The sequence below is a fragment of the Camellia sinensis genome, chromosome 6 (assembly GCF_055761805.1).
Source record: "Camellia sinensis isolate YWXY chromosome 6, ASM5576180v1, whole genome shotgun sequence".
NCBI lineage: Eukaryota > Viridiplantae > Streptophyta > Magnoliopsida > Ericales > Theaceae > Camellia > Camellia sinensis.
The window spans coordinates 137,179,177-137,251,265 of record NC_138966.1 but is presented as its reverse complement, the minus strand read 5'-3'; the positions used below and the strand labels follow the sequence as shown (position 1 = coordinate 137,251,265).

Here is a 72,089-nt window from a genome sequence, read left to right as displayed (position 1 = left end):
AAGTTGGTCTCTCGGACCGCAGTGTCCCTCAAAAGGGAGTAAATAAGATGCATGCCAAAAACTGGAGCAAACGGAGGTGGTTAAACGGTCCCAAACCGAAGCACACGGCCAACGGCTCCGAAAAACCGGAAACCAGACTCCAAACGGGCAAAACGGCCTACGACCACGAAACGTAGCCTACGGCCACTGAGAGATGATCTACGAGACCTCTCCCTCCCTTCGGGAAGAGAAAACGGAGCCTGGTTCGCAAACCGAGGCAAAGCACAAAAGAGTTCGGAAGTCCGGAGGCAAGGCTCGCAGCCGAGACTCTGAAACTTCTGAACGAGCACAATATGCAATATCACCGAGCGCTCAACTGGTGACGTCTGAGTCTCAAGGTCGGTCAAAAATGGGGTGTCTACAATGACAAGTCGGCTCTCATCCCAAAAGGACGAGTCGTCAAGGACAGCCAACTCCTTCAAAGCAACCATCCAACCAAGGGTGTAACCCCTGTTGCATGCCTGTTTGACTTGCTTTTTGTATTCATCACGGACATTGGTTGCCCCTTCAACATAGGCCTTCTCATCCACCTCCTTTATCTCGACCCCCTTGATGGCAAGCGCTGTTTGCAGCTCAGTCTGGGCTTGAGACTTCTTATCTTTAGCTTCTTTTGCCTCGGCTTTGGCAACCTTGGCAACGTTTTCTACAGCTTCAGCACGATCCTTGGCTTTGCTCTGGACCAGCTAAGCGGCTTTAGCTTGGTCCTGCAAACTTCGGATGCGGGACTCGGCCTTGTTAAATGAAGACATGAGCTTGGATGCCTCCTTTGTCTTGTGGGTTAGTTCTTTCTTGAACTCATCAGTCTTGACTGCAAGGGAGTGACCCTGCTAGATAACCTACAAGAATGCGAAGAAAATTCGTTAAGTATAAAAACCAGAGTTGAAATTAAACCAAAAGTTACAAGTGTTGAAACTTACCAAGACATAATGTTGCATCATCATCGCATAGTTTTCGTACTTAGAAAGCTCGACCATCCGATTGATGTCGTCTAGGAGTAGAACGGCGTTGGAAATAGCGGCACTGACTTTCAGACTGTCAAGAGCACTGTCCCCAGCTAGAAGAGGACGGTCTCCAACGTTGATAGATGGAGTCCAGAGAGCGTCGGCACGAAAACCAAAGGTCTTAGAAGACCTGCCAGACCTCGACTTTTTTTATTGCAGTTAATCAGATGCCTCAACCTCGGTAGGCCTTTTCTCGGTAGAAATAGACTTCTCTACTTCAGCTAATTTTGGAATTGGCACTGTGTCCTTTAATTCCACCTCGGTGGTGCTGGGCTTGGCCTTGGCCCTTTTAACCCTTTTTGCCTTGGGTTTTGGCTACGATTGGGAAGGGGAGAAGGAATAGACCGACACCATGCCAGGAATGTCAGCAAGCAGGTCGTCCAGAATGATTTTTGCACAACCCATTTCTTCGACGGTGATGGCAACAGTGACCTTGGAGCCAAAGTGGATTGCTAGAAGGGCTATGAAGGGGTTAATAGTGTACTGAGACGATGCCTCTGATTCTCGGTGTCGGCGACTGCAAGTTCTTCCAGCAGGAGCGAAAATTGTAGCTCAGCGTCAGTGTTGGCGCTGAGATGGAGGAATTAGTTGAGGGGCAGAAATGGATGGCTGCTCAACTGAGGTCAGAGGTGGAGGCCTAATCTGGCCTTGGAAATGAAGTTATTGGAGGAGTTGAAGTAGAAAGAGGAGTCTTGTTGTGCCTAGGAACGTCGGACAGAGCTGACTTATATGTTGGGATATAATTGGGTAGAATAAGAGCTTTGCGGAGGTCAATTGGCAGGCCCAGCAGCCTTTTCAGGTCTTTGCTGGGGAATAAGGATTGGTGGAAGTCCTTTGATGGTTGAGAAAGAGCTGCAGAGTGAAGACAACAAACATTAGAACAAATAAGGAAAATAAAGTGATAAAGTCTTAAAACAGAGAAGTTAAAACTTAGTTCTTACCCTCGTCCTCTTTAAACACCGATCGGCACAGAGGGAAAAGATAAAGATCATCATCAGGAGCAAATTTCCAGTTACCCGAGACAATTAGGTAATCATCTCCAGCACCCTTGTTAGAGTCTGGGAGGGTCGGCTATGATTTTGTAGGCTGTGGATCTCGGTTTGAGGTAGTAAATGTAGCCTTTTTCAGACTTTAGGCCACACATGATATAACAAAATTGGATGTTGGCTAGTGTTATCCTAGCATTTTCTCGGCGAGTTAGAGCAATTATACCATTGATAACCCTATAGGAATTGATGGCTAGCTGCATAGAGTTGAGTTTGTAGTAGTAAAGGATTTTCCTAAAAAGGATGTCTAAGGGAAGCCGAAGTCCACACTCAATAAATGCTACCACTGGAAAAGGCATGGAGTCCCTAACTGGCATGATAGAGTCTTCCTCTCCAACCAACCTGATCTGAACGTCGGCAGGAATGGAAAACTCTTGCCTAAAGTACTCCAGCTTGGCAAGGGTATCAACTCTCCACCTAAACATTCCCATGATGTTGGCTTAGGGAAGATTGGTGCAAAATTTTAGAAAAGAATATTTGGTATGGGTTTGAAAACCTCGGCTAAACCTTAAACTGGCACCAAAGCTAGGATTTTGAAGATCTAAAGGAATCTTGTTTTAGTTTTCCTAAAGAACAGGATTCTAAATCAAATCCCAAACCTAAGTCTATACGGAAACAAGAATCAAAGGCAAGAATCTGGAAACAAAGAAAGAAAAGCAAGAAAAAAACATGATTCAGAATCAAGAAAGCAACAGAGATTCAAGAACACTGAGTAGGTGTGTACAAATGTGCAAAAGTCAAAAGCAGTGACAAATTGTTAAAGCATCGAATATATGAACAGTGACACAGAGATAGATTGAATAGCGCAAATCGCAAACAAACACGTTTGGCATTCTAAATGATGAAAAAATAGAGTGCAGCTATACAGATACAAGTCTCACAGCAACAGATGCGATGTGAAGCATATAAAAAAAAGTCATTAAAGGATAGAAATTTAGGACTTACCGAATCGAGTTGAAAATGAGGATGCCAAAGTAAGGTTCGCCGGAGTTAGACGGACTTCAAGGTTTCGTCGGAGGTGCGGAATGGAGCACGGTTGCAGAAAGCTTTGAAGATATGAAAATGGAGGTTTTTCGTAGAGAGAGAGCTTGAGACAAAGAGGGAAATCAAAGTTGTGAAGTGAGAAGACGAAGAGAGAGAGAAAGAGGGTTTTTGTTAAAAACTGAAAAGGCGACAAAAGAAAATGAATACGCCTTAGATGACGTGGTTGTCAGGCGACATGCGCAGAAGCGACGCAACTTGATGATGCGTGTTAGGTACGAACCAATAAAAGAAGGACGCGTGGCAGAAACAGTTGAGAAAACCGCGCGTGACAACTCATGCGCAGATAAAACTCTTGGAGTTCTTGATTTATTAAAGCGAAAACCTTGGCTATAGGAACGATCTCAGTTAGAGAACTTGAAGAACTTGGCTCTCGGTTCTTGGTTCTTGGACATTGATAAAGATGGGTAATTGAGTCTTGGGAAATTGAAACCGATGAGTCATGATCTCGGTCGCAGAGATGAATGGATTGTTAGCCAACGTGCTATATGGACAAGCGATGATGGTTCCATTACCTCAAATTGCCAAGGTAATAGAATCTAGGGGGCAGTTGTGGAGAAGTATTTTGTGAATGACAGCACATGGCTAAAGTGGCACCGAAGTGCTAGCCGAGGTGCCATGTGGCTTGGTCATGTTGCCGAGATGATCTTGGCCAAGCCGAGGTTGGCTATAAAAATAAGGCACCCTCGTGGGTCTAAGGAATGTTTTTTATGTGTGATATACTGTGAGCAGTAAGTTCTTTATTGTGAGTGAAGCACAATTTGCTATCTTTGAGAAATATTTGATTACTGACTTGATTGTCGGAGTGCCCCCGGGTGGACGAACTATCGCCGGATTCTTATCTTTTTGTGCCAAGTTGTTCAGGCTTAATCTATTCTGCCGGTGCACTCCAGCTGAGTTCCCCATTTGGTTGTGTGGTAGGAAATCAACACCCACAGGTATAATTAATACATTTAGTGTGTGGATTGAGAAAACTAATTAATAATTAAATTACAAAGTGTGCGCACTAAGAAATAATGTGGATTGAGATAATTAGGTGTATGAAAATAGAATTTTCCCAAGGGGTGGTGTTACATGCACCAATTCATATGATTTTCAATGACATTATTATTGATCTCACTCATTATACAAATTATAAATACCAAAAACATCTTAAATTATGCAACATCATCAATTGGTACAGTAGTTAGTGCACTAATTAGTTCGTATAGCATTAGTCTTTAGCAAGTCACTACCAACTCACAAGTATTATTAATGGTGACAGGTTAATAATACGGGAAAAAATTAGAAATGTTAGCGATCTCAAAAACATAGTCAAAAATCTTACATATTATTTTTGATAGTTTTTGCTCAACAAACAACATGCATGTTAATTAACATGTGAATGTTTGGGATCCGCCTAAAAATAGTAATATTTTTTTTTTGTGATTTTTAATTTTTTTTTTTTTTTTGAAGATTCCGTTTAGTGTAGAAGAATCTAAAAAGAAAAAAAAATCAATTAAAAAAAACAACTTGTTTTGGCTTTTTTTTTTCTTTTTTTTCTTTTTTAGACTTTTTTCTAATTTTTTAAAAAAAATTGCATACTTTTTTACACTGTCTAATCAAGTAGAATTTTAAAATGTTAAAAAAAAAAATCGCTGAAAAAAAACAACAAAAAAGCAACTAAGAAGTCAATCCAAATGTGCTACAACATGTGAGGTTAATTAAAAGAAAAACAATAGAGTTCCTTATTAAATTATTACTTATTTTACTAATTCTAAATGAGAGTGTATGGTCTACACCTATGAGGAAGAAAAATAGAGGGGGATTGTTGTGCCTTTTCACAACTTTGAGCACGATGAGGCCCAGTTCAGGTCTCATCTCAATGATCTGAATTGTTCATTTTAAAAAAATATTGAGTAAAATATCTTTGTAAAAAATTATATTGATCAAACATTAATAACCTTATGAACAAATTAAATTTGACCTAGTGCAAATACATGTCCCTCCTCTTACAATTCCATATATATGTTCATTTTTTGAATTTTTTTTATGCAATTTCTTTTTAGGAGAAATTATTCATAAATCCCATTTTGAAGAACGTTGCTCCATTTAGTCCTGAGGTTTTTTTGTTAAACCATTTAGTCCTTTTTATATTTTGGTATGTTGTTTTTGTTTGAATTATTAAATTGTAGTTTACTTGTTTGCCCTTATTTTGTGATTTGAAAAAGATTTTTTGGAGGTGTATGGATAAGGTATGATTTAACATTACTATTTTCTAGGGTGAGGGAATTGCGTGGCTCTGTTTGGCAGTTTTGATATTTCCTTAGTTGATGTATTTGTTCCTAATGCGATTTTTTGACCCACTTAGTTGTCCCTAACTGTCAGACACCCAGTCAATGTACATACACATACACTCAATGTCATACAGTCAATGTCATGTCGTTTTTTTTCGAAGTGTGAAGTACATATCACCAACCATCATAAAACCAAAGGTCACAAAACAAAGGTCATAAAACCACAAGCTAGTTAGTACAATTATCCACCATACATCATGATCAATTACCAACCACCATCATTATACACCATTACAAACAGAAGGGGGTCGATAATTTTACATTCAAGTGGGTTGCAATGTGGTAGTATGCAAATAGTTGCTTTTGACAACTGGTTTTTCGCAATTATTCGGATTATTGATGTTGCTTGGTGTGATTTTGATATAGCAAAATCAATTTTCACGTCACGTGTTTAACAGTCCCAAAACAAACTCACATCAACAACAGCCTAACAACACCAACATAACCCCTGGTACCAAATGCACAACAATACACGTTCACCTACATGATATCTGCACAGTAACAAAACCCAACAAAATCAATAAACATAAAACGCCACTGCCTATCAACAACAACCCCACCATTGTCACAATTCAAAATTAAGTCACACAAATAACTACACCTACAATCTAACATGCTTACATCATAATACAAACCTACCCACACAAACAACACCACATCCAACATGGTGTACAAACACGTGCAATCACTAACATTGACTAGTCCCCAAAAACTATGTTCTCACAACCATACACAACAAAATCATCACAGAAATCCAACCAACAACATGATTACGTTATATTCCCAAAATTACCGCAATTAACATCAATCAATATTTCCCCATCACATAGTTTCGTCAACCCCAACACATCAACACCATTGTTTATACACTCACCCAAAACAACATCAACCTACTTGACCATCACAAAGCAACACGTTACTCTATTCGATTTGACCACAACATAACATCAACAACTCTGCAAAAGAACACCTACCTACCCACATTAACATTCTACTTCACACAATCACCCCAAAAAAGATCAACCTATTTAACCATCAAAACCAATATTATGATATTTCAACACAAAATAAAATAATGAAAATCAGGGAAAAACAACCTGATGTTGGTGTGAGTTTGGTTGTGGTGTTGTTAGTTTGTTAGGTCTGTCTTACCTCAACCGTGATTTTTTCCTAACCCACACATTCAAATAAAAATCAAAGAAACCCATACCTATTGCCATGGCGGACCAACACCCACACCAACACCGCTTATCCGATGGTGTTACCTCACCGATGTTACGGACACTGGACAATCACAGTTCACAAACCCTCAATTCCCACGCTGAATCGCCTTTGCAAATGTCCTAGAAGGCGTTTTTTGTTTTTCTACGATTTTGGTGGGTGGTATACAATGTTATTTCGGGACTGTAAATTTGACGGCCAACATTGCCACTCAATATGCTTCAAACACACATGCTGATAACCCAATTACTAACATTTAGATGGAAACCTAAAAGTTTCTATTCTAGTTCCTCCATAATGTTTGGGATAGAGGGAAAACATAAAATTGCTATAGTAAGCTTTTGGCTATTTTGGTAAATACAACATCACTTAAAACCCACATTTACCCTTTCCCAAATACACAAGCAGTGCTAACTTAATGGGGTCTGACGTAATTAACATTCAAATAGGACTTATCACACTACAAAATAAAATGTAGGACTAAATGGTTTAACATATATAAATTTGGGATTTATCGGTGCTTTGTCCTTGTTTTTAATGTTATTTCTCTTAATAATGTAATGATGTGGCAACTTTTGTAGCATCAATTCATATAAAGTAAGGAATAACTCTGCTCATTAATTTTTAGATATTTTTACCTTTTTAAGGAGGATCACAGAAAAATCTTTGTCTTTCGATGGTGGTTTTAACAAGTTGCCCCCAACTCACAAGTATTTTTAATGATGACAGGTTAATAATAAGGGGACAAAAATAAAAATGTTAGTGATCTCAAACAATTATCAAAAAATTTACATATTATTTTTGATAGTTTTTAACATTGCTCAACAAACAATAGCCATATTAACCAATATCTGGGTGTTTGGGATCCACCTAAAAATAGTAATATTCTTTTTAGTGGTTTTTTTTTTAAAAAATTGTTTTATTTTTTTTAAGGTTCTGTTTAGTATAGAAAAATCTATTTAAAAAAAACAACTTTTTTGATTTCTTTTTTTTTTTCCCTTCTTTAGTAGACTTTTTTCTAATTTTTAAAATTTTTTTGTCAAACTTTTTTTACACTATCTAATCAAGTAGAACTTAAAAATATATAACTTTTTCACTAAAAAAAAATCAACAACCAAGCAACTACGAAGCCAATCCAAGCATTCTACAACATGTGAGGTTAATTGAAAGAAAAATAATAGAGATCCTTATCAAATTATGGGAAAATTAGTCTAAAGTCCCTATTCCATTTTTAGTAATGGAAGAGATCCACAATATTATTTTGTAATGTCTAAGATCCCACAACCCAACAACCATATATCACAGAGAAACATCAATGCTTTGTTGATTCTTTTTTTTGGAGTCGAAGAACGCAATTTTGATTTCGTTGAAAAACTAGGGTTTTTCTTCAACAATGCTATGATTGAGTATCATACGTGTTCGTTGTTATCAGTGAATTAGATTAGATGGACAATACACAAGATCTTTGTAATATTGAGAGAGATGATGAAGATGAAGGAGAATGAAGGAACGATGATTCATGTTGCAATTCTTCAACATCGTACCGATTATTCGGTAGGCAAACGTCAATTCATCAAATGATGGGTGGAGGTAAGGGTGAGATTGATTGGTTTTTATGAGTAAATATACACATGAATTGACTGTATCTATATTACACATCGAATTGTTCAAGCATTCTTGCTAAGGAATTTCACATTCATACACATTGATTTGCAATTACACACAAAAAGGTACCTTTTGTTGGACAATCTTTACTGTATTAAAATTAAATTATGTTTATGTACTTAACAACTGTCACGACCCAAAACCGCCCCTAGTAGGATGGTGCCGTGATGGCCAGTAATCCGAGATTACCGAAGGCCATCTTTCAAAATTCACACACAAACAGAGTATAAATATATGGGGCTCACAAGTACGGAAGCAATACATACAAATTAGATTAGTCCATGAGAGTTGTGCGTAAGTCAAATGAAATGGCAAACATCTTCACATGGGTTACAACTTAGTACAAATGAAGTAAAGTACTTATTACATCTTGATCAAAAGGCTTCTCAAGCCGACGTGTGCAAAATACAAGTATTACAAGTTGAAAAGCATAATTTTCAAGACTGCCGATGTGAATACAAGTCAAGCCGACATAACAAAATCCAAAACAAGCTCGCGAATCACATCTAGGCGTCACCGGGTTTTGCATGAATAATAGCTGAAGTCTTTTCAAAACGATACATATCAAAACTTTATATAACAAGGAATGGACCTCGTCCTTCTAACAAATCTTCAAAGCTTCAAGGGATGCTTACTAGCATCAACATATTACAAATGATGACATTTCAGACAAACAAACCCACGCGGTAAACCGTCAGTGGCAAAACAAGACAAAGCAAGGGAGATATCTCAACAAGATGTGCAGTTGCATTATAGTCCCCTGGCACTAAGGACTTCTAAAACAAGATGTGCAGTTGCATTATAGTCCCCTGGCACTAAGGACTTTCAAAACAAGATGTGCAGTCGCATTATAGTCCCCTGGCACTAAGGACTTTCGAAACAAGATAATGCTTAATATACAAAATAGGGACAATCATTCATGCTTAACAAATACTTTTCAAAACAAGGCAAAGCAAAGCTCATCAAAACATTGATAACATAACTTTATTAAAAATACCACTCACTTAGTTCTCCAACGTCGAGGTCAAGGCAAAAGTCCGAGTCCTACAAACACATGGCAAAGTCTATTGAACGTACTTTCAAACAAGATTCACATGCAAACGGATGATCTTGGCATTCATCAAAACCAAGTTAAATCAAAACAAAACACTATTTTTCATCTCGGGAAAAACATGCTGGGCACCAACCAGGTCTTGGCCGAGGTCCCACACTTTCTCGCCAATGTGTGGTTCATACGGCCTCATTCAAAAGCGAAGTCGGGAAAATCTGGGTTTCCCTTTAAAGAACATGAAGAACATGAAGATGGAGGAGATGAAGAACATGCATGCTAAAATCATAACTTGTTACTACAAAGTCTGAGATTTCGTGCTATGAGTTCGAAAAAGATCTTAAGAAAACAAACACAAAGACATGGTCCTTGATACAAACTCTCGGATTAAAAGAAGACTTTTCTTCAATAATACATGAACACCACTTTCTCTTTCTAAAACCAACTTTAAATCAATGCATGGCATGCAGAACAGATTCGATCGTGCAATGCAGCTAGATGATCAATAAGAACAACAAGAGTAGATTAAGATTCTAACCTCAAAACTTGGATCTAACGGTTCAAACTCCAATGATCAAGCTTGAAGATCCACTCTCTCACTCAAAAGCTTCTCCTTCTTCTTCCTAGAGTCTCTCTCTCTAAAAGACAAGATTTGATACAAAAATGATAGGTTTTCTCGACAGTCACTGACTTAACCCCCTGCTGGGACACGTGGCATCGGCTGATTGGCTCTACTCAAAAGGTGACTGACTGACAAGACAAGACCATGACCAAGTGTGTTCAACAAGCTAGACGGCAAGAGCACTCCGACAAGTGATGATCTCGGCTAAGGGCAAAGCTTCGGCAAGTAGGGTGACAACGACATCGGCTTGGAAGGACAACACTTGACTAAGCTGTGCCACACCTTGGCCTAGATGTGCCACACCTCGGTCTAGGTCATACCATTCCAGGAACAAACCACTAAGTGCAAGGATTAGGGATTTAGAACGCCTAGATAATAACATCTCGGCCTAGATGATGCACATCTCAGTCTAGGTGACGTACACCTCGGCCTAGATGATGACATCTCGGCCAATATGCCAGGGTGAAGATGGAGGTCAACTGAAGTGGTTCCAAGATAGTTCTAAGTGTGGAAAGGTTCCAAGGTGTCTAGGCTTAAGATGACCTCGGCAACACACCAGGCAAGAGCAAAACATGCAAGCAACACTCAAGCAAAACAAGACAAGATTTGCAAATGCACATAACAAAACAAGATCATACATAAATGTATACAAGTATGACTAAGTTGAAATGAGGATTGTTACAACAACAAATAGATCACACAGGAAATAAATTAAAAGAAAGATTTTCCAAAATCTGTTTAATTATAGAAACCAAACAGAAAATGGAAAGAGAGAAAGAGAGAAGAAAATAAAATAAGAACATAAAATATTTTCATAGAATGATCAAATCCAATGTTTAACACTGTCTCCTTAGGACAAATTCGTCCTCTCTCGGGTGCTAACAGATTTATGGACGTCTATCTCTTAACCTATGATGAAATGATTTACAATGAACATGTCACGACCCAAACCCGGCCCTATGGGTTTAGCACCGTAACCGGCCAGTAATCCGAGATTACCGAAGGCCTGCTGAACAGTAATACAGTGAAACAGAGTACAGGGCCTGGCGGAAGCCAATACAGTAAATAAATAGTGTCCATTGAGCTGTGACAGTCTGTATGCAAAAAGGCTTTTCATACATTATACAAAAACAGTACAGAACAGTATACACAATATTCACATCCATTTAACTAGGGACTCAACCCCACATAACAGTACAGAAAACATTCCGTCTGTACAACACAGTATACAAAATTAACAGTCACACAGTACAGGGACCTAATCCCTGTATAACAGTACAGTAACCAGTCAGTCTATACAAAACAGTGAAACAGTACAAAAAGGGGGAAATTCTAAAACACCCCTAAGCCCTAACAGTAGGCTCGGAACCTCGCAGTGAGGCACAAAGGCTGGCTTGACAAAACTGGAGTAACCCTGACGCCTCTAGCTGCGGTCTGGTGCCTGTACACCTACATATATATATGAGCAGTGAGCTAAAGCCCAGTGAATAACATAAAGCGTAAAGGGGTTTAGAATGAATGTCCTTACAGTAATGAAAACAGTTCAATTCAATCAGTATTTCGGTCATTCAGTACAGTAAACAGTCATATGTGGTACATCCACTAGCATAACAGTAACAGTAGGTCTTGAAAGACCGAACAGTAATGATGGCCATCAGTCAGTAAACAGTAGTGGTTCCACGAGGGAACCGACAGAGAATTCTGTCGCAGTAACAGTAACAGTAAACCGTAGATACTAAGGATGCCACAGTACAGTTCAGAAATAAAGGACATACATTCATTCAGTAAATAATACCAGTTCAGTAAACAGTTCAGTTCAGCATTCAGAAGATAATCAGTTGAACATATCTTTACACAATTGTTACTCACAGAGTTCTGGGCTACAGTATGCTAGAGCGTGTCTCCCCAGTTGCCAACCCTACACAGTTCACAGGTTGAACACACTAAGCTACACAGTTGGGAAATCTCATAACTTAATCCCTAATTTGCCTTGGTGTGTTCTACAATGATATCCTCATCAAGGTGCCTTAAACTAGGCCTAAGAATGCCTAGGATGGGATGAGGATGCAAAAATACACTTAGAAAACATTTTGCAAACTTTGCTGAAAATAAGAGCCTCGCTCGAGCGAGACTTTCTACGCTCGAGCGTAAGTCCAAAATCAAAGGCTTCGCTCGAGCGAGGAATCCTTCGCTCGAGCGGTCTGCAAAACAGTAAAAGTACTGGATGCTGAAATTTTACGCGCGATGGTCGCTCGATGGTCGCTCGAGCGGAGCCCTGGACAAAGGTGCTCGCTCGAGCGGGGAATCCTTCGCTCGAGCGAGGAAGCCAAATATGGAATTTCCAGATTTGCCTCCCAAGCTCAAACCAAGCATTCAACCACTCCAAACTCGACCTCTTGGGCCCAAATTCTGGAAAACATCATTAAATTCAATGTATAACAAGTTTCAAAGCTCAATTTATGAATTCAAGCCCCAAAGGTGAGTCAATTAAAACCACATTCAAACCCATTTTCAAGAACAACATTCAAACATGTCATGCATGAGTTTTAAACCAAATTGAAGCTCCAAAGCTTGCTCAAATGAGCTCATTTCTTTCCAAAACCAGATGAAAACATGGTCTACTCTTACAACATGGACATGCATGTAACCATTTACCATGAATTCAACTCAAAACTCATTAATTCAACCATGCATGCAAGAAATGAGCTTCAATTCACCATTAATGACCCAAATCATGACTTAGTTCTACAATGAAGCATGAACCATGCAAGAACTAGTTCAATAGCATCAATAAGAAGATAAGATCCTTACCTAGAGCTTGAATTAGAAGACTAGGAGCTCAAATATGCAATCTATACTTCAATTCCCAAACAATGCCAAGCAAGATCAAGCAAATCTCTCAAGAACAACTCAACTCTCTCTCACTCTCTAGCTTGGGTCGGTTGAGGCAAGAAGAGGAGAAGAAAATGTTTGGTTTGATCACATACGTGGAGTGTTCAAAGACTCAAGTGTGTGTATATGAGATAGTGGCAAAATGGTAAATATGGCAAACTCTTTAATTGGCTTATTTTAATCTAATTTAATCATACCTAATCAATTTTCAGATAATTATACCATAAAATCATATTAAATATGACGATCATAATACACTAACCCATTTCCGGTTCGGCCGCCGATAAGGCCTTCAATTAATAGTTTAAACATAAAACACGAACAGATCAAACAAACAGTCAACAGATAAAATGCAATTCAAACAGACGTATTCACTCAATTCAGTTTCAATTTCAGTCAGTCAGTTCAGTACTTTAATCAGTTCAATTCTCAGTCAGTTATCAGTCATCATCAGTTCCGTTTAGCAGTAATCGGTGATTATCGGTAATCAATCAGTCCCTAATCAGTAAACAGTATGAGGGTTGTTACAGAACAGTAGCAGCACTACACACAATTCACACAGTGAACACACTTTGTGTTTATACACTTTCTCACAAAAAAATAAATGTAGCAAAATGCAGAAAGCAATGACAGAATGAATGACAAAATTTTCAGTGAAAATCCAAATGAGGGACTTATCTATTTATAGGTGCATTGGTGGCTTTTCAGATTTGATTTCAACAGGTATAGTACCTGTTCCGTACTGTTTGAACAGGTAAGGCACCTGTTTGGTTTGAATTTGAACAAATACTGAATTTGTTTGGGTCTGAACTGAATAGATATGGGTTTGAACTAAACAGATATGAACCTGTTCAGACAAGTATGGAATCTGTAAAAAAAAGGTTTAAAGTGGTGCAAGCTAAAATTTGAATTTTTTCCAACCGAAATTTGAAATAAAAACTAGGCAGAATTTATTTTCCAAACAAAAAATAAAAATAAATTTAAATGTAATGTTTTTGGCCCAAAAAAGATAAGTATTGAGCCGGACAAGTCCAACCCAACCTCACACCACGCACCCGCGCCCAAGCCTAGCCCAGCTCGCCTGCCCGACCGACTGACCGACCAAATAGACGGCGACAGCAGCACGGGCATTTGTGTTTGTTTTGGGTCCAATGGGTCTAACCCACTTTGCCTATAACCTCCCCCTCTACAAAACTTGAGTGCCTTTTGGGGCCTACCCTAAGTTCCAAACCCGAGCTTTATAAACCCACACAAAATTTGCCCAACAAAACAATGTAGGACAAACCTTAACCCATTCTTTATGGAAACGTCACCAACATATCATTTCCATGCAACTCACTTTAGTTTCAATTTCTCATTCACCCGATAATGGTTTTGAGCAACCAAATATACGACGTGAATCGTTATGCGGCAAAGAACGCATTGCCACATGGACCCGCCAACTTTGATGCATGGGTCCCACCTAAAAATTAGACGAAAGTTTAGAAAAAATCTATTTTTACCCCTAAACCATTTTTCAAACCATTTCTTACAACCCCCCACGTGAATGGAATTTGATAACAACGGAAATGCAACAATATACAGAATTTGTCGAAAGAATATAAATCAAAAATATCTTGTATCAGGATAGGTAGCTTTCGACTTTGAACCTTCCCTAGTGATAACCTATCGAACTTACTAGCTAACCAATGGACACGATGCCTTCAATTGTTCAGCCGTTTGTGTAAGCCAAGACAATAGATTTCACACAAAATATCTTCTGACACATTGTGGTTCTCATGGTTGTGTTCATTTTGGCCTTAAACGCTCCTACTTATTCTTGAGTGCTTCTAGAGAATTTAGCCTCTTCATTCTCATAGAACCGACCCAATTTGACACTCATATAGGTGATTCTTATTGTGAGCATCTATTATACTCGTCTTGATTTTTATGCCTAAATCAAGATATAAGTAATCATTAAAAGCAAAGCTTATTCTTAAACCCCTGCATACAACACATGTTGCAGATATCACTCTCACTACAGGAATGGGTAGGGAATTTTAATCCCTTAGTGATTTCTGGTGAGCCACACATAACTTAGTTGTCCCTTTGAACTTAATTCTTGGGATCTCCAGTCATCTAAATAGGGTTACCGTTATGATGACTCTTATGTAATAGGCTTTAATCTCATTCCCTTCGATGAACTATACACTTGCTCTTTTGCCAAACCTTTTGTTAACGGATCTGCAATATTGTCTTTAGATTTTATATAATCTATTGAGATTATTTCACTTGAGAACAATTGCCTTACGGTATTATGTCGACAACGAATATGTCGTGACTTACCATTATACATATGACTCTGTGCCTTGCCTATTGCAGATTGACTAGCATAATGAATGCAAATAGTTGGCACAAGTTTTGGCCACATTGGAATATCTTCTAAGAAGTGGCGAAGCCATTCTGCTTCTTCTCCTGCTTTGTCTAAAGCAATGAACTTAGATTCCATTGTGGATCGTGCAATGCATGTTTGTTTCATGGATTTCCAAGAAACACCAGCGCCTCCCAGAGTAAAGACATATCCACTAGTGGATTTTGAATCTTTAGTATCCGATATCCAATTTGCGTCACAATAGCCTTCAAGTACTACTGGATATCGAGTAAAGTTTAAGCCATGATCACGGGTAAATCTTAGATATCTAAGAACCCGAATGATCACTTTCCAATGGTCTTCTCCGGGGTTGCTAGTGTACGTACTCAATTTACTGACAGCATAAGCTATATCAAGACGCGTGCAATTCATTAGGTACATTAGGTTTCTAATAATTTAGGAGTATTTCAACTAGACACAGCATCACCTTTATTTTTCGATAAATAAAGACTAATGTCTACAAGTGTTCTTGCTACATTCACATCATCCTTGATATATTTACCAAGAATTTTCTCAATATAATAAGATTGAGATAATGCATATCCATAAGATATTATAGTAATTTTCATTCCTAATATTACATCTACAACTCCGATGTCTTTCATATCAAATCTTTTGTTCAGCATTTGCTTGGTTAATTTGATCATGTTTTGACTGTTTCTAATAATAAGCATGTCATCCACATAAAGACATATGATGACATAACCTTTTTCAGTGTTTTTAACATAGACGCACTTGTCACATTCGTTTATCTTAAACCTATTGGTAAGCATAGCATGATCAAATTTTTCATGCCATTGCTTAGGAGCTTGTTTTAATCCATAGAGGGATTTTACAAGCCAACAAACTTTATTTTCTTGCCTTGGCACTACAACCCCTTCGGGTTGCTCCATATAGATTTCTTCATTTAGATCACCGTTTAAGAAAACTGTCTTAACATCCATTTGATGTATCTGTAGATTATACAACGCTGCTATAGCAATAAGCATGCGGATGGACGTTATTCTTGTCACAGGGGAATATGTGTCAGAATAGTCCAGACCTTCTTTTGTCTGTAACCTTTTACCACAGTCTTCCTTTATATTTGTCTATTAAACATCTGCTTTCATTTTTCTCTTAAATATCCATTTATACCTATGAGTTTTAGAACAGGGAGGATGATCCACCAATTCCCAACTATGATTTTGCAAAATGGATTCAATTTCATTATTAACGGGCCTGTTTCCACAAAGGTGCTTCAGGACCTGACATTGTTTCCTTAAAGCTCTGAGGCTTATTTTCTAACAGGTATGTCAGAAAATCTAGACCAAAGGATTTTGATGTTCTCGCTCTCTTACTTCGTCTTGGTTCATCATCGGTTAAATCCTGTTGTTGGTAAAGACCATTACTAGTTTCTTGCGTTTGATTACCATTAGTCTCTTGACTTTGTGTACAATCATAAGTTCTTTTCTATGAACTTAATTCTTGTCCTTTCTTGTAAGGAAAAACATGTTCAAAAAACACAGCATTCCTTTATTCAATAATAGTGTTCACACGTATATTAGGTATTTCTTATTTATAAGTCAGAAACCGATATGCACTACTATTATGCGCATAACCAATAAACACACAATCCACTGTTTTTGGTCCTAACTTAATCTTTTTCAAAACTGGAACTTCTACCATTGCCAAACACCCCCACACTTTTAAGTATTTGTAGGAAGGTGGTCGATCTTTCTACAATTCATAAGGAGTGTTGTTAGTTTTCTTGTGGGGTATTCTGTTAAGAATATAATTAGCAGACAATATTGCTTCCTCTCACAAGTTCTGCGATAAGCCTGAACTTAGTAACATGGCATTCATCATTTCTTTAAGGGTTTTATTCTTCTTTTCAGCAATTCCATTTTGCTATGGAGAATAGGGTGCTGTAGTTTTAAGGGTGAGCATGGTCTAGATTGGTCCAGATTAGAAGAAAACCAGGACCAATCCATTATCTACGGTTCCTAAAAAATTAGAACCAATCTAATCCGTTTAAATCGTGGAACCAATCCGAACCAATCCATTTAAACACGGATTGAATTAGTTTAGGACCACAGATTCACCTAATTAAATAACAAAAAAAACATAGAACATTTAAAGCAAACAACATCCGGTATGAAATGATCAGCAGCAGTAATAGACAACAACAAAAAAATTCCAAGCAAGCACACAACAAACAAATTCCAAGCAAACAACATCCTGTGTAAAATTCCAAGCAAACACACAGCAGCAGTAGTAGACAACAACAAACAAATTCAGTAGAAAACTGTGGATTACTTACATACAGAAATCAAAGAAAAAACATACATTGTGGATTAATTTTTTACTTACATGAACACCCAAACATTTGAACCAAAAAAAAAAAAAAAAAAAAAAGAAGAAGAGAGAGAGAGAGAGAGAGAGAGAGAGAGAGAGAGATAAGAGGACAATGCATAAAGTAAAGGGGATGGATGGAAAGGTATATAGTAAGTTAGACCTTATGAAGTCTTAATTCACTTGAAAAGTTGCAAACGTATATCAAGGGCATTACAAAAGCCCTATTATAGCTATGTTTAAGCAATAAAATAGAATGGAGAAGAAGACACTTCAAAGCTGCAAAAGTTGTGTATGAAAAATAATATCACACCAATTAATATCATCCTGGTGTATAAGTAATGATTTTATGTTACCATAGTAATTGTTAAGCACAAGTCAACAAACTAATAGAAATAATTACATTTTGACTCCTTCCAAACTCATCCATTACATACAATTCACCAATAGAACAACAAAACGCATTACAATTTTCAAGATGCCTCTTAACAAATAAAAATAAAAACAGAAAAAATAAAAATAAAACCTCTTACTTACATTTACCGAATCCATTGTAGATGACATGAACAATCAATTTGAGATTAAATCCACCGATCTGAGATGAAATCACAGCAGTGTATTGTGTATGTTTTTTCTTTGAGATTAAACCCATTTCAGAGTGTTAGAGAGAGAGAGAGAGAGAGAGAGAGAATGAGCTCACCGAGAAAGAGACAACATCTACAGCTACCGATTTGATCTAAGATGGATGATCTTAGATGACTACGTCTGAGAAAAAAGGAACAAAAATAGTGTCACCGAGCGAGAGAGAGAGAGACAAGTAACTCACCAATCTGATCTGAGATGGATGAGAGTGTGAGAGAGAACTCAGTCTGAGATGAAAGAGAGAGAGAGAGAGAGAGAGAGAGAGAGAGAGAGAAAGAAAGAGAGAGAGCGCACTGACAGAGAGATGAGAGTAAGAGACAATGAGTGAGTGAAGTGTGAATTAGGTTATACTTTAGCTTTTATATGAAACAAGAAATTATATTGTGTGGGAGGGTATATGGTATAAATATAAATTATTTCTAGACGGTCCGGATCAGTTCTAATCTGGAACCATGGGGTTCAATCCGGAACCGATTTGTAGCCTATGGATTTTGAAATTTCCAACCCAGAACCGAACTACGAATTCAAAAAACCAATCCAAACCTATCGGATTGGACTGGACCAGATCGGATTACGGATTTTACGAATTCCTTGCTCAGTCCTATGTAGTTTGGTGAATAATGCCATGTTATGCGCAATATTCATTTAAAAATGCATCATATTCACCACCCCTATCACTTCTAACCATTTTAACGGTTTTACCAAGTTTATTTTCAACTTCAGTTTTGTAGAGTTTAAACATTTCCAAAGCTTCATATTTACTTCTAAGTAAATACACATAACATTATCTTGTGCAATCATCGATAAATGTTATGAAATCTTTTTTACCTCCTCTAGTTTGAACAAATTTAAGATCACACACATCAGTATGAATTTATTCTAGAGGTTCGATTTTTCTTTCAAACAATTTAAATGAAGCCTTAGTTAGTTTTACTTCTACACATATATCTCACATTTGTGATTAAGATCAATTTCAAACTTTGGTATATAATCTAAAGCAATTAGTCTTTGCAAAACATCGAAATTCACATGTCCTAAAACACCATGCCATAAATTTGACTCAAGAATATAAGCAAAAGATGTGTTATTCTTATTAATAGCAGATTTTGGTACAACAATCATTACATTCAACTTGAAGAGACCATCACTCATGTATCCCTTACCCACATACATACCACTCTTTGTTAATACAAATTTATCAGATTCAAATACAAGTCTAAAACCATTTTTTCTTAACAAATAATCAGAAACTAACTTCTTCCGAATGTCTAGTACATGCAGCACGTTATTGAGGGTAAGTTCATTCCCTGATGTCATCTTCAAGACAATTTTCCCTTGTCCAACCACAACAGAAGTAGACGAATTTTCCATGAATAGTTGTTCACCATTTGCAGCCTCATTATAAGTAGTAAACATTTTCCTGTCCGCATAAATGTATCGAGCTGCTCCAATGTCAACCCACCATTCCTTGGGATTTCCAACCAAATTAGCCTCAGACACCACAGCAAAGAGATTGATGTCATTTACCCCATCAGAAATGTAATCTAGTTCTGTCACATTGGCTTGATTAGTAGTCTTCTTGCTTGTACTTCTGTGATCCTTCTTAGAGCGGTGGCAATTAGAAGCACGTGTCCAGTCTTGCCACAGTTATAGCATTTTCCTTTGAATTTTTTATTACCATTGTTGTCGCCTTGTTTAGGACCATCTCCAGCAAACTTCCTCTTTTTGTTATGTGGTTTGGGCACTTGTTCCACTACATTAGCTTGGGACTCAATGGGATTTTCACCATTCCTCTTTTCAGCCTTATAGTTATCTTCTTCAATTCTTAGCCTTACAATAAGTTCATCCATAGTCATCTCTTTGCGTTTATGTTTTAAACAAATTTTGAAATCTTTCCAAGCCGGCAATAATTTTGTCACTAACGCAGTGACTTGGAAAAACTCGCTAAGAGACATACCTTCAACATGAATATCATGCAAAATTATTTGAAAACTTTGAACTTGAGAAATTACCCTTTGGGAGTCTACCATAACGAAGTCCAGAAATTTACCAACAAAAAATTTCTTCGTGCCGGCAACCTCTGTCTCGTATTTTTTCTCCAAAGAATCCAACAATTCTTTTGTTGTTTTCAAAGGACTGTAAACATTATTTAGCATGTTGTCTAGGCCATTAAGGATGTAGTTTCTGCACAGAAAATCAGAGTGTTTCCAGACGTCTACAGTGGAAACAACTTGCCGATCACTTTTATCCTTTTTAAGCACTAGAGCCTCTTCACGGAGAAACGGGGCTAGATCAAGAGTTGTAAGATAGAACAACATTTTCTACTGCCATCTCTTAAACTTAATGCCATTAAATTTTTTCGATTTTTCTCCTTGATTTATTGGAACTTGAGCATGGTTCTGAATAGGGACCGGAGTCGTTGTAAAGATCGGAATTTGAGTACCACTTTCAGTTGCAGTAGCCATAATATCTGATTACAAAAATTAGAAAAATCAAAACCAAAACACAAATTAATTTTCAAGTTACTAAAACTAGAAAATAAATTATAACACAAAATAATTTTATTTTTCCTAGTTATTAAAACCAGAAAAATAAAAGAGAACACAATAATTTTCTTGTTACAAAAACCAGAAAATTATTTTATTGGATTCAAATAAAACAATTTTATAAAACAAATTTTATTAATACAATGAAGGCACAAAAAATGTCTTGTCTTAAGATTGTTGGACAATCTTCACTGTATTAAAATGAAATTTTGTTTGTGTACTCAACAACAAACAGAACACATAGGAAATAAATTAAAAGAAAGATTTTCCAAAATCTGTTTAATTATAGAAACCAAACAGAAAATGGAAATAGAGAAGGAGAGAAGAAAATAAAATAAGAACAGAAAATACTTACAGAAAATATTTTCTTAGAATGATTAAGTCCAGTGTTTAACACTGTCTCCTTAAGACAGATTCGTCATCTCTCGGGTGTTTACAGATTTATAGACGTCTATCTCCCAAGACGAAATGATCTATAACGAACAGTAGCAACACTACACACTATTCGCACAACGAACACACTTTGTATTTATATATTTTCTCACAGAAAAATAAATGCAACAAAATGCAGAGAGCAATGACGGAGTAAAGGACGGAGATTTTTTGTGAAAATCCAAATGAGGGACTTGTCTATTTATAGGTGCATTGGTGGCTTTTCAGATTTGATTTCAACAAGTATGGTACTTGTTCGGTACTGTTTGAACAGGTAAGGAACCTGTTTGGTTTGAATTTGAACAGATACTGAATCTGTTTGGGTCTGAATTGAATAGATATGGGTTTGAACTAAACAAATATGAACCTGTTCGGACAGGTATGGAATCTGTACAAAAAGGTTTGAAAAGGTACAAGCTAAAATTTGAATTTTTTTTCAACCAAAATTTGAAATAAAAACCAAACAGAATTTATTTTCCAAACAAAAAATAAAAATAAATTCAAATGTAACGTTTTTTGCCCAAAAAGATAAGTATTGGGCCAGACAAGACCAACCCAACCTCACACCACGCACCCAAGCCCAGCCCGCCTAACCGGATGGGGGTAGCGACACGTGCATGTGTGTTTGTTTTGGGTCCAATGGGTCTAGCCCATTTTATCCATAACCTCTCCCTCTACAAAACTTGAGTGCCCCTTGGGGCCTACCCCAAGTTCCAAACCCAAGCCTTATAAACCCACACCAAGTTTGCCAACCAAAGCAATGTGGGACAAACTTTAGCCCATTCTTTATGGGAACTTCACCAACATACCATTTCCATGGAGCTCACTTTGGCTTCAATTTTCTATTCACCCGATAATGATTTTGAGCAACCAAATATACGACATGAATCGTTTCGCAGCAAAGCACGTATTGCCACATGGACCCTCAAACTTTGGCTCATAGGTCTCACCTAAAAATTACACCAAAGTTTAGAAAAAATATGTTTTTTCCCAAACCATTTTTCAAACCATTTCTTACACCTTTTTCACTACCCAAAAAATTGCAGCTGATTGGGTTGACTTCTTGAGTGAAAAGGGTGGTGGGTGTGATATGTTTGATGGTGATTGGGTTTAAAATGAGGCATACCTATTGTATTAATCAAGAGATTACAGGTTTTTGTATCAATCAAGCTAGAGAAATTTTAATACTCTATGAACAAACATTGAGAAATTTGTGCTAAAATTTCTCTAGTTTGGTTAAAATAATTTTCTCTGATTTAAAATCACTGTGCTAAAATTTATTTTTTTGGGTATCATTTTTCCCTTCACCTAACCGTGATCCATAAAATGTTTCCAGAGGCACAATTGCAATGTCCAAATGTTGAGTCTCTACACTATCAACTGTTTGATTATCTTGCTCATATGGCATAAGTGAAATGAAGACAGAAGCTCCTTGACCTATGCTCAGTTGCAAATAATTTTCTCGTATTCCAGTTACATTCACACCTAAAGATGGGTTTAATGCTTCGCGATTCACCAAATCAAAAATCTGGAACAAGAGAACCAGAAGCAGTAAAAATATAATACTTAGAAGTGTGAAGGGCATAGAAAAGCAAGGAACATACCTGCTCATCAAAGATTACATGATGAACTCACTACTAAAAAAAGTACCTTTTGCGACCGCTACAAGCCGTCGCAAATAATAAAAAAACAGTCGCAAAAGACTTTTTGCGATGGCTCATGCGACGGCAAATGAGGGTCGCGAATGTGGGGGTGGCAAATACTTTTTGCGACCGCAAAATAATAGTCGCAAACTATTTGCGACTGCCTAACCTACTTTTTGCAACCGCTATTTTGCCGTCGCAAAAAAAAAAAAAAAACTTTTAGCGACTATTTTTTTACTGTCACAAATAATTATTTTTATAATAAAATCATATACGTTTGCTACAATAAAAAAATCAATTGCAAGAACCTAACAATTTTTTTTAATAAAAAATAACAAAATTAACAAATTAATTTAAATTCATAATAGAAATACTAACCTATTCACATATAAGTGTGCAAACAAAATATAAACTTTCATACATGCAAAAACAAATATCCATCAGCCATCCTTAAAATATATTGTACTAAAAGATTCAAGTCCTCAAAAAAAAAAAAAAAAAAAAAACATAATCTCAGTTTGGCTCCCAAACATCACCCGCTCGATTATATCAACTACTCCCCCAACAAAACCTGCAAAAACATATACACGTGACTTGAAAATTTAATGCAGTTTAACTTGAAATAATAAAAATAAAACTATTTCAAAAGAAATTGCCAAGAGAAAAATAAAAAGATTCATTCTCTAAATTCTTTTGCAATGAAGAATTTTGGAAACCGTTTATCAAAAACAATGAGGTGCTGTGAAAGAGTAATCCCACTAGATTTATTTGAGAGTGCCCATGACAACATGATGCAAACATCTCTTTGTTTCATTGTATATTAGATTTGAATATTGTGTATGGGCACGTGCGCGTGTGTGAGAGAGAGAGAGAGGTAGGGAATGAGAATTAATGGAAAAGTAAGCACCAAAAAAAAGACAATAAAATTGGCAGAATGAGTTACCTCGCAATAGACTTCTGTCTGGTTTGCATTTCCATAAAGAGGTACGTACACAGCTCAAATAATGACCCCAAGAACAGTATTGGTTCCCATCAACCCCTCGAAGGAGTAAAACCATGCCAATAGTAAAGCTGTCAAAATTGGTGTCATTGATCAGATGCCAGCCAGACTACATCATGTAATTAAAGGGATTTACCGACGCATACTATAATGAAAATTCACAAAACCTAAAAAGTCTTTTCTCAAGATTTTCCAGAATTGTTCATCCAGCTTGCTATAACTAGAAATATATGCTGCATTTTGTTCCATATCCAATGGATGTTCATAAAAATCTCAAGCTATCATTATATGCATGTCGGGAAACATGAATTCGCCAATAGTCCGTGAATGTTACCATCAAATTATCATTGTATTTATGTTGTCATGCATCAATTATCATCATTAACATGCTTCTTTCTAACTCACTTCATCTGAAAAGAATAGTAACAATTTCAACCATGTGTGTTAGAGAGAATTCAAAGCCATCATCCACTGGTATTTTTCAAAGGCTTGCAACTTTGAAGTAAATATTCAACAACAATTCAACTATCAATAGCAAAGCCTGTTCATCATAAATTTCTACCATTTAATTAAACTAAGCTTTCAAGATCCAAATACATATGGAACAGCCCATCAATTTGACTAAATTCATAAATACTTGGGGGATAGTTTTTTTTTTAATTTTATTTGTTCTTTTGGGAAAAAGAATTGATTAACAACAAAGGGCTTCTGGTATTTGCATTAAACTAAGGGAAGATCAACAGCAAGCTCTAAGGACCCCACTCCATATATAAACAAACATTCATTCTCAGTTAATAGAATTGATTTAAAATGCTAATTCATTCATTGGTACAAATAACAATGTTAATCAAGCCCTTGACAAAACACCCTAGCGAGCAATCGACTTTGAACCCTAACGACACCTGAAATATCTCTCTCTCTCTCTCTCTCCCCATTTTTTATATTAAGGGATGCTGAGTAATCCATTTTTGTTGGGGCTCCAATAATACACTTTTCATTGTTGGAGGTGAAAGTTTTGTTCAGAGTAATAAAGCTTCATATCCTTCATGTTGAGAATATGAAATTTTGTTAGAGTTTTGCTGCGAAGCAACATTGACCTATTGATCATGTAAGAAAATAAACAGAAACAAAAAAAAAATCCATAATTTCATTGTGTACAACTCTCTCTCTAGCAAAGGTGTATGAACCCAACTTAACTGATTTGTCCCCATCCCCACTGGCTCTTTCTATATTTTGTTAAGGGGCTCTAGGTTAAGTAATAAGTAGTAAACTTTCTAATTAAAAACTAAACTAACAGATTACTTAGCTAACGGAGGAAATAAAGTCCATGAGTGCTGAAAAGGCTAAGCTAGCAATAGTTGCTGAAAAGGTGCAAGTGTTTTGTGTTTAGTTTAAGTACTGTTTTAAGTGTTGCTGTTTTGAGTGTTATCTATCAAGTATTATGAACTTAGGCTGTGTGTTGTGCTCAGGGTGGAAGGTTGTTCACTCTAAATGCACAGGCACCAGAGTTAATATGGATAGAGGTGAAATCAGACTTCTATAGAATTGCTGATTCCTTCAATCTAACATCTTGAGAGAGAGAGAGAGAGAGAGAGATGTTTTTCCTTTCCATGGAACAATGTTTTTGCCCTAATTTGTTATGTTCATCATACATAGAATCATCTCACTTCCTAAAAGCAGTTGTCACTTACTAATATTGGTTGATTTTGGCCTTTAAAGCAGGTTTGATATCATATTGGAAATAGATTCAGATAACAGACAATCAATCAGTTAAGAAACACAAATGGGTCATCAAAATCACCATTATCCTCTGTTCTTGCTTCTTTTTTTCTTGTTTTCACAGAACTCTCATTCTCATTTATGGAGTTGGTTCTCTTCCTCCAAAGAGACTCTTACCGAGAACCCTTCAGAGAATGGAACAATTTTCAATGACGTAGTGTGTGAATTCTCCATGGAAAGTCTGAACAACCGAAAGGGGATCCAACTAGTTAAGAATGCTAGAGAAAAAGATGGTTGCATCAAATTCGTGTTGGCAAAATGCTTACCAAAATCTTTTTGCTGGATGTTCGGAGATCCTAGCCGGTGAAGAGAAGCGGTCTAGACTTGCTTGGCATCTCAGCGATTGCTTCCAGAAAGACTCTGGCAGGCCTCCTTTTCCTCATTGCGACGCAAAATCTAGCATGTTGAAATGCCTCACAAAATTGGACGAGGATGCGCGGAAGATCTATCTCGAGTTTTATCTTGAAACCAACTCCATCTGTCATCAATTACAGTAAAGCATATACGTATAATTTATGTATATCCAAGTTCATTGGTTTTAGTACAGTCACTGACTAGAATTTTGATTTCATGGTATTGAAGGACTGATGCATTCAAGCGTCAAATAGAGAGATTGGTGAATGAACTAAAAAATTCAGCCCAATTTGCAAAAGACAAATTAGAGACCATAGAAGAGAAAGCAGAGGGTCTGTTGCAGAATTCGCACCTTATACATGATTCTTTGGCTTCGATTGATGTTCAAACCCAACAAGTGGCGAAACTGACGCAGAATGTTAAAGTTCAAGTTAACCTCGTGTTAAGGGATACAGAAGCAGTTTATGAGCAATCCAAGGGAACAGGTAAAACAAAAAAAAAACAAAAAAAGAACATCAAATTCAAAAAAGTTCCATCAAGGTCCTCCCTATGAATATTTTCTTTTCTTTTCGGTGTTTACAAGGGTACTCTGCAAGAATTTGCTGAACTTGGGAATAGACAACAAGAGGAGCTTCTTTTTTTTTTTTTTTGAACGAACAAGAGGAGCTTCTTAGAAGACAAGAACTGCTTCAACAAGAACATGATCATTTGGTTGAAAGTTCAAAAACAGTATTGGCGGCTTAGGTTGGTGTTTCTCTAAAGAGTAACCTCAAAACATGAAATGAATAGCCTAAAAACATGAAATGAAAATCCACATGAAACAAGCTCCTTCAAACCCATTTCAACTAAAGCATACTCTCTATATTTCCTTCTATAGTTACACATCCGATCATCAAGAGCAATGACATGAATAAGAATGATGTGATGAGAAGAGGAAGATATAATGATACATAGGTAGTTTGACCATATCCAAGCTTATCTATAGCAGATTTATTAATAACTTTTAGAGACTAGATTGTTAATAGTAGTAGTTCAAAGTGCTTTAGAGCAAAACTTTGAATAAAACATAGCACAACCATCAGAGTTGTCAATATCAAATTCATCAATACTCTGGATCTGCTCTTGTTGCTTCTCCAAAGGCTAACCTTACAATTCAAATCACAATCAATTAACATCACAAAGATTATGAAACATACAAGGAACTTTGAAAAAATTATTGATGCTCAGAAATCACAATAAAAATTATCAAGAATTGAAATATAAATATGGCCTCAATGAACAACAATTGAAATATAAGAAGGAGATAGAAAGAGGAAACACAATGATCGAAGAGAAGAAAAGAGTGCGAACAGAGCGATTATCTGTTGGAAATTGAAACTACATGAAATGAAATAGTGAAAAACAGAAATCACGTACCTTTGAAGAAATCGCGAAGAACAAAATTCCAAATGATATTGAAGGCATCGATCATAAGAAGAAATCACAAAGAACATAAATTGAAGAATAGAAATTGCGAAGGACAGATGCATGTATCGATCTAAACCCTAGCAAATATATATACACACACACAGAGAGGCGATAGAGATCGAGAGAGTGAGAGGAATTGAGAGATCGAGAGATATTGAGAGATCAAGAGAGGAAGGGTGATTCATACCTGTGTTTGGGCGAGCGAGAGAAAGAGAGCGATGTCGAGAGTTTAAGCAAGACTGACTAGGGCAAATATAAATAAATGAAAATAAGTGAAATAAAGCACATACATAAGCTAGACTTGGAAAATGGTATATTTTTTGCTACGGTTAAATAGACGGTCGCAAAAAAATAGACGTAAAAAGTCAATTTCCTAGTAGTGACTTCACGGAGAATTGAATATGTTTCTTTAACACACTCATCATCACTCACAGGTTCTTTTTTTAGTTTCTTTGGATAGATCCTCAGAGGAGCAACGGTTTTTCATTTTACTAGATCGTCTTGGATTATTACCCAAATATAGACCAATAAATGCAAATTCAAGAGAACGGCATGAATTTGGAGGTATGTTCACAGCTAGCATACCAGTTGGGTCATGCTCAACTTGCACAGTTGATATAGCAGATGGACGAGATACAACTACTGAATCATGTAATGTATTGTTAAATAGATCAATATAGAAGCCTTTGTTTCCATGAGCAAAAGCGACCACACACTGCCATTTAACTTTCCAATTTTGCTTCCCAGAATTTCTTTGGGGAGAAATTCTCTGGGAAGTCCAGAGGAGGGAATTTTTCTGGGAAGTCCAGAGAAATTCTCTGGATCGAATTTTTCCTAGATCGATGTTGAGGGACCTTAGACATTATGAAAATATTGGGTGTCCTTTATGCTATAAAATCTTAATACCAAGGACCTTAAAAAAAATCTCTTAAATTTTTACTTTCTTTTACTAATTAAAAATAAGAGTGTAGGGTCTACACCTATGAGGAAGAAAAATATAGCGGGGCTATTGTGCCTTTGCACGACTCTGAGCATGATGGGCCTAGTTCGGGTTCCACTTCGATGATCTGAACCATTCATTTTTAGAAAATGTTAAATAGAATATCTTTGTAAAAAATCATATTGATCGGACATTGGTAACCTTATGATCAAATTAAATTTGTATTTAGTTTTATAATCAAAATCACATTGAGCATTTATTTTTGCAGATACAAATTTGATCTGATCATAGGGTTACCGATGTCAAATTAACATGATTTTTTACAAAAAAAAAATTTACCCGATGTTTTCTAAAAGGTGACAGTTCAAATTATTAAGATGGGACCTAAAGTCGACCTTACTATGCTCACAACAATGGTTGTTGTGCAAAGGGGCATAATAACTGCCCTCCATTTTTTTATGTAATGGTACATCCCATGGCTAAAATGATGTGATGCTATTTTTCCACTCATCAATTGACATTTACTAAAAAGTGGGGTTATGATTTTATATGGATGAACATTCAGCATGTCAAGAGCCCTATTTTAATCACATGTTAATTGATGAATGGAAGGGTGGCACCACACCATCTCGGCCACATGACATATCCGTTAGATAAATAAGAAATTTGGTAAAAGTATGTAGCAAAGTTCTACAATTTTTAAACATCCAACTTCTACCGTTTAATATCTTATTAAAGATTAATTATTTCTTCTCAGGCTTACTAACTCGTATCAAAAAGTTTGAAATTTTAAAATGGATAAATTACACCTATAATTTCTATGATTTAACTGTTGAAGATAATGGTTTTTCAGCAACTTTAATTTGCAATTAAAGTGGGACCCAACCGCAAGTTAAAGTGGGTTTGAGTGATTTTGTATTCTTTTAAGTGAGAAGATTGCAATACAAAAATAATAAACCGAAAACATTGAGTTGTGAATGAGAATTGTCTTTTAAAATGGGCATCAATAAAGTTAGGCTTAGATTTGGACTTAATCTTGGTTTGGACTGGGCCTAAGCTTGTGCTTGTGCATATGTTGGGTTTGGTCTTCGACTTGGACTTGGACTTGGACTTGGACTTAATCTTGAGCTTGGGCTAAGCTATGTTGTGTTGGGCTTAGCTTGTGCATGTGTTTGAGAATTAGGCTTAGATCGGTTATGACCCAACATTAGTTTTCATTTTGTGACCCATCTAGTTGGTTTATTCAAACATCATTATATATATATATATATATATATATATATACATATATATATTTATTTGTATATATTAAGTACATAAGAAATGTAAATTTTTGTAATTTCTCATCTTTTGATGATGGAGTTGATGATCATATTAGTGGTCATAGGTTTTCAACCTTTGTAACTCTAGCCCTAATGGCTAGAGTTGATAGCCTTGGTTAATGGTATTTAATGGCCCTATTGATATATAGCCTTCGTGGTTAGGGATTCCCCTACTTGTATAAACAGATGCCTTTCCCCTTCAACTTAGTAGAATAATTTTTGGGAGATTTTTGATAAAAAAATGGCAACAATGATTCATACCACTAAAAAAAAGACCACTAATAGCACTAATGCATTGGGAATGCCAAAAAAAAAAAAACAGCCCACTGCCACATCATTAGTGGTGCTATTAGAGCGCCACTTTTAGTGCACTCAACCATTTTTCTAGAAAATGGAGATGGTGCTTTGAGATAAAAAGTTAGAGGTTTTTTTTTCCACAAACGAAAATTTTTCCTATCTTTTTTTGCTAGTCCCTTCTTTGATTTTTGTTAGAGAGAGTGCAACCATTGTCAAGTTCGTCGAAACTATTCAGAAGGTGCTTCTGCATTAGCTGGTTTTGCCCGTCGTATCCTAGAAGACAGACGCTGACGTACCTCTAACACCCATCGGGAGGCGGTGAATCTGTTTTAAGGAAATTGTGATATCACACAGGTTTCGATTTACATCTCTTATCTTTTGTTCTTCAAACTTTTAGATTTGAACTATTTCTTGCATATTATTTTATATGTTCATGGAAATCCATCTTGTAACATATTCCACGATGTAATCTAGGTAATTTATGTATTTTTAGTTATGTAGTTTATTCTGTATTTCATTCTTGAATAATAAAAAAATTGTTATTTCTATTTATTTTATTTTATTTTATATATTTTTCTTATATTGTTAGGAAAAAATACCAACATTATCTCTTATGTTAATTTAATCCTCTGCTAATATACGAACAAAATATAATTTGCAACACAAACCAATTATAACTAAATTCACATTGTTAAACTCATAAACTAATTGGTGCGCTCTTTACCGAATCCACAATTTTATAGCTTGCTTTAAATCCTTCCATCCTCAAACACCTTTATCTAGTACCTTTTGACATTTTTTTTTAAAAAAAATTTCTTAAATCAATTTGAATTTTGAAACTCAAATAAGCAATTGTGTTTGTCTAAGGAAAATAGTGCTAAACCCGACCCGAGTTTAAAGAATATTAACACCGTGTGTAAGAGCATAAAATTGATCGGATTGGGTTAAAACATAATGGGTCGGTTCAGATCAGTAAAAGTGAACAAGATCAATATGGGTAACTTAACAATATAGCCAAAAAAAAAAAAAAAAAAAAGGCTGTGAATGAAGGTCGGAAAGTTGCGGGTTCGAAGTTGGATAAGGGAGGATGCAATGCATAAAAATTGTTTCGAGTCCTAGATGTGTTCAAAAAAATTGGTAGAATAGATAAATCAGTCCAATTCATTCCAAATCATTGGTTTGATCCAATTTTTATGAATTTTAATTTTAGTTCTAATTTTGAAATAATTGAGCTGTTTAAATAAGTCGATTTTAAAACTTTAGGTACAATATATCAAACCATCAAATCGTAATATACTTATTTATTATTTTCTAATATTTTTGTATGTAAATAATATAGAAGTAAAAAGGAAGATTTGAATATTATGAATCGACAAACTTTAACCCACTTAACTAAACTAATGATTGTTACAAAAGACAAAATAGGCAAGGGCTTTTGTAGCTATTTTAGTCACAACAGACAAAATAGGTTATTTTAGTCACAACAAACAAAACATCAAATCCAACTCATAATCATTACACTCTTCTCTCACAAAAAAAATCAAAAAGTCTTTCCCAAACCAAGCTTTTTAGCCCAGGCTAAAATAGCCAAAAAAGTCAAAAAGTCAAAAAGCAAACTCACTTCCCAAACGGAAGCTTAATATGTTTGATATTGTAGAATATATATAATTTTTCTTATTATATAAACAATAATGGTAGATACCTCTTTTTTTGATACCCTAACTTTCAAAATGATCTACATTACTCATGATGTGAGCTTCACACATACATAAGTGGACCCCACATATATATAAGTGGTGTAAATCACTTTGGGAGTTGTGGAATCACCAAAAAAGAAATCTCACTCATTTTCCTTATATAAAACTTCTAGAATTATAAAGTCAACTTAATTTAATCGATATCTATGATTTGATTGTAGTTCATATCATATATGTTTAATGATGTAGCTACGATTTTAATTTTTCTAAAATCATAGGAATGGATTTTGTTCATGACTTTACTAACGGGAAAGACTATGATCATATGCACCTTATAATTATATAAGAAAATGATATAAGTTTATATATTTTGAGGCATAATTAAAATAAAATAAAATAAAGTCATAATTAAATACAAAAATGTCATAACTAAATATCTCAAAATAATTTCATAACTAAAAAAGAAAATTGATTATAACTAAAGAAAAAAATAGCATAAATAAAGGTGCATATAGCATGTGTTTAATTATACCTTACTATAAAATCAGACCAATTCAGAGATTGTTTAAAATAATTTAAATAAGTGTACTTTTTAACTTTTTATGAAATATATATATACTAGCGTATACCCGTGCCTAAAGGCACAGTGTTTTTTTTTTTTTTTTTCTTTTCAAAGAGTAGGGAGTGACACTGGAAAGATATGAATGAAATGCATCTAATAAAAAATTAAAAACATGAATAAACTTTATAGTGATTAGAGTATTGACAACAAATTAAACTTAGTGTACAAAGCAATAAACTGTATAGTGATTAAAGTATTGACAACAAATTGAACTCAGTGTACAAAACAATAAAATGTATAATAATTAGAGTATTGACAACAAATTGAACTCTGGCCGATTAAGAGCTCCAATCGTTGTCACTGGGTTGAATTCAGGTCCAATAGGCATTCGGATGCTCTGTTCAAACACTTCTTTAGATGTGTATGGGTACGGCAATGTCTTTGTAAGTAGTTTTTCAGCCTACCAAGTCCAAATACATGAGAAGAAGCCATTAATCAATGAAACCACATAAAAGAGCTTCTATACATATGATATCTTCTATCCGCGACACTAAACACTTGCAAATGTTTACCTCAACTGGAAGACCTTGTGGATCAACCAACTAAGAAGGTAAATTCCATTGTCTTAGGTTTTTTTTTTTTTTTATTAATTTAGCTCCCATACAAATAGGTTTTCTTTTTTAGTGAGGCAAAATAACTAATACAACCTCATCCTTTAACTTGACATCATACAACAGGGAGATTCTTTCTGTATTGTCAAATTTCCAAATATGTCGATTGTCAAGTTTCAGATTCATAAATTCTTTAATTGTGAAAAATTGATCACATTCATCTTATTAAATTGTTGACCAAAATTTGGAAATTTTCAACTACACAGAGCTTGTCTTATTCCATGCAAGAATTTGTTTTGATACCCCTTAGGCTTCAACCATCTAATTTTTTCTTCAGTGAACTCCATATTCAATTGCAATGCACAAAGCAGAAATTGAAAGATTACATTATTTCAAAAGATGAATGCATATAAGCAAAAGATCTTACAATAAATATATCATCTCAATATCCATATTACATTATTCAACAAATCCACAATTGCTTTTCATCTCAAAAATCCCAATTCACATTTAACTAAAACTAAGCAGATACAAAATCTTCAAAAATCAATTCCCTATTAAAAAAAAATAAAAGAACATACCTTAACAAAGGTAGCAAAACCCTAATCGTGTCAATCAGTAATCGATGTCAAACCAATGTAAGAAACTATAAAGTGAATCAAATTGATAATCAAAACAACAAAATTAAATAAATAAATAAATTCAAGAACGCCACTTTGACCGAAAAAATCATAGATTGCAGATGAATTCAAATCCAAATTCCGATCAGATAAAACCTTTACAAAAAATGATCAGAGGTTAATCAAAGAAAAACAATAAGGTTTTTTAGTTCTTAATAGTAATTCTATAAAAGAATAAAAATATTATAATAACAGGTAGAATTTGTAAGTAGAATTTTGCTTTCATTTTATTAGGCAGTTCAAAAAATGTTTTAACTTTTTATGTTCATAGAATTACACTGCCTTCGTGCTTGTTGTTGACTTGAATTGGCAAAGAGTTGGTTACAGTAAATTGGCAAGGAGTTGGTTACATTGCCTTCTTCCATCTATGACATTATTTATATTTGTGGTTGGGAGGCTTTAAATGCATCCTAAAATTTGAAGTGCATTTAGAGCCTGCCCTATAATTGTATGCATACCTAGGATAAATGACAAATATACCAAGTAATTCATGATTTCATATATTGATTTTTGGGAAATTTTAAAAAGAAAAAAAACTTCAAAATCTTGACCTCGGTAACAAATCAATCCTAACTTGAAATTATTTTAATTCTAACCATTCATTTCTATGGGCCATTTAAACAGTCTAACAACTTTTTCCCTTTATTTTGGTGCTGACAGTCATTTTCTACCCTTACCATGATCCATCACAACCCCCATCTCTTTTCCCCATCTACCACTACTCCTCATTTTCCTCAGAAATGGACATCAAAACGTCTATTTCTCTAAACCCAGTAAAAAACAATGGTCACCACCACAGACATCAATTTCATATGGTACTGTCAAAATTTCACAGGTCATGTATCTCACCAACTTAAGGTATGACTCTACAAACCCATATCAGTTACTTTGGGCTTCATATGGCACTATCAAAATTTCACAGGTCATGTATCTCACCAACTTAAGGTACGACTCTACAAACCCATATCAGTTACTTTGGGCTTTGTTTAAAAGGAAAGAAAAAAAATTAAATTTATGAAAAGGAAACCTAGGAGAAATTATTCTTTTGCCCAGCCAAACACAAACATAAATAAGAATAAAAAAGAGAGAGAGGTATCGCGGAAACTAACAAAGATAAAATCCTGAAATTTGGAGCCCAGAGTCTTTACCTTAATGTAAAGAGTCCGTGTGATAGCAATCAAACATAATAAACAGAGTGATCTTTACCTTTAGTTTGAGAAGAGTGAGCGAAGTGATCGACTCGAGATAAAAAGAGAATGGGAGCGGGTAGTTCCGACAATGTAAGAACCAAACTCTTGTAAACTCCCAATTCCAAATTTAAATCTCCACCTATGTCTAGCTTTTTTGAAGTGGTAGCATGATATTGGAGTAAAACAATTATGTATCGCCTCCCCCATCCTCAAGAGACCAAAAAATAAAGAAAAAGATATAGAATTTCCATATCAGCAAGTACTGAAATCAGATATATAATTACGAAGAAAACAATCTCCAGAAATAGCAGTTAAGGATCTGCAATGTTGAAGCTGTCTTTGAAACTGAAAAGATTGAAGCCCGTTCTGAAATAATTGAACCAGATATTCTATAATGGTATCTCTGCCAAAGTTTCGGAAGCAAAAGATACTCCTCATAAGTTGCAGCAAAGGTGTCACAACAATCCTCTCGATAAGGGGATGCATTTAGCTAAGAAAGAAGGTTTGGCAAATTACATTGATTTGCCTACTACTAAAGAAAATTTTAAACGACAAAGATCAAGAGTGCAGCGACTTGCTTCAGGTGACAGTATTACTAAGCTTTTTCATAAGAAAGTGGCTTCTCATATGATGAGTAACAAAATTCTCAACATTTCTGATGAGCAAGGCAACAGATTAGTGGAATGTAAAGCAATCAAGGAGAAAGTTGTTAGATTCTACAAATACGCTGGAAAATAGTATCAATCTATAAACAAATAAAATCTAGTACATAGTCACCACATAAAATGAAAGGAGTGATCTTACCTGGAGAGCAGCAGTTTTGGGAACGAGGGTATGGAAGAAGAAGAACAGGGCTGGAGAGCAGCAGAGGGAAAATCTGAAAAGAAATTGAAAATTAAGTTTATGAAACACACAAAATTTATATGATACAAATGGAAGTGAAGCTGAAGAGAAGGAAACTATACCCAGTTAAATAGAGATTAGACAAAAAAATAACACATTAATAACCAATTGACGTTTATTTTCACAATTCAAACTTAATGCAATTGCGCATGAATAGCCTTACCTTGGAGTTGGTTGCAATAGCCAGTATTAAGGTTTCGAATTAAATTTCTTAGTGGTATTAATTAATTAATTGTATTTATATATTGATGGCTACCATATTTTGAATACAAAATAAGAACCTAACATATTAAAGCAGATTGTTTGAATACAAAAATAAAACTAAGGCAGATTGTAGGCCCTTTAAAAGACAATTTAACCAATTTAATGATAAAAAAGATCCGTCTGAAATTTGAACAATTTAACCAAAGCAAACACCCATCAAATTGATTTGTGGGGTGTAGTTTGTTCAAAATATTAAAAAAAGAAAGTCTGTATGTTTAGTTGTCTTTTCTTACCAATCAAATCAAACTTCAACTATTATTATTTTGTTTGTGTCTCTAATGAACCACATGAACTGAAATAAGAAACTCTAGAGACAATAAACAAAATTCGTAGTTTAAGAACGAAAAAAAAAATTATGATCATTTAGGACATAAAAGTATTAACAATTCTATTTGACAAATGTACCATCTATTAAAAAAATATTTGTAATAATTAACTGTCAATGCAATTAAATGCTAACCAGCAAACACTTTTTCAAGTACCAAACATAAGAAAAAGGCAATCATCCCTACTACAATTAACTAAATCAACTCACCAAAAATAAGACAGGGCGGCCTACTCAGAGCATGAAATTCAACCCTCAACTTATTCTAGATCCTTCGCTAGAAGGACCGTTTCAGTGAGGTGAAAGCCGGGAGCTCTACAACAGCTAAATCCTGATCCTCAAATGCTCCAAAAAAATTCTCTCATTTAGATTTGGATTCAATCACCTTCTTGGCGAAAGATGGCAAACAAAAAGCTGCTGCATGAATCTGAGAAGGAAAATAATCCGAAAATTGGGAAAACAAAAAGAACAAACTCAAATAAATAAATGAAACCATGCATATAAATGTAAAGATAAATTCACTGGAATGGGCAGAACCACACCTCTTTGTTGTAGAACTTCAAGGGCCCTCTTTGAATACTTTCAATATACAAAACCACACCTCTTTAATATGGGCAGAACCACACCTCTTTGAATACTTTCCATATACAAAATAAAAATAGAGCAGATTGTTTGAATACAAAAATAAAGCAGATTGTAAAAATAAGGCAGATTGTTTGAATATTTTGAAAATTAATCAAACTTTGAATATTTTCATAATATTCCTTTAAACCATGGTTGCTATATCCACCAAAACTATTCCTTTAAGAAACTCTAGAGACAATAAACAAATTCATAGTTTAAGAACGAAAAAAAAAATTATGATAATTTAGGACATAAAAGTATTAACAATTCTATTTGACAAATGTACCATCTATTAAAAAAAATATTTATAATAATTAACTGTCAATGCAATTAAATGCTAACCAACAAACACTTTTTCAAGTACCAAACATAAGAAAAAGGCAATCATCCCTACTATGATTAACTAAATCAACTCACCAAAAATAAGACAGGGCGGCCTACTCAAGAGCATGAAATTCAACCCTCAACTTATTCTAGATCCTTCGCTAGAAGGACCGTTTCAGTGAGGTGAAAGCCGGGAGCTCTACAACAGCTAAATCCTGATCCTCAAATGTTCCAAAAAAATTCTCTCATTTAGATTAGGTGCTACAAAAATCAACATTTTTTCTCTACTCTTTCATTCTCTTCAACACCGCACCTCATTACCAAACTCTGGATACTAATCTTAAAATGCAAGCTCCCATAGAGAGAGTGAGAATATTTTACAGAGCAACAATATGAAAGTAGTTTAAAAACCCAAGTACTCCATTTCAACCTTTATCTCATCCACTCAGCCAAAGAAAATGCACTTTAAACTCTGGATACTAATCCTATGCTTGCTTGCCCTTGTTTACTTGCATGGTTATAATAACAGAACAAAAACCAAACAAAGAAAAGATAACCCTGCTCTTGAAATCATAGAGAATGTTAAGCTCTTTGTGATATTCACGTCTTTCATAATGAGTGAGAATATTTTACAGAGCAACAACATGAAAGTAGTTAAAAAACCCAAGTACTCCATTTCAGTTTAAAAAATTCTTAGAATCTAAAACCAACAGATTCTGTAAATATGTAACCATATTTATAACATCTATATACTTATCAAAAAAATATATATATATATTTATAATATCTATATATACCCACAAATCTGAAATCCATCTATAAATACCATATTTATAACTTGAGAAATATGAAATCCATCTATAAATACCAAATCTGAAATCCATCTGAAATCCATCGATTAGCAGTAAACTTGAGAAATCTAACCATATTTATAACATCTAATAAACAAATCTGAAATCTAACCAAATCTGAAATCCATGTATTGACTAATTCATGAAAACATGGTACTTAATTAACTTTAGATAGTGGTAAATAAATGCGATAATTTGTGTACTTACAGCATCATAGACTTGATTTGCTCTGGTTTCCATGTTAGCAAAAACTCCTAGACACTTGATCCACTCTGCTCTCTGAGAAATGACAATATTAAATTGGCCATCTGATCCATCACCACCATGGTTACATAACTTCCTAGTAAATCATATGTTCATGCATACATCAAGTGGCAATGTACATTTGAATTGCTCATATCCAAATGTTAGAACTGCTTGATGATAGACAATTCATTTACTTCTAAATTGCAATTAATGCACTCAACTGGTTAGAACTTAGAAGTCTAGCAAGTGTTTCACTATTTGGAAAGATGGATATACTACATGTTTTGGGTGTCTTGAATTCAAATTGATTTATGTTTAAAAACCCATTGGTGGCCTGTGCAGTGGTTATTTTTGGGTTCTAGTTCTTGTTTTTTGGGTCATGAAAGTTTCGTTTTTTAAATAGGAAAAATCAAAAAGTTTTGGATACATAAAAACTGATTATAGCATCGGACATAAAATATATATGGAATAAAATGCAATGGTTCATGAAAATTTATCTTGAATATTATTCTAAAAGTGAGTGTGTGATGTAAATTTAAAGTTGATGGAATGTAGATCACACACACTCAAAATAGATGTAGGCTATTGATTTTTTTTTTTTTCTATGTGATTTTCTAAAGTAAATCTTCTGGATTTGTAGCATTACTCTATATGAAAGACAAAATTTTTTTTAAAGTGGGCCTCATCAGCGAATTTTATAAAATTTTATTTCATTAATGCATGTTTTATGCTCTTTTCTGTGTTTGCAACAGAATGGAATGAAAATCAACAACTATATGGGTGAGTTTAGTATAGTCTTTTACTTTGGAAAACAGAAAATCGAAGTTGACTCAGAAAATTTGCCTGCCAACTGTTTTTGAAAATTGAAGTTTTTTGAAAAAATATTATTTGAATTATTTTTTAAATTTTCAAAGTTACTTTCACAAAAGAATGAAAACAATTGGTGTTTTTGAACTACTCATTGTTTTTGTTTCTGAAAACTTGAAAAACAGAAACAACACCCAAAATGACGACCATAATTATGGCTATCTAAAGTGATTCAAATTGATTTTTTTTTCTTCTTCTTAATCAATCCACCCAAAAAAAAATACAAAACAAAAACAAAAACAAAAGAAAAGAAAAGTTGCTTACTCAATTGGCAATAAAGAAGGGGAATTTTGTCCAAACTAAAATCTAACAGTTATCAACACATGCATCTTCCCAAAGCATCAAAATAATTTTGGAATTAATTCCCTTTGGTTTGGTTTTCAAATTTTGTTTAAAAAAAAATGATCTGAAAACTTTGTTTGGCAATTTCTAAAAACACCTGTCTTTTAGAAAAACACTTTCAAAAACTTTTCCAAATTTTCAACATCTGTTTTCAAACAAAAACGAAAACAATGAGTGTTTCTGAACTCATTATTTTTGTTTTCAAAAAAACAAAAATTTCGAAAACCATACCTCAGCTTGAAGTTTTTGGTTTTGAGATTGGAGAGCATCATTATCATCCTTGATAGCATCAAACTGTCTCTTAAGAACATCATAGTCTTTCTCTAACTGCTTTGTCTTCCACCTAGCCCTCCTGTTCTGAAACCATATAGCTATTTGTCTTGGTTGCAGCCCAAGAGCCCTTGCCAGTTGCATTTTCCTCTCAGATTCAAGCTTGTTTCCCAACTCAAAGTTCTTCTCAAGTGTTTTCACTTGTTCCAAGTTCAGTCTCCTCTTCTTCTCGCCAGCTTGTGACCCATCATCTGATAAGTCATCTTCAACCCCATTGGTTTCATGATCACACACTTCAATGGCTGAAAATGACATAGATCTCTTCCCCAGAAGTGATGCAACACTTGCAAATTGCCACCACCATTCAAAAATTCAAATCCTATATATATATCAATTGTATTGGGATACATATCAGTATTTATCAGCTCATATGTATCAACTGATATATCGATGAGTAACATTTTTGGAAGTTAAAAATCTCAATATTCATTCCTCCCCCAGTTGGTTGAGTGTTTTTATTCCCCTTGGCCTTATTGGAAAGTTGAGGGTTCCCCTTGGCCTTACTTAAGAATGTGATTTCCTTTTGAATGAAATTCAAATCCACATCAAAGAGAATTATTAATTGACTTCGATTGTAGCCTTCCAATGCAGATAAAAAATAAAAAAAAACATTACAGAGAAAATAAATGTAGGAGATAATGCAATTGAAGTCATTTAGCCAAGCTTTCCATAACCCTAGTCTACCAAAAAACCAATTGTAAGCAGCCCTTTGCTAAGAGTCCTAGTGTCGTACTACCACATCACATGTTTCTATTGTCATCAAAGTGTATCAGTGGAATTTCTCAAGTTTCTCACATTCTCAAATTTACACTTGCATATGAAATTTCTACCTCTAGTAACACTCTCAGGTATAAGCAATGAATTGGACATGATTTCTCACTCTTCTAGTCAATGGTTCCACCCCATGAATTGAACAAATTTAGCATTTCTTGTCATCATTAGGTGTCTCTCTATTGAAACCACCACACAGCTCTCTGTGTTGGTGTTAGAATAGCTATGTTTGGTGAAAAAGATGAACAACTGGAGAGAATGGAAATAGGACCCTAGGGAAGCGGCTATGGATTTCCTTCTTCTTGTTTGATTGAAAAGAAACGAAAATAGGAAGGAAGGAAGGAAAGGTGTGATGCTGTTACATCTAATTACTTGAGGTGGTATTTTACATTGTGCTTCAACTCCAAATAACTTCAAATTGGCAGATTTGGGTGCTGAATTTCACCAAGGATTGTTTATGTTTTATCTCCTAACCAAGTTGTGCTCTCAAGAAGTTTACATAACATTTTGACCTATCTCTATAAGTGTACATAAGTATCACCAATTTACAAAAATCAATTTTATCATAACAACCATTTCCAGATTGTAAGCAAAATAAGAAATAAGTAACTTCAAAAGGTGCATAGATTTCAAAAGATTGAGAGTATAATAACTCAGCATAAAGAACACACATAAAAATCAAACAAAGTGAAATGAAGAAGGCATAAATTCCAAGAAAACAGAGGGCAAGAAAAGAGGGATTTGCAAGAAGATATCAGAGGGATTTACATACCATTTTGACCAATCTCTATAAGTGTACATAAGTATCACCAATTTACAAAAATCAATTTTATCATAACAACCATTTCCAGATTGTAAGCAAAAGAAGAAATAAGTAACTTCAAAAGGTGCATAGATTTCAAAAGATTGAGAGTATAATAACTCAGCATAAAGAACACACATAAAAATCAAACAAAGCGAAATCAAGAAGGCAGAAATTCCAAGAAAACGGAGGGCAAGAAGAAAGGGATTTGCAAGAAGATATTAGAAATCCAATTGGGTTGAAACAATCCATGGAATTTGAAAGAGAGAAGTGAAATACATACATACATACATACATACATACCTGTTGACGTTGGAGCGAAGGCCAAGGTTCCATGTTGGGCCACTGGTGGTAGGTTTTCTCTGAACAGGAACAGCAAGACTGCCTCTGCAGATTGAGTTTGGTCTAGCTTTAAAGCCCTAAAGTGATAAATGGGGATGAGGGAGCGGGAGATAAAGGGATTAAGGTAATGGCTGGGAGAGAGGGAGGAGGACAGGAATAAAGGGTTCGGGTTTGGGTCTCCAGCGAGGGAGAGGAGAGGTGGTCGGTGGTTGTCGGTGTCGCGACGGCGATGGTCATCGCTAGAGAAGAGAGAGTAACGTATGAAAGAAATTGGAGGAAAAGAGAAAAGTTTTGAGGAGAGAGAGAGAGAGAGATGTATCTATGAAGGACAGATGAGAAGAAGTATTTAAGAAGAAGAAGAACAGAGAGGGAGAGGGAGAGGGAGAGGGGGAAGGGGGGAAGGCAGACATGGGTAGGTGGAAAGGCAACAACGATGCTTTTAGGGAGAAAGTCTTTTGGGATATATTGATCTAAACCATTGATACAAACTAGGGATTAATTTCAGCCATTGGATCAAAATGTATCTCACATATATTTTTGACATAAATTCAAAAACCTTTGTGACTTATTATATAGATGCTTGGTACTATTAATTCCTCTCAACTGTACCATATTTTTGACATAAATTCAAAAACCTTTGTGACTTAATCAGGATTCAAGTTCCCCGCTCAAAAAAGTTACGAAAATGTTTTTTATGTTATGTAAGAAGCTTTTGGGTTCAACAATCATGCGTAGATCAATCCCAACAAAAACTTGGTCTGTTGGTCCCACACGACATACGAACACAGATGCAAAGAAAGACCAGAGCCCTTGTTTGGTTACCTATAAAGTTGTAGAAATTGAAAACAAAACAGATAGGCCGTTCAGTTACAGACAAAATAATAATAATAATAATAATAATAATAATAATAATAATAATAATAATTGCCCCACCAGCAGCCCCAAACAGAATCATTATACTGTATTTTGAATCAAAACAACCATTTACCCTAATCTATCAAAAGCAAATACTATTTTTTGAATCAGAACAACCATGAGCAACCATGAAACAAACTCAAAAACATCACCATTTACCCCATTCAAATGTGCAACACAAAGCTCATTGTCACCAACAAACTAAAAAAATTTCTAAATCACCACAAACCCAACATCAATGGAACTTAGCGAATGAAAAAAAAAAAACAAACAAACAAACAAACATACAGAGAAAGAAAGCAAGAGAGGCAGACACAGAGAAAGATAGATACCGTTGGTCCAATCCTTAGCAGCCACACCAGTCTTCCAATCGAAATCAATGGTGATCGTAGACTGTGGCTTGTGATCTAGGGCCCAAAAGCAAGTCATGTAATCCCCAGCCTCAACCGCCTGAAAAGAAAACTGTCCTGCCTCCACAGATGTCACCTATGTCCATGCGCAGATGTCACCTAAGAAAAACCCAAAAAAAATCTACTGAGAAAAATTGAAAATAGGCCGTTTGGCAGGTAAGAAAATGGAAGAAAGTGAAAATGAAAAGATACCCTGACGGTGATTTTGTGAGATTCGGGGAAGGGACGGGGATCGTTGGGGTTGACTATGGTGTACTTGGCAACAGACATGGAATTGGTCTTGATGTATTCAGCTATGCACTTGCTGTGACCCGATTGGAGATCGAATCGGAGTGATTGGGCGGCGTTGGATATAAACCCTAAGAGGATCAGAAGAAGAAGAGAGATGACTGTGAATCCGTGAAGAACAGAGAGGAAGAGAGATGTATCTGTGAAAGCGATGTATTCAAGAAGAAGAATAGAGAGGGAAAGAGAGATAGACAGAGAAGGTGGGTAGGTGGGAAAGAGAACGATGCTTTAGGGAGAGAAGTCATTGGGCGGGAGATCTATTGATCTCAACCATTGATATAAACTCAAGATTCATCTTGGCCCTTAAAACCAAATGTATCTCACATACATTTTTGACATAAATTCAAAAACATTTGTAACTTATTATATAGATAAATATATAAATTAAATAAATTATGACCCAAAAAAATAAATATAAAAATAAATATAAAAAATGCACTTGTATAGTCACCCAAACAACCCCTCAATAGCCCTGCCCATTTTTTGACTTGATGGTTGATTTATTGGGTGGGTCTGGACCCAGCCCGAATTAACCGGACCAAACACCGCCTAAGCAAGAAGAAGATACGAAAGAGACTTGCGAGCGAAAGAGAGAGAAAAAGAGGAGAGAGAGAGAGAGAGAGAGATGGAAGGACCTCCGGCGAACGATCGTTGTTCGATATGCCATGGAAGCTTCAATCTTCCATGCCAAGCCAATTGCTCTCACTGGTTTTGCGGTTTCTCTCTCTTTCACTTCCCTCTTTTATTATCATATTCTCTACTACTGCTTCTATTGCTGTTACCTCTACATTTTTACTCATCAATTCAAGCAACTTCTTTCTTTGTGAGGTGATAGCTAGCTAGGTCACAAACGCAATCTTCTTTTACCCTGTTTTTTATTTTTCTCAATCGTATATAGAAAACTAGTTTATGCCAATCATATAGAAAAAATAGTTTATGCAAATCTGAAGTAACAATTTCTAATCCATAGATACAACTTCTGAAAAAAAAAACATATTAGAGTAACTAGGAGGTGTGCACACAGAAGGAGGATCTGTGACAAAACTGTTCATACAAGTGACCTGTGGACTTTATATAATAGTATAGATAAATATTTACAATAACCAATATATATATTTGTGCACTTGGATTTCATAAATCAAAATTTCTAGTTGCATAAAGAAAATGTTTTAAGATGACTGTGATTTTTTTATTGGCACCGGGGTGTTTGGATCAAAGCAGGACTAATCCCTAGGCGTGCACAGCCTTCGGCAAGGAGTTTTTTGCAAATGCACCACGGTAAGGGTTTTCCCCAGTCTGATGGCCTCAAGGGAATACCCGAGGCCTTGCTACTAGGCCAACCCCTTGGGGTTTTTAAGATGAGTGTGATTTAAAAGACATGTTTTCAATTTAAGAAAAAGAAATTAAGAGAGGGAAGAGTGAAGGGAAAAGTGTCATAAAAATGGAAGGGGAAGAATCATAATAAAGGAGGGTAACTGACTAGGTAGGTGCCAAAGGTAGGTGCCAAAAAGAACCAAAAAATATGTATGTTCTTTGGGAAAATAAGACACTTTCAAGCATATCTTTAAAAATCTCTATTTTTTTATAATACATTTTGTCTTAATTTCCCAAAGAAAGTTTTGTTTTTTTTTTTTTTTTTGCACCTCTTATTAAAACATGTGTTATCATAAAAGAGAGGTTATGAGATTATTATATATAAAATATAATATAAAAAGAACTTTCTTTGGGAAAATAAGTCTGTTTTATGCATCAAATAACGATGTGCATAAATAAGACAAAATGTATTATTGGCAAATAACTACTTGATGCTTTGTTGATTTGCCAAGACTGTGTAGGAAAGGGGTTAAAGTTTGAGTTTTCAAATTTGGAAACATTACTTGAGATTTTTTAACTAAAGATTTCCACTTAGATGGACCTCAAAGTAGTGTTTGGAACTTGGAATTGGTAAACAAAAATGAAGGTAAAATGGAGAACTATTTTCCTTCATGTTTTCCCTCCTCCTTTAAAAAATATGAGATTATTTATTTGTTTATTTTTAATGAGATGATAAGAAATCATGAAAAAGAGAAGGAAAAGGGATAATCATAACTAGAAACTTTATACATATTGATACAGTCATCTAAACCCTGTAAATATTTTTGGCTTAGTTAAGGTGATATAATTCAATTTCTTCTTTGGAAAGCAAAACAATATAATATACATGGTTTAATTTTGTTTGCTTTCCACTAGATTTCCAATGACAAAATATATTTTGGCTACTGATCTTTGAGTTTCTGCAATAATACAACAGATTTTGTTTCATGGTCCAGAATAACAACAACTATAAAGAAATCAAGCTAATGTGTCATCTAATGAAAGTGTGGGAGAGGGTGGTGGAACGCCGATTGCGAGATATAACAGAGATGTCAGATAATCAATTTAAATTTATGCCTGGCAATCAATAATGGAAGTGATCTATCTTTTGAGGAGAGTAATAGAAAAGTATACAAAAAAGAAAAGAGACATTCATATGGTGTTTATTGACCTTAAGAAAGCATACGATAGAGTGTCTCGGGATATAATATGGTGGGTGTTAGAGAAGAAAGAGGTGACAAAAGGTTACATTGATATGATTAGGGACATGTATGAAGGGGTAGTGACCATTATTAGATCGCCTGCTAAAGAGACAAATGATTTTCCTATCACTGTAGGGTTACACCAAAGATCTACCTTAAGTCCTTATCTTTTTACTTTAGTTATGAATGAGTTAACGAGAAATATTCAGGATAGCAGTATACTTTTTGCAGACGATATTTTGTTAGTAGATAAGACTAGAAAAGGAGTTAACATAAAGGTAGAGATTTGGAGAAAAGCACTTGAATCTAAAGGATTCCGGATAAGCAGAACTAGGACAGAGTACATGGAATATAAATTTAGTAACCATAACAATGAAAGCAGAGGAGAAGTGAAGATTGAGAACCAAGAACTGTCTAAGAGTGAACATTTTTGTTATTTAGGGTCGATAATCACAACAGTGGGGGAGATTGATGCGGATGTGGCCCATAGGATTAAGGTAGGATCATGTCAATGGAGAAGTGCGTCTGGGGTACTATGCGATAAACGAATACCCACTAGACTAAACGGTAAGTTCTATAGAACGGCTATTAGATTAGCGATGTTATATGTGACTGAGTGTTGAGCAACCAAGAAATAACATGTAAATAAGATGAATGTGGCTGAGATAAAGATGCTAAGGTGGATGTGTGGCAGGACTAGACAAGACAAAATTAGGAATTAGTGTATTCGGGAATGAGTAGGAGTAATACCGATAGAAGATAAGTTGAGAGAGAATCAATTGAGATGGTTTGGTCATATTCAACGGAGATCAACAGAGGCAGTAGTGAAGAGATGCGATGTAGTGACGGTAGATGGAAGTGTTAGGGGATCGGGTAGGCCTAGATTAATGTTGACTAACGTTGTAAATAGAGATATAGATCTACTTAATTTAACTATTGAAATGGCCTTTGATAGAGCCGCATGGAGGAAGAGGATTCATGTAGCCGACCCCATTTGATGGGACTTAAGGCTTGGTTTGGTTTGGTTTGGTTTGGTTGAATGTCTTATCCACCATTAATGTAAGCTAAATGAAAGCAGTTCTTCTGGCAACAAAATTTCACTGTTACCAATATTGGTTAAGATGCTTCATGGAGGGGCTAGCCATTGTACTAGTTAGTTGTGTGCACACATGATGCATGATTATCTCTTATGTTATCGATCTTTGCCTTTCTCATGTAAATTCGTAGTATGTTATTATGATGTGAGATCTACAATGAGGTTGATATTTCCCTTCAAATTTAATAAAAAATGACTCCTCCAAAAACCCAGGCAAAGTTGAATTGCCTAAGTTGAATATGACTTTTCCTTTTTCAATTGCATTAATTTGGTGTTGAGGTAATTATTTGGTGCTTCTCATTCAGGTAATTGCATTCTTCAAGTTTGGAATTATGGATCAGCCCTTCAACCATGTAAATGTCCTTTATGCCGTCGTCAAATTACTTTGTTGATTCCCAGTGATGCTTCATCACGGCAGCGTCATAATTCTGATGCTGCTGAGATTTTGGGAAAGATTGAAAGATACAACCGTTATTTTGGTGAACGCTCAAATGGTCTTATTCAGGTAGATCTTAATGTATATACAATATTTCCTTGGGCCAGCAAATTACATTTTGTAGCTTACATTATCTTAAATGGTGGAATTTGTGAAGTTGTGATTCATAACTACTTGGGTGTTAGCATTCATAGCATACTTGACAAATACCTAATGAATAAATCTTGAACAAATCCAAGAACTTATTGGAAGGTCTTCAATATTAGCACCATTGGTGACAGTTGCTGTACAATTCATGCAATTTTCATTTGACAAATTTCTATTTATCAACATGAATTTTGGTATGTTCAATAGTCCATGAAATTATTTTACAAGGCTTTTAACACCTTGCCTCACTTCTCCTCTCTTTCGTTTGAAGCATATAAGTTTTGCATGGATGAAACATTTTGATACTTTTAGAGGTCAGTTTTCATTATCTCATTTTCTGCTGCTGGTTTTGCATTTGTACTCATAATATCCTCTCTTCTTTAGTTGACACTAAATACATCCATTGTTAGGTATTCAAAAGTGGCTAGTAGTGTTTATGTGGTTTGCTTTTCTTGTTGGTAGGATTAGTGCCCGCATGCACTCTATGCAATCGTTTGAAAGTTTGGTGTCTGCATAGATTCCAGTTTGTATTGAAGTGGGACTGAATTGATTCAAAAAATAGCAGAAGTGTTGAGTCGTTTGAAATTGAGACCGCGTACTTGGCATGTCCCCTCAATGTGAAGAGAAATCTATTGTAAAATGAGGATAAGGTCATGACTAGGAGCATGACCAAAGGTCGTAAAAATGCACATATGATGGTATGATTCTTGAAAACAACTTAGGTGGATCTCTGTAGGCAGTTGAAATACTCATTTGTGTTGGAGTTGAGAGTGAGAAATCTGCAGTGAGAGCAATGGACCCAAGTGGAGAGTGGTTGTCAATTCACTCTTTCGGTTTAGAAATAGAGAGAGGTATGGTGATGGGATATTGGAGTACCAGTTGGTGGGTGATAAAAAAAAAGTGATACGTCGTAATTATTATAGTAAGCATATATATATTAATAAAGGTAAAGTGGATACATGCTATAATTGTATTGGATTATAAGTTAGTAATATATCCTGACTCAGATAATGGGTACAGGCTATGTTTAAAAAAAATTGAAGTTACAAGAATGTCCTTAAATGTTGGAACTTAGGGTTCGTTTGAGAAGTGGGTTGGCTTTTTGACTTTTTTAGCTATTTTAGCCCGGGGCTAAAAAGTCTGGTTTAGGAAGCGCTTTTGGCTTTTTGGACTTTTTTGTGAGAGAAAGAATGTAATAATTACGGGTTGGATGTGATGTTTTATCTTATTGAACTAAAAAGCCTACTTTGTTTTTTGAGGTTAAAATAGTCAAAAAAACCCCAAGTTGGGCTTCCCAAACGAAGCCTTAATAAAGCATGAATAAAACTGACCACAAGCATACAAATTTTAACTAAACATAAAATAAAGCTCTACAAAGACTAAAATTGGATTATGAATGTCCCAAGTGGGTTCCAACTCAAAATGACCAAATTCTAAAGTACTTTAATTTGCTTTTTTCAGAGGCTCTTACTGCTTGCATCATGCATGTTATCTGTCACACAACATGATAGCTCCAAATGGATACAGGTGTTGTTTGCATTAACATTTTTATGAATAGGTGTGTCTCCTCTATTAGAACAAAGTTCCGAATGTTGCTGGTAGGCCTTAAAGAATGCAAAGATTGGAATGCCTTGATGTCCTGTAACCTTTTTCATGAAATAGCAACATTGGTTCCTTCTTACCAGTAATTTGTCTTCTTTATAATGAGATGATACGTAGTAATAGTATGTAGTAATTTGTCTTCTTTTTTGCAAGTTCTCTGTTCTGCAGTATCTACGGTTAAGAACAGTAGTTGCACAAATATAAGAAATCTGGATGCAGTTATGCATTCTGAACTATTAAGCTACTCCATATACAGAATGCAGCAAGATGTCTCCTGTTGTGGAAGAACGAATACTTGGCATTTGGCAGGAACATTGGAGCACTTTGTTTTGGTTATTGGAATGATTTTACAAATCATTTGGAGCCCTATTGACAACCTGAGGTGTTCAGAGTTGAACTTTTTGAGAAAAAAAACCACGGTGTTAAGAGTAGGAGCTTTTTATCTCCATTTCTGACCTATGTATGAACCCTTCTTTCTCTAAGCTCTAATCTTTGCTTTAGGTTGCAATTATTACTTATTTAATATCCAAATTGAATAGAATTTTTTTTAATCTGATTTTATACTTTGGTGTGGTTTCTATTATTATAGTCTGGTCTTGATGCTGTAGATTATTTTGTTTTTGTATCAAGATGATGATTATGATGGTGTTTTTAAACTATTGCATGTCTAATGTCCAATCTCCTTTCAAGCATTTATAATAATTTCATTTACATTTTGGAATTCTGTGGTATATCATATTGAGTTGATATTTGAAAGAAAATCTCTTTTTGACAGAGATTGCGAGACCTTCCTTTTCTCCTCAGGAGGTTGTTTCGTGATATAATGCAGCCTCAACGATCTCTTCCGCTTGTTATCAGGGCACGCGTCTATTTGGCAGTTAAGTTGATGACACAACTGCACAAGTGACATGCATTTAAGTACATTTTTGTCATTTCATCTCATGTAGTGTTCATGTGCTGATTTCACTTGCAACAAGGAGTCACAAGCCTCTTTCAGTACACAAACATACACTCATTTTTGCCCTCATCATACTGGTGTTGTCATGCTTTTATTTATTTTTAAACTTGGGGGGTGGAAACTACGATAGAAGTTCAATCATAAAAGATTGTGGATATCTGGAAATGATATGTATTTTATTGGGACATGTTCGGCTAATCATTTGTAGAACTACCCCCCCCCCCCCCCCCCCCAAAAAAAAAAAAGAAAAAAAAAGAAAAAAAAGAAAAATTATAGGGAGTTAATCATACACACTTCCAAAGAAAAAGTATCAAGCTATAAAAATTTGTTATTGGTGACCATTGTTGTCATGTCAAGGATTCATATGCCATTAATCTGTGATTGCTTCTTGCTCATCAAACATTTTGCTTTTTATGCTGTCGATTGTATTGTGTTGGTGTGTGTGTGTGCGCACTAGTGCTTGTGCTGTTGAGTATGTGATCCTTTTACATCTTGCCACATCAAGTAGAAATTGTTTCATGTAACATAACATTTGAGTCATGAAGGGGACATCTACTTCCATATTCAGATTTTTTCTGTCTTATGTGCAGATGTTTGTAAGTGCTATCTACATTATCAGCCCCGTGGACATCATTCCTGAAGGTACATTGCTTTTAGTATTTTTTATTTTTTATTTTTTATTTTCTTGAAAAAGCTTATTATATGTAAAGGTAGATACAGGGAATAGCTATAACTAAAGGCCACAAAACAGTTAATTCCAAGAGACTATCATAGGGTAAAAAACCTAAAGAAACAGAGACAAGCACTTCAAAGCTTGATGATTCTAAGCATCACAGAAAGCCATGAATATCAAGCGCCAAGCAAGACAAGCACCCGGGACAGCTACCACCAACAGCAATGACCCCTGCAAAGAAACCATAAATAAAGCACAAACATCGAACTCCTTAAGTGAACCAGTAATTTTGTTGATGACTTATTCTGACTGGTTTGTTTATAACGTATTATTGACTACTGATTTTTGCAGGAATATTAGGAATAATAGGTCTGTTTGATGATGTCCTTATAGCACTCATCTGCTTCCTTCATGTTGCTGCCCTTTATCGCTCTGTACTTCTTTTCCGTCATGGAGGATCTTGATATGCCCTGAAGTGTTGGAACCACAAATGCCCAGCAAAATGAAGAAGGAAAAGAAGGGTAGAAGGAATAAGAAATATATATCTTCAAGTCACGTCACCTCACCTCACGTCAGAAAAATATTTGTTATATTTTTTTTGAAAAATTATCAAGTTTTCAGTTTATGTTTGGAAATTTTTTCTTTTCTTTCTTTTTTGTATTTAATATGCGAGGAAATGACTTTGATTTAATGTTTGGTGATGTAGTGGATATGTTATGTTCATGCATGTTATGGTAACATTTATGAAGTTCTATGAGTGAACTTTTAATCTCTATTATTTATTTAAATATTTTGAATATGAAAATAAAAGGTTTATATCCCTGTTCCTGTAAAGTTGTATCAACATTTACTTCGTACTGATGGATTTGGCAATGGAAATTTTTTTTTAAGATCCTGATATTAAAATTTTATAAGATAAAGAAAATATAATATTTTCATAATAATTCAGGCTCCTCAATATCTCTATAGAGAAAATTTAACTTGAAGAAATTTTGTCTGGCTTAGATATTTTAATTTTTTACAGAGAAAATTTCTTTGTAATCCTACTAGAAATTTTTCAAAATTTCTTTAAGTCAGTTGAAATTTTTTCGAATATGGTAAAATTTCTCTAAGTCGGGGAAAAAAAATTTGAGCCGAATTTTTTTTGTAAAAATATTAAGGGACCTTAATTAATAAAAAAATATCTTCAATCTCTTTTATTACACAAAGTTAGAGATAAATGTTTCACTAATTTTTTTTTTTTTGGGCAATCTCCTTATATTCATTGAAAAAAATGGTGTCCGTAGCCAGACAGATTTTCAACAGGGGTGTGGTGATGTGTGGGTAGAAAATGCAACAAAAAAAAGGGTGTCCGTAGCCAGACAGATTTTACATAAATATAATCAAAGGATCTTCCTAACAAGTATCACGGAAAAAGTAAAAATAATAATGAAAATAAAAGCTACTTTCCATCAACATCAAAATATTTCATTGATTTAGAAGAAGAAAAAAATTCTATTCTTATCACTTTCGAGAGGCACCACCTACCTCTTGTAAGATGCAAATTCCACTAATCATCCAGGAATTAAGAAAATCCCAAAAAAGATAAATTGGCCTTTGTCATATCATCATATTCCTTAGCATGTTTCCCCAAGCATTCCTGATTTGATTTTTATTTTTAAATTTTTATTAAATAAAGATAGAAGAAGAAATACAAACGAGAACAATTTAAGTCCGCCAAGAAAGGTGAAAGACGATAAGGTTACATCTCAGACACACCCCTCCAACCTCCATTAATCGAAAACAAACAAAAGGTGACATCCAAAAAGAAAATGGCATTCTAAGGTGAATTCCATTCTCTAGTTTTGAATCCACCACCCAAGACTGAAAATATTTTGCATTACATTAAGTTGGTTACAAGAGATGCAACATAGCATTTCAATACTCAGTTACCTCCTTTTGGGGGAGATGGGTAACAAACAATAAAAAGACAGATTACCAGTGGCAAAATTTTTATCAGATGCCAATGTTAATATATTTGATGTTAGTGTATATTAATGTATGCTTACTTTATGCTTACTTTAGTGCTAGTGCTGTTAGCCTTTCGGCTGTATGTAATAATAGTGCTTCGGCCACTCTCACTCCCTCTCCTATATAAGGAGCCCCTCACCATTTGTAATATACAACATTCACAAGATCAATCATATTACATACAATTTATTCTCTCACTATCAATTTATCTTACATGGTATCAGAGCAAGAATGCTCCTCCATGCACCGAGGGAGAGAAGAGTATGATAGCACAAAGAAAGGTAATCCGAGGGTCCAGAGAAGGGTTTGGATTGATGAGAGGAAAAGTGGGATCCAACGGTTGTGATCGGATCTGGTGCTGCAGTGGTGAAGTGTTGTTGAAGAATCTGCCATTGAAGAAGAAATTAGGGAAATTTGGGTTTGTCCGGCGGGCGGCCAAGGCGAGATTGCCGCCCGCCGGTGGAACGAAATTACTAGGTTTTTTATTTTGTTTTCTCCACACTACTTTTATACTCTTTTAAATATCCACCTTTATTTTTCTTTCCCATCATTTCTTTTAAACTTTTCTTTCCACCACTCTCTTTTAATATTTCTCTTTAGCAACTGCATTACACCACAACCGACACAAAAAAAAAAAAAAAAAAAAAACCCTTTCTATCATTTTTTTTTTTTTTTTTCCACATCTTCACTCTGTGTTGAGCTGTTTTACTTCACTTTCTTCATCTCCTTGTTTCAACCTCAAATAGGTTTCTATCTTCACACCTATTTGAGTTTGAGGGGGAGTTATACATATATCATGGTGAGCATGATTACACACCATGCGAACAACCCAAGCCACCCCATGGCGCACTCCTTAAGTCGCCACCTTGGTTCGCCACCAAATTCTTCTACACCGGTCCGGCATGACCTCGTAAACTGTCCCGACATTGATTCCGGTCAGCTCCTACAACGGTCCGACATGACCCCATAAACTGTCCCGACATTGATTCCGGTCAGCTTCTACAACGGTCCGACATGACCCCATAAACTGTCCCGACATTGATTCCGGTCAGCTTCTACATCGGTCCGGCATGACCTCGTAAACTGTCCTGCTACAACGGTCCGACACGACCATACAGTGTCTTCTCCAACGGTGTAACACGACCATACCGTATCTTCAACAACGATTTGACACAACCATACAGTGTCTCCTATCTTATTTTATTTTATTGTCCTTTTATTTTCCTGTTTGTTACTCTCTCCAAACTCAAGTTGGTTAATCCTCCTTTGAGTTTGAGGGGGGCTGTTAATATATTTGATGTTAGTGTATATTAATGTATGCTTACTTTATGCTTACTTTAGTGCTAGTGCTGTTAGCCTTTCGGCTGTATGTAATAATAGTGCTTCGGCCACTCTCACTCCCTCTCCTATATAAGGAGCCCCTCACCATTTGTAATATACAACATTCACAAGATCAATCATATTACATACAATTTATTCTCTCACTATCAATTTATCTTACAGCCAAAATCCATCCAGATACTCTTTTCATGATAGCATAACTATGCTTAACAGCTTATTATTGTCAACTCCACCATTTAAATTCAGCCTTCCACACAAATCAGTCCCCTTAACATTCATTTTAGTTCTAAAACATCATGACGCCCCAAAAGATTGATTTAATAAAGTACGATTGATAAACTGCAGGCTTACAATGTTCCAAACCAAGCCTGCCTCGTTTTTTTAGCTTAAAAAAAAGGAAGGGTGACTGGCCAGAGGCAGCTTGACCCATGCACTATGAAGTATGGATACTTGTAAAAAGGAGTCATATCCATATCGTATCCCGATACTCCTTAGATCTTTGTGGATAAACGTATCCGATACTTAATATTTGTTTTGAGAGCTATCAAATACCTTTCGGACTCTCCACGTCATGCATCCAAACTATTATGAAATTGAAATTGTAATAATTTTTATATATAGTATTAGAGTATAATTGTTAGAATAAATATAAGGATATTTTTCAATATTTTCTTATATCTTTCCCCAATAAAAAAAAAAAATTTAATGAGATTAAAGTAGCACTGTAGCTTAACCTATCCACTAGAAGCATAAAAAAAAAGTAAACAAACTATTGACTTCCTAAAGAATGGTTTCTTACTATTTTTTGAGCTCATGTATAATACCAAATTTTTTCACAATGTACCCCAATTGTACCGGTATCCTATTTTTTTAGATTGTCATATCTCCATATCCACATTGTGTTGTATCCCATATCCACATCCATGTTTCATAGCCTGTGCAGGTTACCACCCATGGAAAATCTGTCTCTAGCCTCCAAACCACAACCCCAGGTCTTGAGTCAAGCTGCACGGGGAACACACCGGCATGCCCATGGCTTATGCACCTAAGTAGGGCAATTGTGGAGGCATGCAAAATAACTGCTGTAGCATCAAGACATGCGGCCTACTTCCATGGTGAGGAGCCTCACGGTGCAGTATCGCAGTATCAGGATGTACTTAATTACTCTGATAAAGCTACTTTGGCTACACATGCATCCCTCAAAGGGAGGCATGTGTAAGCTTTGTACTGACATGCCAAACACATGTCATCATCCACATGCCCACAACACGTCTCACAAAGGAGATGCCACATTTTTTCTCATGCGCATGTCCGTTATGTGGTATGGAGACATGTACCAATTTCTGGGCTTGAATTATATAGGAATGTGGGAGAAAGATAAAATTTCTCCCTAGAAGCTTGTGTGCCAATTGACACACTCTAAATCGTTGTGGATTTTGCCACGCATTCATGAGTGTAAATCATGTGTTTTCATCGTGTAAATGGAATGTCATCAGTCAAGCTCTTTCGCAGTCATGAAGTGCCAGCTAAATGCAAAGGGTCATGATAGTTTCCAGCAGGCATCATCTCATGCACTTTGCAAGCGCCTTTTGAAAAAGTATATTAATGTGGTTTGTGTATTATTGGAGTACTGAGTCGATGTGGTCTTCCCTCTAAATAACCAATTGGATGAACATAGGATGTATATATGAGTCGGCTTTGGATATGTTACATGATTTGTGTGAATCTTCATATTATACATGGTAAGTGGTGGTATCTCATATCTCTTTCAGTTAAATGTTCAGCTATATATGTTACAAATTACAATGCATTGTAATGCCATCCATAGTACCTAAACTGCTCCTTTGTTAGATTATTCACTAGATTATGGCTCATCCCATTATTCTCACATATTTCCAGGAAAATGACATTGTATGTATATATAAGCTAAGCTTGGTGACTCTTATATGTGATAAAGGAAGCTTGGGACTTCTTTTGTTTTTTTCACTCATATTATAGTTTTGTTGTATATGTAAGGCCATGTAACTAAATGTCCCTTTTGCATTTTGAGGCCAAGTTAATGTTAAAAGTTTAGCATTTTATTTGTACTTCAACACCAGCTCTGACCACATGGTTCACCCTGAAATTCTCTCAAATTATGTAAAATATGCTTCCACCATGATTGAACAAACTAATAACAAGTGGATTCACTTGACCCTCAATATAAGCAGGCCTTTGGTAGCAATGGGATTGCTACCAGCCGGTCACAAGATGTCCATTCCTTCATAGGCCTTATAGGAATTCTAAAATATCAAACATTCCAAAATACCACAATGAACCCTTCCAAAACCCTAAATTCATCCTTAAACCTAGCCCTTTAATACATAAACCCCAATGCCCAATTACCCTGCCATCCTAGCCCTAAAAAAATATAGAGTTTCCCCTGTTCTACAGAATCCAGAAAGCCCTATTACTTTTATTATACTAAAACCAGCTTTAAACCTCAACCTTCTCAATTTCAAATCCACTATTGAACCTCAATCTTAACTTTTAACCATAAAACCAGAAAGTTAAAGGCTTAGCCACCTACCTGATTGTTAGGCAGCTGTCTTAGCGCTACCTCCTACATCACACCCTCTTTCGAAAACATTCAAGGGTGTAATGCCTTAGGATGACCACAAAGGTGGAAGAGTCCAATTTAAATGTCATCTCATAAAAGAACAGGGAAAAAAGCCCATGTCATCTAATTCACAATCTGAAATCAACCACAGGTTGGGATTGCAGGATACATTCACCCGTCGTATGCATTGTAAACCTTGCACCTTACAGATAAATACTTGTACATGGAGTAGAGAGAAATTTGATGAATGTATTTAGAAGCTCCCTTCTCCAAGAGATATCTGAAGATTAACCCAAACTTACTCTGGTAATAACACTAACTTTGCTCTGTTTTAATGCTTTGGCACATGAAAGATGCATTTAGTTTTATGTTCAAAGGTTAAGTAATCCACATTAGCAACTCCAAAAAAATTTGTGTTGCCCTAACTAAAACTCCAGAACCAACCTATACATGTCACTCAAATATATACCATGGAAACATCCCATCATATTTTGATATACATTATTCCATAGCATTTCGGGGCAAAAATCCATCCTTCAGAATGAAATCAGGAAAGAAGTTAAATAATTGCAGCATCATGCACCAATGCCACAGGGCCAAATGGTCAAATTTCACGGAAAAGAAAAAATAAAAAATACCATTCCGCTACGTTTGTATAAATAATATAGGATACACTTATTTTAAATTCCAAAAGGAACTAGTTCAATAAGCTACAGAGAACAATTTTAATCGTAAGAATCGAGAGTCAGGGTGTGTAGGAGTGTTATTTCTATAAGATTCAAAAATTAAAAAGATGAAAAAAACTACCAATATCAGAATATTCAATGGGAGATCCAAAATGAGCCCTCGGGTCGTTATTGGACCACGAGAAGGCATACTGGACCATGCACGAACCATTTAGTCTTTATTTTAAAGATGCAAATCAGAACGCTTGCTAGCCAAAACAGGAAGTAGTACAGACCAAAAAATTATGTGTAGAAAGTAACGGACTAACAGACAAAATGCATGTTGAGACAAAATGCATGTTGAGGACTTTTGGTGAAGTGATTGCACACAACAGCTCACAAAGTTTTGCTAATTTTCCTTCTGTAAAATTTTGAATAATACCACTAGCTACATGAATGCAATCAGCAAGAATCTTGGCACATGCTCTTGCATCAATTGCAGATAAAGTTGACAGCAAAATTGGCAAGTCATTTCTCGTGCATAATTGCTATTTCTTGCCAAAAAAATTATCAACCATATTCAGAAGGAGCTGATGGAAAACATTCAAGATTTACATGTAACAGCCAAAAAAAAAAACTTTAAATTAACTAGCCAAAACAGTCGGGCAGAGAATTGACTTACGAAAGTCTAATTCAAGTACACAATTTTATCAGCAGTTGGTTTTGCAACTAACTAGAAGCCCTCAACATAGCTAAGCAATACCCTGTCCAAATATGCTTGCTCATTGAATCTGTTGGACAATGAGAATACAGAGTTGATAAAGAGAATAGAATTGGAAAATAAACTAAATCAAGCACTGATAATTAATTACAACCTTGAATCTGTTGATGTTCTGTAGAATTCTTTTGACATCATCCTCCTAAACTTTGCTGGTTACTCCAAGCCTGGAAAACATCTATTATACCATCCATGCTCTACTACCATTTATGATAGCTTTTACAAAGCAATCAAAGTCATGTCATCATGAGTTTATAACCATAAAACAGAAATTTTCTAAAATCATACAGACACATCCATTTAGCAAAAGCACTAGTGGTTGGAAGATTAAAATTTTTTATTTAAAATTTTAAAAAAAAAAAAAAAACTGCTTCCCACAATCCAACAGAATCCAGAAGTGACAATATTTTCTCCTCTTTTTTTCTTTTTTCTTTTTTCTTTTTTTTGTTAAGTAACTTTTGCAACTATCAAAGAATTACATGAATATTTCTTAATCCGAAATGCAGCTACCATATGCACAAGTATAAGAGATGAAACCATGTAACAAAGGCCTAAGTGCTCATTTTGAACTGAATAGTTAAGGACAAAAGTCAGGCTTACAGACATAATTCTGGGACATCCAGAATGATGGATAAAAAAATTGAGAACAGGCTTATCAAAAATGTAATTTTTGCTGTACATTTATTTTGAGGATGTCCTACCAAAAGAATCATTCCCACTAAGATGTTAGCATGATTACGACAAAATGTATTTCAAACAAACAAACAAACTAAGCATTGTGTCTCAATCAAGAGGGGTCGGCTACATGATTTTTTTTTTTCACACAAAATTTGTATTTCATCTATAGGTAAATTAAAGACAAAGTGTAATACTATATTTTTTGTCGTATTTTCTGATAAGTAATAGTAGAGAATAATATGAGAACCAAATGAAAAGGAAAGTTGTCTAACATAAACGAGAAGGGACTGTAATACTCAACACTGTCGGAGGAAGCACATACATGCGGATAACACATTCAAAAGGCCAACAGATGAAACTATGACACAAAGGCCCAAGTACTTATTTGCAACTGAGTTTTAAAGAACATAGACCAAGCCTACAGACACACAATTTATCTAAGGCAATTGCAGAAAAATAAAAGAAACAAATTTCAACAACTAGTTAAGGACTTGCATTGTGCATTTCTTTTGAGAATGTCCTAACATGTGGCAGCGACCACATTGAACAACTCTCTTTGGACGCTTTAAACTCTCCACGCGAAGAACCTTCTTTTTGGGCCTGCCAGGAGGCCGACGGGTCTTGGGTGGGCGTATCATGATGTCAACTTTGGCACCTCCGCCCTCAGTTCCCTCACCAAGCTCCTTCCATAGGCTTTTATCTGGAATTGGATTTATCATCTGCGAATAGGTTTCACGGTAGCTATCGATTGTGAAACAATGCTCAGCAAACAAATGAGCATTCTGCCCGCATGAGATGAGTGCAGCAGCAGCATGTGCACATGGCAAACCATAGAGTTGCCAACGTCGACACGAACACACTCTACTCCGTATGTCCACAATATTTGTTCTCTCGGTCGACACAATCTCAAATTCAACTTCATTTGCACGAAGTACTTGATAGCAACGAGCATCTGCAATTGCCTCTGAAATCCTCTTCTCAGCTGATGGTACAAGAATCGAGGTCCATCGCATGCTTATATTACGACGCTCCGTGAACCAAGATATCATCTGATTGCGAATGTGCTCCATCATCTGTACAATAGGGAGCTCATGACATTCAAGTGCCCAGTTATACAATACTTCTGTGACCCCCAATGTGAAATGCCCATATCGTACCCCCTCAAAATAGGCAACAGCCCATAGCTGGGGAGGAAATTGCTGAAACCACATTAAGACATCTTGTGATATTTCTATCATCTCGGTGATTTTGCCTTCGAATTCAGCTGCTGTAAGTGCATAAACAGCATTCCAAAAGATATTCACCAACTTTGAGTTCTTAAATGTATCGCGAAAATTCTCACTGACATAACGCAAGCAAAAACCATGAAAGGCACTCGGGAAATGAGTCTCAACTGCCTCCACAATACCCGGTTGCCTTTCAGAAAGTATAGTAAGTCTGGGCATGTTATCAGTATTTACTCCAAGAAGCTTCCTCAGTTCTGACATGAACCACATCCAATTCTCATCACTATCTGAATCAACAACAGAGATTGCCAATGGAAACAAGGCATCATCAGCATCAACAGCTGAAGCACAAAGCAGCGCACCCAAATATTTCCCTTTGAGATGTGATTTGTCAAGTTCCAAAAGTGGCCTACAAGAATTTATAAAACCATAGATTGACGCCCTGTACGATATGAAGAGGCGCTGAAAGTAATTGTCTTGTCCAGTGGCAAAAACAGATGCAATGCTTCCTGGGTTAGTTTTCCTAATCTGTTCACAGTATGCTGGTAAAAGTCTATACCCTTCTTCAAAAGTCCCATGTAAAGCAGCCATGCTTCGCTCCTTCCCACGCCAAGCTTGCATATAAGACACAGCAACACCATGCTGATCCCGAATATCTTGCAGAATTTCTTTGGGTTTATACTGAGGATTATCACGAACCCTCGCTTCAACAGACCTAGCAACCCATCCCACCGATGCTTGTTGATGATGGAGATTTCTCACTCCCTCACAAGTATGCTCTGCGTGAAGGGTCCTAATAGAAAATGTAGGCACTCCCGGACATTTCGCGACATGTACACGCCACGGACAACCTTCTTTCGAGCATTTAGCTATAAACCGACTACGATCAGATTTCACAATCCTAAGATCAAAATGCAATGCTATAGCAATATCTTTGAGTGCTCTTCGGCAACTCTCGACGTCAGGAAATTCCTGCCCGATAACTAAAGAATGATCTTCTACCAATACAAGAGATGAATCGGGAAGTGTGGTCAAGGACTGATCAGCCATAAAATCTACCAAAAGAAAACAAAAACAAATTTTCCAGCTTGTAATTCAAACCCTAATCTTCCTCATCATGCTGTCTCGCCTATTGATCATCACCAATACAAAACCCCTCCATCCAATGAGGTATCTCTTGATTTGCTGCAAGAGTAAAGGAGAAATACACATTCACTTCCCAATAAAATATATTATCTATATGCATGCATTGAATTCATAGAGTAGAGTGATTGGCGAGCTTATTATGAGTTGAGATTTCATGTTTCTGTATAAGGGTTTTGATTTATTTGTCATAACCCAATCAGGGTCAGACTCGATGAAGTTCTTTGCAGAGAGAGAGAGAGAAAGAGAAAATCACCTTGTGTGCTCGGAATCGGTCCTGTGTGTAAGATCCAATACGCCGGAGGGGAAACGAGCGGCGAAGAGGTGGTGGCGCCGAGTGTGAAAGTAGAGAGAAACAGATTTCAGAGAGAGAGAGAGGTCATCGGCGATGGAAGAAGACGGTGAGGATGGGTTATTTCAGAACCCTAATTTGTTTCACACGAAGGTATTCATTCATTTATTCTTGGTCTGTGTCAATCTTGGTCCTCCTACTGCCCCTTATTTTTACTTTTATTTTTTTGAATGCATTAAAAGAAGTTTTTTATGTTAAAAATAAAATATAAAAAAAAGATAAATTACACTGACACCTCCTAAGATTTGATTCAATTATAATTTATTTTCTAACATTTTGAAAATTATATTCTTACCGTGTTATTAATGGTCTCATTCACAAATCTCCTACTTATATAAAAGGCAACAACACTAATATAAAATTAAAAAAAGAAATTATATTGAGAAAAAAAGAAAAAAGTAAACAAATGAAGGGAAAATAAAAAATAGAGAAAGCAAAGTCAATTAAGAAAAGAGAAAGTATATGAGTATAATATTTTCATTCCGTCTAAATAATTACAATGAAGGGGTTAATGTAATTCTCCAAACATTAGGGAATGATATGTATTAAACTCAAATCTCAGGGGATGGAAGTGTAATTTATCTATATAATAATGGAAGAGGGTTTTTGAAAATATATAAAAATGTATCAGAGATACATTTTGATTTAATGGCTGAGATTAATCCTAAAAGTATATTAACGGTGCAGATCAATGTGATTCTCGCTCAAACATCTCTCCCTCAGCCTTCCACCTACCCACGTCTCTCTCTCTCTCCCACTCTGTTCTCACCCACATCTTCTCTCCATTCCCTCTTTATCTCTCTCACCCTCTCTAATCTTCTTCTTCCCTCTTCATACTGACGCTGCTCACTTCTCCCCTTACAACCCTCATTCATTGCTCGGCTTGCAAGGTAAGATTTCCTCGATTTCTATCTCTCCACTTCTCCCTCTATTTCGATTTATGTTTCCCTGTTCGATGCTTTGGCGCTGCTCTCGAAGTCTCTCTCTATCGGGTGAAGGAGATTCCAAGATTCAAAGTCAAGAACCCTAATCGTGAATGAACTAAAACCTTAACTGCCACTAATTGTTTGAATCCATAACTAAAATCTCGAACTCTCTCTCTATCGTGAATGAATTTATTGATTCTATCTTATTTTTTGAATCCATAAGTGTAACTCCCACAGCTTCTGTGATAGATTGGGGTAAATAGGTATTTAATCAGTGGAACATATTTTTAACTCCTATTTTTGTCATTTAATTTCAGCTTTTGTGATAGATTGGGGTAAATAGGTATTTAATCGTCTGATTTAACATTATATTGAAGCATTTTTTACTTCTTCATCTCCACCTCCTAGCAGATGCAGTGAGTTGCATATTTCACTAATCACAGAAAACATGATTTGGCTACCATTGTGAATATAGTTTGCATGTGTAATTTTCTTTGTATTATATTCTTGATTTGTTGAGTTATATGATTGTCTCACATGTATTTTAGGGGACGACTGTGATTCAGACAGTGAGGGACACATGGTGGATGGAATTTTGACCACTGGCACAAAGTCAACTTATGAATACCATCTCAAGCAGATTTAATACGACGTGCTTTTGCGGGAGATGATGTGGAAGATGATTTTGAGAAGGATAAAGAGGATGTATTAAATGAAGAAAATCCCGAACCTGAAAAACCTGTTTTACTCCCTGGCTGGGGCCAATGGACTCACATACAGAAAAAAAAAGGGCTTACCCTCTTGGATGGTGGAAGAGCAAGAGAGTGCCAAAAAGAAGAGGGATAAAGTTCTTAAAAAGAGGAAGGATGCTAATCTTAAACATGTGATCATCTCTGAGAAGTTGGATAAGAAGGTGAGTAATCTTGATTTTAAGTTTCACTAGACTTCCTTGAATTTCTGCTTTATGCATTGCAATTGAATATGGAGTTCACTGAAGAAAAAATTAGATGGTTGAAGCCTAAGGGATATCAAAACAAATTCTTGCATGGTGGTATATACCTATTTCTGAGTAGGAAAATTGAGCAAATGAATAAGACAAGCTCTGTGTAGTTGAAAATTTGCAAATTTTGGTCAACAATTTAATAAGATGAATGTGATCAATTTTTCACAATTAAAGAATTTAAGAATCTGAAACTTGACAATTGACATATTTGGAAATTTGACAATACAAAAAGAATCTCCCTGCTGTATGATGTCAAGTTAAAGGATCAGGTTGTATTAGTTATTTTGCCCCACTAAAAAAGAAAACCTATTTGTATGGGAGCTAAATTAATAAAAAAAAATTAAGACAATGGAATTTACCTTCTTAGTTGGTTGATCTACAAGGTTTTCCAGTTGAGGTAAACATTTGCAAGTGTTCAGTGTCGCGGATAGAAGATATCATATGTATAGAAGCTCTTTTATATGGTTTCATTGATTAATGGCTTCTTCTCATGTATTTGGACTTGGCAGGCTGAAAAACTACTTACAAAGGCATTGTCGTACCCATACACATCTAAAGAAGTGTTTGAACAGAGCATCCGAATGCCTATTGGACCTGAATTCAACCCAATGATAGCGGTTGGAGCTCTTAATCGGCCGGAGTTCAATTTGTTGTCAATACTCTAATCACTATACATTTTATTGTTTTGTACACTGAGTTCAATTTGTTGTCAATACTTTAATCACTATACAGTTTATTGCTTTGTACACTAAGTTTAATTTGTTGTCAATACTCTAATCACTATAAAGTTTATTGTTGTGTATAGTGATTAACAGTTTAGCACTTTTAATTGTGAACCTCAATTCAAAACTTCCCCCAAATGGATTTATTGTACACAAAGTGATATAATATCTGGGTTTATTGAGGTCATTTGTTTATTAAACCCTATTAGTTTTTCAATTGCTTTCTCTATACTTCCCTGTATGATCAAAAGGTGCTTCAGTTTATTATTTCCCTGTGTGCTACAGGTTATTATAAGATTTCTAAAGCCTAGCTATGTGTTCCAGCCACAACCACATCATCGTTGTACTTGCCCACCACTGTTCAATCAACATGACCACCAGGTAACTTGATTTCTCCTTTTCTCTATTTGTTTTTGGCACTCTTTTTTGGAATAGCTCTGTTTCTATAAACAACTTTTTCTATTGGTTAATAGACTTTCTCAATTTGGATTCATTTGAGCTTCATGTGATCACTCCCTACCCTTTGAAAAGAAAATTTTTTTGATTCATTTTAATTCATAGGCCAAAGGTGCTTTAGTTTATTACTGTGTGCTTCAGTTTATTACTTCCCTGTGTAAAGCTTAGCTATATGTTCCAGCCACAACCACATCATCGCTGTACCTGTCCACCACTATTCAATCAACACGACCACCAAGTAACTTGATTTCTCCCTTTCTCTATTTGTTTTTGGCGCTCTTTTCTGGAATAGCTCTATTTCTATAAACAACTTTTTCTATCGGTTAATAGATTTTCTCAATTTGGATTCATTTGAGTTTCATGTCTTCATTTAGGAATTTTTCTTCTTCCTGTAGTTTAAAATTTGTTCAATAACAATAAAAATAGGAAAAATGGTATACATTGGATAAGGATAAGAGATCAAAACAAGCCTCAAATCCAAAGATTTCAGTTCTATGCCTGGGTCTGGACCGAAAGCAAAACGCCATGCATCTGCCATCCGGAGAAAAACTACAATATTGGGAACTAGACTCGAAAGCCTGCAGTCCCTTCTATCAAAGCTTCCTAGGAAACAACCATTGCAAGTTGTCCAATACCCAATATATTACACAGATGTAGTACGCAGAGTACTTGCTACTACAACCAAATAAATCATCGATTTTATACACAACTCTACAGTTTCCAACATAATTTATTTTTTCATGTAAGCAATTATTTTTTGTCTATTTATAAATCCTTCCTATTTAATGTTGGCATTCTGTTTGATATACCTGCATAGGTTTTCTAGAAAGCAATTTATGGTTTTGGATCTATGTCCTTTGCAAAATGGATATTTTGTAATTATGCTTTGCCTACAAATAAGTATCTCTTATTTTTATTATGCCCATCTGCTATACGTAGTTTGAGGGTGAGAGAATAATTTCATGAACAAACGTTCCTTCCAAATGGCCCTATGGCAGAGCAGTAAAACCACAACTTTATACTCCCACGCTGGCATGCCATAAGCAAAACACAAAATGTCCTCCTCTCAAATGTATGCTTGCATTTGTGAAATTATGTTCATATAGATCATGGAAACAAGAAAATGAACATGCCAAAATTTCATTTGGACTGAAGTGCTCATCCAATAATATAGTAACTTCTAACTTATGTCATGTTGTAAATTTTGTTAATTCGATGTTAATATATTTCTTTTTCATTTTGAGCATAGAGTTCTTGCATCTAATAAAGTTGTAACTTCTAACTTATGTTGTGTTGTAATTATTTATTAATATATTTCTGTTTATATTTTAGCAGTCAAAATTGACAGTGTCTGTATTTGCTAAATATGGGTTGCAAGTGGTGGGTTATGGGCCTTAATTTGGCCAAGTAATATTAGTGGGTATGTAGTAGAGTTTTAGAGAACTATTAGTAATAGAAGTTTGAACTTTTTTATATTTGAAGTCTCAATCCTAAAAGAAGTAGGGGAAGTATTCATTTAAATCCAGTACAGTCTTTTAGAGATTTAAAGGTTTTGTAATATGTGAAGCAATCCAACAACGGAGGTTGAAGTTGAAGGAATTTTAATTATGATGCTCTTTTTTTTCTCTTCAATCCATATTCCTAATACGAATTTAATTCAAGTTGAAGTAAGTCTGTTTGGGAGACATTAGATGGTAATGCGACGTTTTTCGTTACATCTCTTGCCTACACTAATATCAGCTGATACATGAATGAAACAAAGCAATGCTTTCCATGGGGGAGCATTACTTTAAGATATGCTTGGGTAGTTATCTTTCATTCAACTGATGCATTTAAATGCAGTTTTCAGAATTAAAGAAGGGATAAGAATATGTAGCTTTAAATACCGAACTTCTCATTTTATGCAATTAATTAGTTCATGATTGCCTCGCATAACTGAATGTTTATCTTTATTTCTTTTCTTCTATGCATTGCTAAAAAACTTATGACCCAAAAAAATCTTATAGATGGTTATTTGCATTGACCCGACTTTTAGTCAACAAGTGGCAAAGTTGTGAGCCTGTGCTATTAATGTACTTTCTCTAACATGATTTTCATTTTTGCCTGGTTTTGAAGGCTTTGCACACAACTCTTCTGGACCAGGAGAAAATTTTCTTTTTATTGCCAACTTTAATTGTTATTTTTTGTCGATCTTAGTAAAGAATAAGCATGTATTATCCAAAATGCTAATTGTGCACATGCAATGCTATGACTATAGGCAACAATATAGTTTAATAAAGTTCACAGTCACATTGAAATTTCAAAACATTTGTGGGTTATATTCCCTAAATCTGTGAAGGGTAAGAGGCCATCAGACTTTTTAAGAAAGTTTTGGGTTGAGTTAGATATGAAGAAAATGTTTTTGCCGTCAATAGAATTCAGAAAGTTTTTTAAGAAAGTTTTGGGTTGAGTTAGTTTTCATTTTATTTTAATTTTTTATTTTTGCATAGCCGTATTGTTTGCTTCTTTTTTTTTTGGACAGAGGATATTCACTCTCTTCAGTTACATTGCTGGATGGATGTTGTTGTGGTCCGTGCTTTATTGTTTTACCTTTTCTTATGTTTCTAATATGCTAGGTGTAGTGGATTTTATTTTATTTATTTTTCTTTGTTTTTATTGGGTTGAATTTGTATTTTTTTGACCATTAATTTTGTTTTCAAAAAATATTTAATGATCATGATTACTCCATTCAAGGTGGTTTTTTTTTTTCTTTTCAATTATTTTTTTATTTTTATTTTTTAAATTTCAATCCCTTGATCTAATTTCATGATGTGTGTTCATCTGAGCAAACCAAATGGATAGTTGGAGTTATTTGATTTTTTATCAGTTGTTGTTCATAGTATTTCAGTGCACAATGTTAACTCATTAATATTCTTTAAGATAATGTTTGGCTTCTATTAGGAATTAAATTGTTCAATCTATTTTTAGTTTACGATTTTCTTTTAAATTTAATATTATCATCTCTGTTTTTAGCAACGAATTTTATTTTCATTTATTAATCTCATCATTAGTAGCACCGTGCCTTTAGGCACGGGCATACACTAGTCCTAAAATAAAATAAGCGTAAATTATATTTTGCCCATTTTATGGTTGGTCATTTTTTCATGGGATATTAGTCTAAACATCCATTTTCAACTTTTAGTAATGGGTGAGGTCCGCAATATATTTTTTTATAGCCTAAAGTCCCTCACCTATATTGTAACACTCCAACCTTTCACATGTCATCAATATATTTAGGTCTCGTTTAGGAACAGGCTTTTTTAGTAACTTTTTGACTCTTTGGTTAAAATATGATGTAAAAAAAAATTAGTATGTTTGGGATGACTTTTTAGATTTTTACAAAAAAATGTGCAAAAAGTAAAAAAGAAAATGGAATCTTTGACTTTTTAGTATAGGTTGTTGGCATTTTTTAGTGACTTTTTGACTTTTAGACTAAAAAGTGATGTTGCCAAACGAGGTCTTAGTCTAACATCCCTTTTCAACTTTTAGTAATGGGCGAGCTCCACAATATTTTTTTATAGCCTAAAGTCCCTCACCTATATTATAACGCCCCAACCCTTTACATGTCATCGATATGTCCGCTTTAGGCCACGCCCGCACGAATTTGTTCTTTCCAGTGGGTCACCCATCCCAAAATTACTCCAACCTAAGCACACTTAACTGAGGAGTTCTGCTAGGGATTTCACCACCCGAGAAAAGGCCCCGATGCTATATAAGGGTTTAGGTTTTTACTTATATAGCACAGGAACTCCCCCTCTATTCTCGATGTGGGACACCGGGACCTTACAATCCATCCCCCTTAGGGCTGCACATCTTCGTGCAGTAGCTTGTCAGCTTACAAGCCCGCCCACATGCACCGAGAGACACCAGGGGCCCACACTTGGTACTTCAGAGAGTCAACCAACCCTTCACATGTCATCGATATATTTAGTCTAACATCCATTTTCAACTTTTAGTAATAGGCGAGGTCCACAATATTTTTTTTGTAGCCTAAAGTCCCTCACCTATTTTGTAACGCTCTAATCTTTCACATGTCATCGATATTGTCTGCTTTGGGCCACGCCTGCACGGATTTGTTCTTCCTAGTTGGTCACCCATCCCAGAACTACTCCAGCCTAAGCACGCTTAACTGGGGAGCTCTGTCATGACCCAAACCCGTCCCTATAAGTTTAGCGTCGTAACCAACCAGTAATTCTTGAATTACCAAAGGCATCTTAACATATTAACATATAATTAGGGACTGCGAAAGTAAATATACAAAATATACATAGTTCATAGAGCTGTGCAGACATACATAGGATAGAAATTTTTGAAACAAACTTATATATATTTAGATGTGACGTCAAAAATTCATTAATCTTACGTCACCCAATTACACAGATAAAAAAAATCGAAAGGGAACTTAGCCCAAATACAGATATACAGAACAAAATCAAATAAAGCCTTGACATGGTCGTCTCAAAAGGAACCTCCTCGGGAGACACGGTAGTTGGCTGACAAAACAGAATCTTAGGCCATCAACCCTAGGCCTAGTCACGTATCTGCTCACCTACATACATAATAATAAATAGTGAGCTGGTACCCAGTGAATAATAACAAAATAAAGATTTTGTAACGCCCCCAAAATATAATAAGAATAATCCATTCATAAGATCTATGAGCATAATTAAAATGATATACTTTCATTCATCAGAGTTTATATTATAAAAGGTGTTACATGCATTATACATTCATAAAACGTTCATTCTGAATCTACAATATGTAATACAAGTTACTAACAATAAAATAAATGCCCTACGGGCTTACATCTTTCCAAGATAGGACTTGGTTACAACAAAAGAGAGTCATAAGCTCTATACATTTAAAGCCCTAGGCTTGAATAAACATTTAAATACAAAAAAATAACAAAATAGATCCTTCAGCTTCTAAATCCTCCCAAGCTATGTCCTTGGAGGAAGTATATCACCTGTACCTGCAAATGGTTTCCTAAGTAGGGTAAGTCAAAACCCAGTAGAGATAAACTAACACAATTTATGAAGTTTAACTAAGATATAAGTGTTAGATAAATGTTTAATATTCATAACCAACTTATATTCTTTCCATGACCGTTCAGTATAGATAACTATACCTCAATCCATTTCCATTCATTCATTTCAGGTTAATCTATTAACCAAATTCATTATTATTTAATCAACCAAAATGAGACTACAACTCAATTGTTCACAATTCAATACATTCATCACTCCAACACTTCTATTTTGCTATTTTACGAAGTTCTCATCCGAGGGAATCGGCACCTATATATACACAAGATTTCGGGACTTTTATCCTGGACACTCCGGCTAACTTAATTTTAAATGGAGTCCATCCCCTATCTTCTCCCAAACGAGTGAGTACATCCCCTTTCTCTTCCAAAACAATTATACATATATAATGTATTAAAACATCGTCATATACAATGACTATCCACAACACATATTCAATGTTTCAATTATAACGTCATATTCAATGACATAATTTAAATGACAAGTTTCAATTCACCTAGTCCTCATGCAATTTTTACAACAATCATAGCTATCCTCCACCGATAGTCCAAAAACAAATATTTCTAAACAGATATACGATTTATATAATAGATAATTTATCAAATTTTCATAAATGAGTGATTAATCAAATCCAACTACACTTTCCATTCACATATCTTCCCAATTTCATATTTCTCATATCAATTTCATTATTTATACAAAATAATTACTTAACACAAATTAGGGCAATTTTTCCCCTTTTCCAAATATTAACCTCAAGGCCAAATTCCACCATTTTAATCTAAGGTAACCTCATATTCAATACCCCATATTCATTTATGGAACCCAGCATAGGAAACCCCTCTTTTTAATTTGAGTCCAAACCCTAGTTTACCCAAATCACCCCCAAATCTCATCATTTATACAAAACAACAAAACCTAGGTTAAAACTCATATTAAGGTGTAGAATATCTCTACCTCAAGTGTAGAAGCTCAAAAGAGATGAAGAAGAACCTCAAAAGTGCACAAAACCAAGTTTGGTTCGGATGAAATGGAAGCTCACAAGATGCTCCACCTTTTTTCTCAAAGGAAGTAAGGTAGAGATGCTTGGATCTTGGAGTATTTGTAGAGAGAGAGAGAGTTTTAGAGAAAGAGGGCGTCGGATTAGAGTTTTTAGAAGAAAGGAAATCAAAAAGTGATGTAAAATTACTCTACTGCGAACTGATATACGCGACCTTCGCTCGAGCGACCAGACACAACAACTGACCTCGTTCGAGCGCAAGATGAGTCGCTCAAGCTCAGAATGTAAAGCTTTAGAAGTTTTACAGATCCACACGCTCGCCCGAGCACAAGAAGCCACGCTCACTAGAGCGCAAGTAGCCTTGCTCGAGCGAAAAACTTCACCTATCCAGAAATTATACGTCTGGGAAAGAAACACGAGGACTTTCAAATCTCGCTCGAGCGAAGAAGCAAATTTCACAAGGCTCACTTGAGTGAAGAAGCCAAAATCTAGGCAACAACAATCTAGACCAACTAATAACCAACCTGTTCCCAACACACCCAACATGTTCCAAAACTCAAATTCGAAGAGTTAAAGAAGGAAAACAAGACATGGATACACTATTAAACCATAAAACCCGAGTCCGAAATGTAATAAAGGTCGGGTCAAAACCAGGATCGCTATAGATTTTACTGAATGATGTCCATAAGGAAACAGAGTCTTATACATGTTCAGACATCAAAGCAGAAATAGATTCATATACGTAGTTGCATTCGTATTCAAAGTTCGTATATTTCACATCATAGTACGTGGCGCATCCATTAGCGTTAACAAATCCGATGACCCATGAAGAGACGGCCATAAAGGCATTCTGATGACTCATATGCACAGAGACGTTTCTGATGACTCATAAAGGGACGACCATAAAAGCATTTTGATGACCCATAAAGAGACGGTCATAAAGGCGTTCCGATGACTCATGTGCATAGAGACATTTCTGATGACCCATAAAGGGACGCATGTCATATGATGCTAAGGATGCCTCGAATATATTTCAGAAATTCGGACCATTATTCATTTATACAAAACATAGCATTTCAGAAAACTGATCATTTCATAATTTCAAAAAATAATTAAAGTCAAACATAACTTTATAGAGTTATTACTCACAGATAACAGATGTCTCCAATTAAACAAACAGAGTAGGCAATTCAGATATCTTATGACGCGTGACCTAGAATC

General features: G+C 35.4%; 3 protein-coding genes and 1 pseudogene across 4 annotated transcripts; 2 read left to right on the top strand and 2 right to left on the bottom strand.

The window, feature by feature from the left end:
- Window positions 1–25,242: 25,242 nt before the first annotated feature.
- Window positions 25,243–26,868, top strand: LOC145793612 (protein GAMETE EXPRESSED 1-like; annotated as a pseudogene).
- Window positions 26,869–35,617: 8,749 nt separating this feature from the next.
- Window positions 35,618–40,399, bottom strand: LOC114262102 (homeobox-leucine zipper protein ATHB-13-like). Of its 2 annotated transcripts, none has more exons than XM_082874829.1 (4): window positions 39,792–40,399; window positions 38,313–38,384; window positions 36,849–36,943; window positions 35,618–35,691 (listed from the first exon to the last, which is right to left on the bottom strand). In XM_082874829.1, the coding sequence occupies exons 1-3, from the start codon at window positions 40,143–40,145 to the stop codon at window positions 36,866–36,868; spliced, it is 504 nt and encodes a 167-aa protein (XP_082730955.1). In that variant the 5' UTR covers window positions 40,146–40,399; the 3' UTR covers window positions 35,618–35,691; window positions 36,849–36,865. The 2 variants fall into 2 exon arrangements, with proteins under 2 accessions (XP_082730955.1, XP_082730954.1); XM_082874828.1 differs by lacking the exon at window positions 35,618–35,691 and adding an exon at window positions 36,073–36,733.
- Window positions 40,400–43,859: 3,460 nt separating this feature from the next.
- Window positions 43,860–51,658, top strand: LOC114262088 (uncharacterized). Its single transcript, XM_028202433.2, has 5 exons — window positions 43,860–44,134; window positions 47,375–47,574; window positions 50,030–50,131; window positions 50,803–50,854; window positions 51,237–51,658. Exons 1-5 carry the CDS (start codon window positions 44,044–44,046, stop codon window positions 51,347–51,349), a joined length of 558 nt encoding a protein of 185 aa, XP_028058234.1. The 5' UTR covers window positions 43,860–44,043; the 3' UTR covers window positions 51,350–51,658.
- A 7,549-nt stretch (window positions 51,659–59,207) lies between these two features.
- On the bottom strand, window positions 59,208–61,842 carry LOC114262087 (uncharacterized). The gene is made up of 2 exons (XM_028202432.2): window positions 61,582–61,842; window positions 59,208–61,367 (listed from the first exon to the last, which is right to left on the bottom strand). Exon 2 carries the CDS (start codon window positions 61,230–61,232, stop codon window positions 59,436–59,438), a length of 1,797 nt encoding a protein of 598 aa, XP_028058233.1. The 5' UTR covers window positions 61,233–61,367; window positions 61,582–61,842; the 3' UTR covers window positions 59,208–59,435.
- Window positions 61,843–72,089: the final 10,247 nt, after the last annotated feature.

Bases quoted from the DNA above. Each gene is read 5' to 3' on its own strand.
- LOC114262102 (XM_082874829.1), bottom strand. From the start codon at position 40,145: ATGTCATTTTCAGCCATTGAAGTGTGTGATCATGAAACCAATGGGGTT. The intron at 38,385-39,791 runs GTATGGTTTTCG...GTCATTTCTCAG, and splicing joins ACCAAAAACTTCAAGCTGAG to AGAGCAGAGTGGATCAAGTG. The intron at 36,944-38,312 runs GTAAGTACACAA...GTATATGGAAAG, and splicing joins CAAATCAAGTCTATGATGCT to TATTCAAAGAGGTGTGGTTC.
- LOC114262088 (XM_028202433.2), top strand. From the start codon at position 44,044: ATGGAAGGACCTCCGGCGAACGATCGTTGTTCGATATGCCATGGAAGC. The intron at 50,132-50,802 runs GTTAAGTTGATG...TCTTATGTGCAG, and splicing joins GGGCACGCGTCTATTTGGCA to ATGTTTGTAAGTGCTATCTA. The intron at 50,855-51,236 runs GTACATTGCTTT...TGATTTTTGCAG, and splicing joins CGTGGACATCATTCCTGAAG to GAATATTAGGAATAATAGGT.
- LOC114262087 (XM_028202432.2), bottom strand. From the start codon at position 61,232: ATGGCTGATCAGTCCTTGACCACACTTCCCGATTCATCTCTTGTATTG.